Genomic DNA, 72,089 nt, shown 5'->3' on the forward strand with positions numbered 1-72,089 from the left:
GTGAAATGAGTACAATTGTGTGGTAGTTTGAGGAGCCTCCATATTGCTTTCCACAGTGGCTTTACATTCTCATCAATAGTTCACAAGGACTCCTTTTCCCTTACATCTTCACCAGCATTTGTCATCTCTTGTCTTTTTGATAACAGCCATTCTGGCAGGTATGAGGTATCATTGTGGTTTTGATTTGCATTTCCATGATGATTAGTAATGTTGAACATCTTCTCATGCACTTGTTGGCCATTTGTATGTTTTCTTTGGAAAACTGTTCAGATTCTTTGAGCATTTTTTTAATCAGGTTTTTTTTTTTTTTTTTTTTTTTTTTTTTTACTATTGAGTTATATGTAACTCCTTATACACTTCAGATATTAACCTCTTAACAGATACACAGCTTGCAAACATTTTCTCCCATTCTGTAGATTCCCTTTTCATTTTGTTGATTGTTTCTTTTGCTGTGCAGGAGCTTTTTAGTTTGATGTCATCATATTTGCTTATCTTTGCTTTTGCTGTTTATGCTTTTGGTTATCCAAGAAAATCATTGCCAAGACCAAGATCAAGGAGTTTTTTTTTCATATGTTTTCTTCTAGGAGTTTTACAGCTTTAGCTTTTACATTTAAATCTTTAATCCATTTTGAGTTAATTTTCATGAGTGATAGGGATCTGATTTTTTTTTTCTTGTATCTGAATATCTGATTTTCCCAATATCATTTATTAAAGAGACTATTCTTTTCCCATTGATTATTCTTGGGTTCCTCATCAAAGAGTAATTGGCTATGTATGCATATGTTTATTTCTGTGCTTTTTGTTGTGTTCCATTGGTTTATATATCTGGGTTCATGTCAGCATCATATTTATTTGATTATGTTAGCTGTGTTAACACCATTTGAAATCAGGAGGTGTGATGACTCCAGTTTTGTTCTACTTTATCAAGATTTATTTGGATATTTGGGTCTTTTGTGGTTTTCAATAAATTTGGTGATTTTTTTTCTGTTTCTGTGAAAAATGCCATTGTGATTTTGATAAAGATTGCATTTAATCTCCAGATGATTTGATGGCATGAGTATGGATATTTTAACAATATTAATTCTTCTGATCCATGAACATGGGATGTATTTCCACTGGTTTATGTCTTCTTGAATTGTTTTCATCAAAGTCTTACAGTTTTCAGTGTACAGATCTTTTACCTTCTTGGTTAAATTAATTCTTACATATTTTATTGTTTCTGATACTACTGTGAATGAGGTTGTTTTCATTCTTTCTTTTTCAGATAGTTCATTGTTAGCATATAGAAGTGCAACTTATTTTTATACACTGATTTTTGTATCCTGTAGTATCACTTAATTTATTATTTCTAACATTTTTGGTGGAGTCTTTAAGATTTTCTATGTGTAAGATTATGTTATCTGCAACCAGAGACAATTTTATTTTTACCTTTTTGATTTGGATGTCTCTTGTTTGCTTTTCTTCCCTAAATGCTTAGGATAGAACTTCAAGAAATAAAACATACAAAATGTTACAGTGGGTGTTTTTGCTTTAATTTACATTTTCTTTTTTTATAGCCATTTTCTAAGCTTTCTATAATAAATATAACTGCATATAATAAGTAAAATATAGTCATTATAAACACATACCTTTGCATGTGCTTAGTTTGTATAAAATATGTTTCATATTATTCACTTAACGGTCTATACATTTACATCAGATTGTTTTGGAAGTTATTTGCTCAATAGCTTATTTGAGTTTCATCTTCAGGAATGAACAATTTGTATTTGACAAAGAAAAACAAATAAAAACCATTTAGTATCTCAAACTACTATGTTTTAAATGTATTAACATAATGAAGATTTATTTTTTATTCTCTTAAAACACTAAGTCTTTTACCTACCCACTCTGTATATATACTTATTTCCCAGCTAAAGGGGTTCAGTAGGGCCCTTCTTCCCTTTTGAAATTTCCCTTCTTCCACCACAACTCATTTCTGCTTTGTATTTTTGAATATGCAATTTATCTGAATTTTCTGAAGCTTCTTTGCTACCTAGGTACCAAATGCCTTTTCTAATAGCTCTAGTTGTCACTATCGCCTTTATCTTTTTTGACCAATTAAGCCATGTGAATAATTAGTTACCACAAATCACTAGTACTCTCTAAATATCTTGCTTAACCAATAGAATTCAGTAGTATCTTTACTTTCCTGTATATTTATTATATTAGATTCCTCAAATAAACCTTGTTCCCTTTAGAAAAAATACTTTAGTCACATAAAAAGAGACCCAAAAGCTATTGTGAGAATGAAAAGTAAAAGATGAAAGAATTGTGAATACAGCATCAAATCTTCATTCATTCTTTCACAAAAATATTTTTTGAGTGCCTACTATGTACCAGTCACTGTTCTAAGAACTAGTGATATGGCAATAAATAAAAAAGATGGGATTTTTCCCATGAAGGAGCATATATCCATGCATATATATATATATCTATAATAAAACACCAGTATGCATTAAAAAGAACAGAGTAAGAGGACAAAGAGTATACTGATTATTATTCATGTATGTTTCTAGATCTATTCTACATTTTCCTGCTTGAATTTGGAGGTAAATGGAGAGATTAAGGTCAAAGGTAAAATGGGGCTTGTTGCTGTATGTGGCATCTAAAGCCAACTGGATTGGATGAGATCATTTAGGGAGTGAGTGTGAACAGAAGAGCACTGAGCCATGGGCATTGAAGCATTGTAAGGATGGGAATAGGGCCAGCTTCATGAGTATACAACTTATGTGGTCACATAGGACCTTGTGTTTAAAAGGCCCCTGCTTGGTTTAATGATATGTTCTCACTGTCCTGAAATTCCTAACAATTTTTGAATAATGACTCTGAATTTTCATTTTTTACTGTATACTTCAAATAATGTGGCAAGCCCTGATTGGGAATATAAGGATTAAGCATAGTCAAGGGGCAATGAAGTAAACTGAAAACAAAGTGAGTGTGTTAGTGTTGTCATAAAAATTAAGTAAAGTACACAGAAATCCCTTGCATTCCTATATACTAACAATGAAAACACAGAAAGAGAAATTAAGCAAACAATCCCATTCACCATTGCAGTGAAAAGAATAAAATACTTGGGAATAAGTTTACCTCAAGAAACAAGAAACCTACAAAACACTGATAAAAAAATCAAAGATGGCACAAATAGATGGAGATATATACCATGTTCATGGATTTGAAGAATCAATACAGTGAAAATGAGTATACTACCCAAAGCAATCTATAAATTCAATGCAATCCCTATCAAGCTACCAATGGTATTTTTCACAGAACTAGAACCAATAATTTAATAACTTTTATGGAAACAAACAAACAAAAAAACCTCAAATAGCCAAAGCAACCTTGAGAAAGAAGAATGGAACTGGAGAAATCAACCTTCCTGACTTCAGACTATACTACAAAGCTACAGTCATCAAGTCAGTATGGTACTGGCAAAAATACAGAATTATAGATCAATGGAACAAAATAGAAAACCCAGAGATAAATCTACACACACCTATGGACACCTTATCTTTGACAAAGGAGGCAAAAATATACAATGGAGAAAAGACAATCTCTTTAACAAGTGATGCTGGGAAAACTGGTCAACCACCTGTAAAAGAATGAAACTACAAAACTTTCTAACACTATACACAAAAATAAACTCAAAATGGATTAAAGATCGAAATGTATAGACCAGAAACTATACAGAACTCTCTCTGACATAAATCACACCAAGATCCTCTATGACCCACCCCCCTGAGTAATGGAAATAAAATCAAAAATAAAAAATGGGACCTAACCAAACTTAAAAGCTTTTACAAAACAAAGGAAACTATAAGCAAGATTAAAAGGCAGACTTCAGAATAGGAGAAAGTAATAGCCAATAAAACAACTGACAAAGAATTAATCTCCAAAATATACAAGCAGCTCATGCAGCTCAATACCAGAAAAACAAACAACCCAATCAAAAGTTGGGCCAAATAATTAAACAGACATTTCTCCAAAGAAGACACACAGATGGATAATAAATATATGAAAAAAATGCTCAACATCACTCATTATTAGAGAAATGCAAATCAAAACTGCAATGAGGTATCATCTCACGCCAGTCAGAATGGCCACCAGCAGAAATTCTACAAACAATAAATTCTGGAGAGAGTGTAGAGAAAAAGGAACCCTCTTACACTGTTGGTGGGAATGCAAATTGGTACAGCCACTATGGAGAACAGTGTAGAGATTCCTTAAAAAACTGGAAACAGAACTGCCATATGACCCAGTAATCCACTACTGGGCATGCACACTGAGGAAACCAGAATTGAAAGAGACACATGTACCCCAATGTTCATTGCAGCACTGTTTACAGTAGTTAGGACATGGAAGCAACCTAGACGTCCACTGGCAGACTAATGGATAAGGAAGCTGTGATACACATACACCACGGAATATTACTCAGCTATTAAAAAGGATGGATTTGAGTCTGTTCTAATGAGGTGGATGAAACTGGAGCCTATTATACACAGTGAAGTAAGTCAGAAAGAGAAACACCAATACAGTATGTTAACTCATATATATGGAAGTTAGAAAGATAGTAACAATGACCCTGTATGCAAAAGAGACACAGATGTAAAGAACGGACTTTTGGACTATGTAGGAGAAGGCGAGGGGTGGGATGATTTGAGAGAATAACATTGAAACATGTATATTACCATATGTTAAATAGATGACCAGTCCAAGTTCAATGCATGAAGCAGGGCACTCAAAGTCGGTGCTTTGGGACAATGCAGAGGGATGTGGTGGGGAGGGTGGTGGGAGGGGGGTTCAGGATAGGGGGACACAAGTGCACCCATGGCTGATGCACACATCGATGTATGGCAAAAACCACTACGATATTGTAAAGTAATTATCCTCCAATTAAAATAATTAAAAAATAAAAGAAAAACATAAAAACAACAGTGATGTGGCTGGCACAGCTAAGAATCATCAGCTGTTGTACTGTGTTACTGTAATTTTCAAGGTACTATACTATAAGATTAAAAATGTTTTCTTTAAAAAAAAAAAAAAAAACTAAGTAGAGAAAGTATATGAAGATGAACAGAGTGATCAACAGTTTCAAAAGATGCTGCAAGGTCAAGTTATCTTTGGCCTGAACTCTGATTACTGGATTTAGTAACTTGGTTGTGATTGTTGCCCAGGTTGAACTGGGTTGTAGAGAGAAGATAAAAGGATAAGAATGAACACTGAGCATGGGCAACTTTTGCAAGCACTTTTTCTGTCCAGGGGAAAGCTTAAAACTGAGCAGGAGCTGAGAGAGATATGGGGTCAAGACAAGGCTTTTCTAAAATGGAGATATTATGGCATATTTTTCCCTTTGGTAATGACTCATTAAGGAAGGGAGGGGAATGGTGAGACAGGGATGGAAATAATTACAGAAGCAAAGTTTTTAAGAAGAAAGAAATGGGATCCAGTGCAAAATGGAAGGTTTGAAAAGGCAAAGGGCATGGACAATGCTTGTTCCTGCTGCATTTTGTAGAAACATCTGTTCTGATTGCTTCTGTATAAGAATCAGAGTCTTCAGTTGAGGTTGGAAGCAAAGAGGGAAGGTTTAAGTTGAGGTTTAAGCAAAGAAAAGAAGTGAAGTGAAGTCACTCAGTCATGTCCGACTCTTTGAGACCGCATGGACTGTAGCCTACCAGGCTCCTCCGTCCATGGGATTTTCCAGGCAAGAGTACTGGAGTGGGTTGTCATTTCCTTCTCCAGATCTTCCTGACCCAGGGATTGATCGTCTCCCACATTGTAGGCAGACGCTTTACGGTCTGAACTACCAGGGAAGTATATTAAGGAAACAGAAGAGAATACAAAACCTCTAAGAGGATAGGTGAGTGAATGTTACCAGATTTGACAGGCAGCACCAAGAGCTGTTAAAAGGCTTAGCTACATAAAAGTATATACAGTTGGCTAAAATATCCCTGCCAGCTATCTCTGGTGATTGTTTTGCAACTTTCCTGACTCTCCAATTTTCCCTAATAGGCAGACAGTACTTTCATAATTAGCCTTTTAAAACTGTTATGGAAGGGTAAAGAGCAGGACATTAATGCATGAGGCAGGTCTTATGATTTTCAGGACTTGAAGTGGGGAATCAAAAGAACAGAGACATCATTTCGTTGCCTCTAAAACAATGCCATGGACTACATAAAAAGCAGTCCAATATTCTTCAGAAATGAGGGACAAGACAAAATATCTTTGACCCTTTTTCAGGCCGTTAGATTTACTTTGTATCTATGCTTGAGCCACTGATCGTGTTTCTCAGTTGAGCTTGAACGGCCTACGGGTGGAAATCTTTTCCAGTTCTGACACCAAGTTGGGTTCCATTATTGGTAGTTGAGTAGTGATATACACTTTCATCTTTGCCTGCATCTTCATGGATGTTCCAATGGAAAGTTGGGCGAGGCTCTGTCAGGGATGAACCAGTCACCTTTTATACCAGAAACTGAAATTTACTAATATTGTAAAGCTTTCTTCTTTGCTAAAATGATTCAAAGTAAATCTCTCTTCTCAGAAGTTGAAGTCCTTGATGTCTATTTTCAGAGTGTCCTTAGCCACTTATTATTTGTTTTATTAACAGTTTTGCCTGTTATTTTTTTAAAAAGTGCAAATCAAGATCATTGTTCCAGAAAGGAATTTCAGAGATAATACACTGTTAGAAAGGGATTGTTACTAATTCCAAAACGTTTTTACCCTGTTAGACCCTGTAATATTAGCTCATGTGTGCTTTTAATTTGATCCATGATAGATGGGGTAGTGAATGGGGAATTTCAGGGCAACATTTTAAATCAAATTCCTCTGAGTAATTTACCCTCATATTTTTGTTGAAATCTTTATTGGGATCATAAATCAGCTCTCAGGACAAGATGTGGGAATTAGATCCTGTGACTGTTAATACAACCCTTGGAGATCAGCTGTGTGGATGCAGAGGCGGTAACTCTGTATGGGGTGTGAGGTAGAGTGTGTGTTTGGAACCCTGAGTGTGGTCAGCTGAAGATTTAAGAGCCAACAGCAGCTGTGGAAGCCACATCAAGAATTTTATATTAGGAGAAAAGTAGGGGTGTGTGGATATTTTTCTTGTGGTGGAAATGATATTTAACTTAACAATATGTATGTGGATTATGTCACCATTCCTTCATAAAATGCAGAAACTCATTGATAATTGTAATCAGTAAACTCCTTCATAATGACTTTCTTACATAATAAACTTCCTTTACAAGTTTATATGTTCTTTATACTTGAACTTAAATTCTTAAAAGGACAGCACAATTATTTTTAATATCAGTTTATTTTAATATGTTTATATATATTGTTATTGAAAATAAAAATTACAATGGATGAAGACTACTGTATGAGCACTAGGTCTAATCACAAAAAAACGGCTAAATTTTGGGTGGTGTTAATATTAATCTACAAATCAACTGAAGGGGATTATTTGCAAGTAGGCATTTATTTTCATGAAAGATTGTGTGTGACATGTAAGATGGACTGAAATGGGGAGGTGATCCCTGAAATTACTGTGGGGAAAAGCTCAGGATATGGGGAAAAGTAGATTTTTAGAATCTCATGAGGAAGGGCTCAAAGAGCAGCATGATCAATATGTTACTAGGCGATGATTTGCTTTGGAGGATGATGAGTGAAAGATAAGGAAATGAATTCTTATTGCCTGGAACTCTTGGCAGTCAGTCAAGCTTAAGTAGATATTTTTGAGAAAATCAGTAAATCTCATTTATCATATTTGTGCAACAAAAATAATATCTACATTGTAGGTGGTGGGATTTAAAAAATACACCCCCACACACATATCCTGGATATATTACAAGTTTATAACACTGTAGTCTATCGTCAGGCCTCTTAGAGATGGCATCTATGGAAAAAGGGTCACGAAAGCTAGCCCTTTAGAATTAGAAAACAACTCCAACTTTGGGGACAACACGTGAGTTCGAGCACCTATATTATCTGTGGGTCTGTCCTCTCCCCCTTCTTCATGGACAAAACTGGGATTCTGTTATGACTGAAGGGCCTGTCTCCATACTTGCAATCCTAAATGTTTGGGACACTTGCATGGAGTTGCAGATTTTGTCCAACACTGAAAGAATAAAACATTGTAGTTAATTTCTCCGTTTTCATAGCCAGAGTAGAGAACTGATCCCAGACTGTTTTTTGAAGGAAGGGTAGGGAGGTGGTGATCCTCATCTGGGGATGAGTCTACATAAGTCATAGAAGACCTTGCCAGTTTGGGTGGAGGATAACAGCAAACCCTGCATGGATGGTCATGGAGTCAGTTGCTGGCCCTGCTTCAGCCATCCAGGAGTCTGGTGGTTGAGGAAGATCACTGGGTGATCTAACAGAGGACTGTGGAAGGGGAGGATCAAGTCAACCCTCTTTCAAACTCATTATAGTCCCCTAAAGTATTAATGAAGCTTCCCAGGTGGTGCTAGTGATAAAGAACCCACCTGCCAATGCAGGAGACATAAGAAAGCAGGTTCTATCCCGGGGTCAGGAAGACTACCTGGAGGAGGGCATGGCAACTCACTCCAGTATTCTTGCCTACAGAATTCCCATGGACAGAGGAGCCTGGTGGGCTACAGTTCATGGGGTCGCAGAGAGTTGGACAAGACTGAAGCAACTTAGCACACACACATGCACAAAGCATTAATGACCTTTTTGCTTAATACTGATACTGGGAAAATTTTAGTTCATTGACCTAACAAATAATTACAGTTCTTTGGCAAGATTTTGTTCATGGAAACTGGCAGTGTTTCCAAACACTTTAATGATGTTTATTGTCTTAACCAGCACCTGTCCTTTACCCTGTCTGCATACTTCCAAAAAAGTTAACTAAAAGAGAGAATGATTCATTTCATACCCTGAGGTTTCCTTATGACCACAGCTGTGGCCACTTCTGTGTCCAGCAAAGTATTTCTTTGGCAAGTGACCTTGGGAGGGGTGGAAAGTGGAGTGGAAGAGGCCTCTGGAAGTCTTTAACACAGGGGCGTATTCTCTCCTATTTGACTCCAAGAAATTCCCACTCATGGAATCTTGCCTATCATAAACAACCTTTCTTTTTTGTACTTGATTCAACTTAATAAATCATGTCAACCAACTGTGGTGAATGATGACTGTTCTTTACCCAACAGAACAATACCCTTCCTAGTTGGAAGGACAGAAATCTATCAGTTCCAATTTCCTCCTGCTGGGCAGAGTCTTCTATCTCAACTGTCTAATTCTTCTTTATAACTCCTCCACTACAATAAGTTCTTTTCTCTGATCCCTAGGACACCCCGGCATGTGTTCTTCTCACTGACTTTGCTGGTCTTAATTCTGAAATGATATCTCTTTTAGATATAGAAAGATGAGAATCGTCATCTAAGAGGCAAATTCTCAATAAGGATTTCTTTTTAAAACATTTATGTTAAAAAATCATGCCCAAACCAGCCAGATTTAGAAAATTCAGAAGCTCTTCTACTTTGTTTTTAAATGTAGACATCAAAAGATACATCTGTCCCACTAAATAAATGGTAACTGGTACATTAAATGGTATGGGAATGGAAAGTATTCCTTTTATTGGTACCAACAATAGTTAGTATGCCTATCCTCCCAATTGTATTACAAATGGTCAAATTTTCATGTAATATCTGATATTTGACATAACTGAACCTTTCCTAAATAATTATGCTGCTTCCAAAGCTCACAACTTTTTTTCTAAACCAAGCTTCTTTTGGAATCTGTCTCCACACGGAGATGTTCTTCCCTATTTTATTCTAATAACATTTTTGTGCTTATTTTTATAGCTGCTAGACACACCTACCATCATCTCCAATATCACCACAGAGTCAGACACGACCGGAGTGACTTAGCAGCAGCAGCAGCAGCAACTAAACTGTGGTAACTGCAATCTGTATATTATTGTAACCATGTAAAGCAAGGATGACCCGACTGTAACTAGGATAACTTTCTGGCTTTTCTTTTTATCCATAGTGTCGCTAATCCATCTGACATTCCTTGGTCTAAATTTCCCTCTAGGATTGATATTGCCTTATTCATCATTTAACCACTTGCTGCTGCTGCTAAGTCGCTTCAGTTGTGTCCGACTCTGTGCGACCCTATAGATGGCAGCCTACCAGGCTCCCCCGTCCCTGGGATTCTCCAGGCAAGAACACTGGAGTGGGTTGCCATTTCCTTTTCTAGTGCATGAAAGTGAAAAGTGAAAGTGAAGTCGCTCAGTCACGTCCGCCTCCAAGCGACCCCATGGACTGCAGCCTACCAACGCTTCTCCGTCCATGGGATATTCCAGGCAAGAGTACTGGAGTGGGTTGCCATTGCCTTCTCCATTTAACCACTTGACCTCAGAATCTCACCCAAAGTTTCACTAACACAGTTGTAATGTAATTATAACCATCCTCCTAGTTGCTCTGAGCACCTGTACTTACAGTTTGCAGTTTCACCTCTATTAAGCCAAGGAGAGTAATAGGTTTTTCTGAATCCTGCTGCAGGATTAGGAAATTGAAGCTCCTTGTTCTTGTTGCTGCTGCTGTTACTCTTCTGTAGGAAGTTAGTTCTATAGGAAGACTTAGGTATTTTGTTAAAACTGGACTTTCTGGATGTTGTATCTGGGTGATACCCTAGTGCGGCAGATTTGAAGAACTGTCCCTTTTATTTCCCTAAGCTGCTCCACAAGAATTGCTCTCCAAATACATGCAGGCCTGTGAGAGTAACTGTTGAACTTTGAAGTCGGGAACATGGTTAGATATCTCAAACTTGTAGTTTTGTAGGTAAGAGCAATACAAACACTTAACGCCTGATATTTTATCTGTTATCTCTCAAATCAGAGTCTGGGAATGGTGATCTTGCCTTGGTTATTTACTCAGGAGTACTCCTCTCCTTGGGACTGCTACAGTGAGATGTCAATGCCTCCTTCACAGTCTCTCTTTTAGTTTCTAGGAAATAGGACAATATCTCTGAGTTTTTCTTTTTATTTACCATAAAGCATCCTCTAAAGAATAAAAGGTGAATATAATTTCCTTTCTTCTTATTCTGAGCCCCCAAAGGAAAACCCATAGAATCAAACTGGGCAGACTCCTGTGACCATCTTGACCATCACAGTATAACAGAAGTAATGGCACAAGCCTTCTGGGGTTAAATGACAAGAACACCTTGCACTTTTGCCGTTTGCACTTCTTAGGACACTTATTTGTAGAACTCAGCTGCTACGTAGGCTGTAAGGATACTCAAACTAGCCCACATAAAGAAGCCATGAATAGGTAATTTAACCAGTGAAAGTGAAAGAAAGAAAGTGAAGTCGCTCAGTTGTGTCTGACTCTTTGTGACCCCATTGACTGTAGCCTACCAGGCTCCTCCCTCCATGGGATTCTCCAGGCAAGAGTAGTGGAGTGGGTTGCCATTTCCTTCTCCAGGGGATCTTCCCAACCCAGGGATCGAACCTGTGGATCTCCTGCATTCCAGGCAGACGCTTTAACCTCTGAGCCACCAGGGAAGACCTTTAACCAGTAGTCCAGCCAATAATCGGTGTCAACTGTCGGTATGTGAGGGAAGATGCATTCAGATGATCCCTATCTTCATCTCAGTCTATCAATCTTTCCAGCTAATACCCCATGTCTGTTAAAATACATAAGAAGTCTGCCCTGGGTCTAGACTAAATTCCTGACCCACAGAACCTGTGAATACAATTGTTATTTTTATAAAATTTTATGCAGCAAAAGTAACTGGAACAGAAATACTTGATTCTTAAAACTGAGTGGTAAGATAAGTGAATTTATCTTTTCTTGTCTATACTTTCTAACACTTATACAATGCATACGGTAACTTGTGTAGTCAGTAAGGACAAGTTGGTTGATTAGGTATGGATGGGAGAAGGAAGGGTCTGGGGTGCTGCCAAATTTCATGTCCTTGGAAATGAGTAAGGAGAGACTGTTATGCATTAATTGTTCTCCTATCTCATCCATATAAAGAACACTGGCAGCATGCTACTTATTAAAGCATTGTACTAAGCAACCTCTTTAAAGTAGCCCCCAAACTATAATAAAATGTGATATGATAATTTCCCATACTTACCAAATACTGCCTACCTGTAGAAATCTTCTTCTTTGTAGCTAAATGGCTAATTCTGGGAGATACCCATCTAAATTCAATACAGCCCACTTGATGGTCCAACTGTGGACCACCTTTCATTTTCCCCCATTTCATTTTCCTAGTTTTGTGCTTCAACTGATATACCTCAAGATTTACGATTTTTCTGACAAAAATGAAACGAGCCAGCCAGATAGTTGTGGCCCGCAGAAGGATAAAAAACAGTCTGAATAAGAAGCAAGGATCATTTTGACCACCAGTTCACCAAACAAAGCCAAGATATTAGCATCAAGGAATAAGCCAATTGCTGACATAAGTGCAAGTTCCAGGAGTCGCTTGTTTCACCTAATCGAATTCAATAAATCATCACAACTAGACAACTCTAAATACTTTATTTTCCCTAAGTAAGTGAGTCTTGCTTACTCTTCCAATTTCTGGGGGAAAAGTCATTTACCATGTCTGGAATGGATTGAGCTGGTTTAGGATGGGGGTTCCACAACATAAGCAGAAAGCAATTTCTATACACAAATCTCTTAACCACACTAGGACTTAAAGATTGCATTCTGGTGGTACTCCATAGAAAAGAGAAAGAAGTAATGTTTCATCTGAGATATAAATTAGAGGCCAATTTGTTTCTTCTAATCTTCTTCTAATCTTAAAGGAGTTAGTCTATGAAAATCTAAAAGAATTCTATCTTGTCCATTTTGGCACAGAATACTTGGAGATTAAAGAGAGGAACAACAAGGCCTTTTGGGGGATAAAAAAAATGAAAATAACACAAAAAAATACATCTTTGTTACAAGTGTGGCCAAAAGTATAAAGCTTGATATCATACAAGATTTTCTTTCTTGGCAGCAAGTGTTGCTCTTACACCATTGAATGTCATTGCAATCATATGGTATCAATAACAAAAGAATTATGGCCAGAATGTCTAAAGACTGCTCTTGCAGACTTTAGATTTGAATTCTCCTACTCACAAATTTCAAAAGCAGTTCATTTGGAACTCTGGCCAGTTTTTTGACCTTTCTGCTGACCTGAAAGGGTTATGTATCTAGGATAAGACTCAAACTAGTGTATGGAACATCCCTTGGAGTGGCCAAATTTTCTCTTTATGACTGTGAAACAATTTCCAAGTCACATTTTTTCTGTTGTAGATCTTCCTAGACTATTGAATTGTATAATCCCAGTACAATCACATCTAATTTCTGTCTCAAGATTTTGGTTAGGCTGTTTCAAGATGGTCTAAACACTCTACCAATTGATAGCATTATAATAGGCCTTTTGAATTAGATTCTGGCGGGAGCTTCCCTCGTGGCTCAGATGGTAAAAATATCTGCTTGCAATGCAGAAGACCTGGGTTCGATCCCTGGGTGGGGAAGATCCTCTGGAGAAGGAAATGGCAACTCACTCCAGTACTCTTTCCTGGAAAATTCCATGGATGGAGGAGCCTTGTGGGCTATAGTCCATGGGGTTGCAAAGAGTCGGACCCGACTGAGCGACCTCACTTCCCAGAGGCCAGACATGGGAGCTTATGTCTATTTTCTACCTTATTTTAATTGGTCTTTGTGGCCAGCATGGTCAAGACATTAAAGTTTTAATTAAGGTGGTAGGAGTGGAGTAAAGAAAATAATAAGATAACTTGACGACATTCTGAATGTTGGTTGTAGGGGGAAAGGAAACAAAGTTGACTAAATCTTCTGGGTAACTGGACTAATAATAAGATGAATGATGTAATGTGGATGATTTAGCTTTGGATGGTCTCATGCTAAGAAATAATGTATTGTTAACATGCTCCAGCCACGTCTTAGGTTTATTTTTAAACTATCTTTCGTATAGTAAAACTGTTGTCAAACAATATTGTAATATAAGCACTCTCTCTCAAAACAGACATGGTAAATTTTACAGCAAGTGTACAGTCCAGAATTATTTCCTGCTGGATCTCAAAACTAAAGAATTCTGAAATTAAGTCACTTACCAAGCGTTCTAAAACTCAGAGCCAATGAAAGTGTTCTCTCACCTTCAGGTTTTTTAAAGGTCCCTTCTCTTACTTAGCAACCTTAAGTGCAAGAAATTCTCCTGTTACTACTAAATAAAAATCATTTTTTGTTTATATTTTAAAAATAATGTGTTAAAATGAGACTGAACATTGAAAACTTGATTTTAATTAGATTTTAAAAATTGATTAAAAGCCTACTTTAAATGTCATACTTAATAGTGAACTATTATAGGAATTCTCATTGGTTAAAAAAAAAAGATTATGATTACTTTAACTATTACCCAATATTGTTCTGGTTTTATTCCCAAAGAAATATGACAAGAAAAACTAAGGTATATTGTATATTAGAATTGAACATAAATTATTTTCTAATTGATATGTTTTTCAGAAAATTAAAAAATAATAAGTTAAGGGGATAGATAAAAGATAACATAAGGCTGAGTTCTCATCATAAGGAAAAAAATTTTGTAACTGTGTGGTGATGAATGTTAACTAAACTTATTGTGGTAATAATTTTGAAATACATATATAATATTTATTGTGTTTGACTTTTTGCAACCCTTAGACTGTAGCCCGCCAGGTTTCTCAGTCCACGGGATTCTCTAGCCAAGAATACTGGAGTGGGTTGCCATTTCTTCCTCCAGGGGACCTTTCCGACCACACATGAAGGAGACTTCATTAATGTGCATTAGAGGATATCCCAGGTTAACCTGTCATACAAAACTGTTTCTTGATCCTTTAAATTCTATACCAATTCTACAACTACTTTATCATATATAAATGCATAGTATATTCACGAATTCTACACCTAAAACTAATACTGTTATATGTCAATTATATCTCATTTAAAAATTATTAAATGAAAATTTGCTCAACTTCCCTCAACAAAGACATGAAAAAGAAAATTTTGATTCCTTTTTTAATAAAAGAGGTTTGGCAAATTGACATTCAATGTACTTAAAGAGAAAATGTCACTTATAATATAAGTGGTAATGTAATTGATACACTTAGAAGAATATTTTACAGTATCTACAGTTTAAAATGTTCTTAATTTTTGACCCAAAAATTCTACCTGTAGTAACTTTTTTCTGTGAAGTAGAAATTAAAAAAATATAAAGATGTATAGAAAGATGCTCTCTGCCACACTGTGTGATAAAATTTGGACACTAACTTGTATTAGTCATAATTCATTTCATTTATGAGTGGCGGGGGAAAATTTTAGCTCAAATAAGATGGATATTAATTTCTTATTCATGTAAAATTCCAAAGAGGGAGTCTAGGGTAGGTATAAAACTTAGGGCCCAGATTCCCTATGTCTTGTGCTTCCACTCTGTGGGCCTTAACCTCAAGATACAAACATGTGCTTATAGGCAGCAGAATAAGGAAAGGAAGTAAAAAGGCAGAGGGGGTAGTCATTCTGTTTCTTGGGAAGAATCTTGGAATCTGTTATTTGATACTCTACCTACAGTCTATTGTCCAGAACTTAGTCATATGGCAATGCCTAGCTGAAAGGGAGAATGGAAAATATAAACTGCATTCTGGGCAGCCATGTATCTAGCTAAAAATGTGGAGGCACTATTATATAGAAGAAAGGGAGAATGGATCTCAGGAAACATACACCAGTCTCTGCCACATGACTTGCTGACCAACAACAGAATAGGGTATAGAACATCATACAGTTAAATACTATGCAGTCATAACAAAATAAGCCAGCCCTACTTGGAAAGTTGTTACAGAATATGATCTATATTCAGCAGTTTCAAAAAAACCACATGTGAGAAATGCCTGCATATGCTCATCAAAAGACATGTTAAAATGTTCATTTCCGAAAATTTAAAATAGCCCCAAACTGAAAATGCCACAAATGTCCACTCACTTAGAATGAATAAGTAAAAGATGGCATATTTACCTAGTGAAATTCTTTACATAATGGGAATGAACACTGTTGCCATATGCAACAATATGGCTGGTTCTTAAAACATAATGTTGAAGCCAGACCCCAAAACAATGTATACTCCACTTTATATAACTTAAAAAAACAGAAAAATTATAACCCTATAGGGTGAGAAAGCAGGAAACAGTTACCTTTAAGAGATAGTAGGAAAGGAGCATGAGAGAGGCTTTTGAGATGCTGGTAATGTTCTACTTCCTGAACTGAGTTCTGATTACTTGGGGATATTCACTTTGAGAAAATTCATCAAGCTATACAATTACATTTGGGTAATTTTTGTATACATGTGACATCAGTATGATTTTTAAAAAGCACATGTACACTTGTACATATGTAGAAAATCTGGAAGTATATATGCTACATTAATTAAGAGTCAGTAAACTCTTTCTATAAAGGGCCAGAGAGTAAATATTTTAGGTTTTGTTGGTTACACAATCTCTACCACAACTACTCAATTCCATTGTTGCAGTGCAAAAGCATCCTTCAGTCAGTCAGTCAGTTCAGTTGTTTAGTCATGTCTGACTCCTTGCAACCTCATAAACTGCAGTAAGCCAGGCTTCCCTGTCCATCACCAACTCCCAGAGCCTACTCAAACTCATGTCTAGATGATACATAAATGAATGGGTGTGGCTATCCTCCAGTAAAATTTATTTACAAAACCAGGTGACAGGTTGTAGTTTGCCAACCCCTGTACTAAAAACTGTTCATAGTAGTTACCCCTGAGGATAGCATTCAGGGGAAAGAGGATTTTTACTCTTTACATGTAAATGTAAGATGTCTATAATGTCTAATATTTTACAATTAGCATTTTATTTAAAGCATCTACTTTTATTAAAAAATCAAATGTTCACCTGAAACAAAAAACTGGATCTGAGTGCAATCAATGGACACTTCAAAGTAACAACAGAAATCTGATGCAAGTCGGGCATGAGTATGCTGCATTTTAACTGTCACCTAAAATGCCACACCTACAGGATTCTCCAGGCAAGAACCCACTCCAGTATTCTTACCTGGAGAATCCCGTGGACAGAGGAGCCTGACTGTTGTCTATGGGGTCGCAAGAGTTGGACATGACTTAGTGACTAAACCACCACCACTAAAATGCCTATAAGAATACAGAAAATTTTATTACCAATCCAAGAGAGGATTAATATCTGTTAATAATAAAAAACCTATTCATCAAGACTCTTTATCTATACTTGTAATTTCCGTTTAAAACAAATATTAGCCATGGTACTGCCATATTTCAACTTTCCATGGTATAACAAGAAAATCATTGCTTTTACTCTGTACATGGAACATATGTTTTGATCAAAGTATAAGAATGCCAGTGGCATAAATGTACATATGCAAAAAAAAAAACAAAAAAAAACTCTGATTAATGGATCTGGGAAATATTCACAAGTAAGATGAAATTTACTTTTGAACTTTGTCAAGATAAATTTCAACTGTTTTGCTTTAGTAATAGGAAAACAAATGTAAGCCAGAGTTCTAATAATCCATGGCTTCTAAGGATTTAAATCCACTTGTAGACCCAAGATATACACAGACAATAGGTAATAAGCTTTGAACTGTCTGTGCCTCTTATTTTGGCAGGTATACATCAGTGCTTTAGAAAATGAGAGAAAAATTATTGTAACCCAGTGTTGAAGAGAACAACTGTTCAAAGAAGAAGAATGGATAAGATTTGGAGAGTGGCAAAAGAAAATCAGATTCTTTTAGCTGAGGGGAACAGCAGGAGAAACAAAGAACAAGGTTCCAAATGAGAAGGACCTCCTCAAAAGACTGTGAAACCAGTTTCCTTTGGGAGAAATCCAGTTTAAAGTATATAGGCTTTCTCTTGAGTTCAATGGTAAGTCTAAGTAGGAGATTGAGCAAGGAATTAATGATTCTTAAGAAATCTAACTTTTAGACCATGTGTACAGCTCATGATTTTCTTCCTCACTCCCTTCCAAATATGCAGCCCTACAATTGCAAAAATTCAAACCAGGATCTTAATACATGACAGAGCCTGGAGGGTGAAAGTAAAAAGTGAAAGTGTTAGTTGCTCAGTCATGTCCAACTCTTTACAACTCCATGGACGGTAGCCCACCAGATTTCTTTGTCTATGTGATTCTCCAGGCAAGAATACTGATTGGAATGGGTGGCCATACTCTTCTCCAGGAGATCTTCCTGACCTGGGCATAAAACTCAGTTCTCCTGCATTGCAGGCAGATTTGTTACCATCTAAGCCACCAGGGAAGCCCCTAATCGGGGTAGTTCTGGTATAAGTAGCTATACGTGGCAGGTAGTTAACTTTCCACATCTAAATGCCAACACTTTTAGAAAAACTATTGTTGAATGGCCCATACTAATGCTTTTTTTTGTTGCTGTTGTTAGTTTTGATGTTAGTTTTTCATCACTATAATTTCTACCAGTATCTCTGAAAAAATTTCATTCAAGCTCAACTCTTAAGAATTCCTAACAGGTGACCAAAAATCTAGCAAAATCATTTTTTAAGTACCATAGTTTCTTAGTAGTTGCCCATTCTTTTATACTCATCAAACCTAAACTTTGTGTCTCTAGGCTTCTGGATCTTATGAAGAGTGTCAGAACTAAAATATTCTTGCTGAAGTATCTCTCCTCCTCAGGAAGCTTGTTTTGTGTTTTATTTCTAATGCTTTCAGGGATGGTTGTCCTGTAAGAGTAGGAGAAGGTAAACATAGCTGTTTACCTACATCATCTATCCTAAACTACCTAAAATGCCTATGTTTTGCTGAAAGTTTAATTTTTGTTTTAGGTTTGAAAGGCTAACAAAAGAAACCACTTGTCATGAACAATAAACAATTTCAATATTTAACAGAGGATTAATTGACTTAATTTCAGTATACAGTCATTAAAAGAAAAGAAAGAAATAATAGAGAAAAGTAACAGCATATATATACATCACCAAATTGGGCTGACCAACATCCAGACTTAAACAGTGCTGAGAAGTCCCTTGTTAACAGCAATCTGGAGTCCCAATTAGGAAAAGGTCCCCAGCAGTGCATCCACCTCATGGTTGACACTACAAACTGTAGTTTTGGGAGCACCCACTTATAATCTCAGGCCACAAGCTGATATCATCACTTTTGCATGCAAAAATGCAGCTCTGTTTTGTTTTTAACTATTACAATGCTGATTGTTTCATTTGGTAAGTCATAGGATTTCTTTAGACTCCAGGGGCTTGGCCAGACCCTCAGGGGCTCAAGAATTCCAAGACACACTCTCTTTCTTATCTAAAGTGCCACCTGACTTGCTGTGCTTGCAGGCAGACATGGAATCCAAGCGGTCTCCAGGCAGGTCAGAAGCAGGTTAGAAGCCTGCTCTCCTGCGTCTGAAGCCTGAACAAGACTTCCTCCACTTTAATTTGTGTCTGTAGGAGAGTTATAGATCCAAACTACCAAGGAGAAATCCAAGTAATATTACAAAATGAGGGAAAGGGTGATCTGTTTATAATAAACATGATCAAATCACCCAATGGCTGATTGTTCCATGTGTAATTGGCAAAGTACAAAAAGAGAACCTCTTACCTTATTAACAGTTAGAGGTGATGGAAGATTTGTATACACAAATGAAATACATGCAATTGGAGTCTGGGTGAATGAAGCAGCCTCATGGTCCTCCTATACTTGCTCATGTGATTGCACATGGGAAGGATAATACCATATTAGTGATGATTCCTGGACAGGAAAGATGGAAATATGTGCCATTAACATATTGTTTTTATCGTAAATTAAATTAAAAGATGCTTGTTCCTTGGAAGGAAAGCTATGACAAACCTAGACAATATACTAAAAAGCAGAGACATCACTTTGTCAACAAAGGTCCACATAGTCAAAGCTACGGTTTTTCCAGTAGTCATGTATGGATGTGAGAGTTTGACCATAAAGAAGGCTGAGTGCTGAAGAACTGATGCTTTTGAATTGCAGTGCTGGAGAAGACTCTTGAGAGTCCCCTGGACAGCAAGGAGATAAAACCAGTCAATCTTAAAGGAAATAAACCCTGAATAACCATTGGAAGGACTGATGCTGAAGCTGAAGCTCCAATAGTTAGGCCACCTGATGTGAAGGACTGACTCACTGGAAAAAACCCTGATGCTGGGAAAGATTGAGGGCAGGAGGAGAAGAGGGTGTCAGAGGATGAGGTGGTTGGATGGTATTACTGACTCAATGGACAGGAGTTTGAGCATGCTCCAGGAGATAATGAAGGACAGGGAAGCCTGGTGTGTGGCAGTCCTTGGGGTCACAAAGAGTTGGACATGACTTAGCGACTGAACAACAACATTCTCATAAATAGACTATTCTTGGAAGACTGACTGTAATGTGGATTGTCATTCATACCTCAACCTTCAAGGATATGTTATAGTAAAAGGAAAATATGAAGAAAGCTACTGGGTAATCTTCAGCTGGAGAAATATGAGTCAGACCTGAACTCAGGATAACTTCACCTGTCCAGCAAACAAGCCCTGTTCTTTCTTAACTTTGACATTGTTTGGACAGAATTTATCTGTTTGATAGATTACACAGTACTAGTAGAGCTATAGTTCAAGCCTTGACCATTAATGCAAGTGGATGCCTACAACACTTAAACCACATGAACTTAGCTTAACGTATGACAAAAACTTTCTGCAATTGTTTAATGCCTCAGTAATATTTCATCTACACCAAACTAAATCCTTAACTGACATATTTGATTGGACTGTTTACTCTATGCAGGTATTATATTATCTTGCTCAAAAGGATAAGGCCCAGGCATTTTTAATGTCTACTAATGAGAAGTCAAGTGGGCCTTAGAAAGCATCACTACAAACAAAGCTAGTGGAGGTGATGAAGTTCCAGTTGAGCTATTTCAAATCCTGAAAGATGATGCTGGAAAAGTGCTGCACTCAATATGCTAGCACATTTAGAAAACTCAGCAGTGGCCACAGGACTGGAAAAGGTCAGTTTTCATTCCAATCCCAAAGAAAGGCGATGCCAAAGAATGCTCAAACTACCGCACAATTGCACTCATCTCACATGATAGTAAAGTAATGCTCAAAATTCTCCAAGCCAGGCTTCAGCAATACGTGAACTGTGAACTTCCAGATGTTTAAGCTGGTTTTAGAAAAAGTAGAGGAAGCAGAAATCAAATTGCCAACATCTGCTGGATCATCAGAAAAGCAAGAGAGTTCCAGAAAAACATCTATTTCTGCTCTATTGACTATGCCAAAGCCTTTGACTGTGTGCATCACAATAAACTGTGGAAAATTCTTAAAGAGATGGGAATACTAGACCACTTGACCTGCTTCTTGAGAAACCTATATGCAGGTCAGGAAGCAACAGTTAGAACTGGCATGGAACAACAGACTGGTTCCAAATAGGAAAAGCAGTACGTCAAGGCTGTATATTGTCACCCTGCTTATTTAATTTCTATGCAGAGTACATCATGAGAAACGCTGGGCTGGAAGAAGCACAAGCTGGAATCAAGATTGCTGGGAGAAATATCAATAACCTCAGATATGCAGATGACACCACCCTTATGGCAGAAAGTGAAGAGGAACTAAAAAGCCTCTTGATGAAAGTGAAAGAGGAGAGAGAAAAAGTTGGCTTAAAGCTCAACATTCAGAAGACGCAGATCATGGCATCTGGTCCCATCACTTCATGGGAAATAGATGGGGAAACAGTGGAAACAAGTGTCAGACTTTACTTTTTTGGGCTCCAAAATCACTGCAGATGGTGACTGCAGCCATGAAATTAAAAGACACTTACTCCTTGGAAGGAAAGTTATGACCAACCTAGACAGCATATTGAAAAGCAGAGACATTACTTTGCCAACAAAGGTCCGTCTAGTCAAGGCTATGGTTTTTCCAATGGTCATGTTTGGATGTGAGAGTTGGACTGTGAAGAAAGCTGAGCGCCAAAGAATTGATGCTTTTGAACTGTGGTGTTGGAGAAGACTCGAGAGTCCCTTGGACTGCAAGGAGATCCAACCAGTCCATTCTGAAGGAGATCAGCCCCGGGATTTCTTTGGAAGGAATGATGCTGAAGCTGAAACTCCAGTACTTTGGCCACCTCATGCGAAGAGTTGACTCGTTGGAAAAGATTCTGATTCTGGGAGGGATTGGAGGCAGGAGGAGAAGGGGATGACAGAGAATGAGATGGCTGGATGGCATCACTGACTCGATGGACGTGAGTCTGAGTGAACTACGGGAGTTGGTGATAGACAGGGAGGCCTGATGTGTTGCGATTTATGGGGTCGCAAAGAGTCGGACACGACTGAGCAACTGAACTGAACTGAATGTGTACACATGGAAAAAATTATTTAGAGAATAGATTCCTAACAGTCATCCCTAATGGCTTACAAAGTGCCCTGACACCTTGTGCCGAGGAACGTTATCACTATAGTGTAGTTAACACAAGTATCATGTGCCAATTTCATGTGTTACCTATTGTATTTAGAGAAGAATATTGTTCCCTCATTTCATCGGTAATTATTTGGACTTTGATAACCACACCCACTAACTGATAGATTGAGTTAAGGCTACCAAGGGACTGCTATGTGGACCAACTTCTTGCATTTGGGAATCCTAGTTATTGGAGAACTCCATTAACTATTGTGAAAGGACTATCTCTCTTAAATCCTATGTTTTTTTAAAATAACCCCCCTCAATTTGTATGTATTGTAACCAATTATGTAGAAACTATTTCTATGTATGGAACCCCTTTTTTTCCGATGCCTAACACATGTTGATCTTATATTGGAAGGGGACCACCTATTACTTCCCCCCCCCACCCAGGAGAACTCAGGTATTGTGGACACAAATGTTACTCCTTACTCTTTCTGATCCCATATTAGCTTCCCCTTAGAACCCTTATGTAAGGTTTTGCAAGGAACCAAAGATTTACAAAATTTCATACATAAATGCAATGCTACCTTGATAGAACATTCTGTTGTTACTACTATTGCAGGAGTTGATGTATAAAAACATACTTCTCATTCATGGTGGGGCTTTTTCTTTACTAAATCCCCTACTGCTCAAAAATTGTTTTCTGCTTTGTTTAATCCTTTGTCTCTTTGATTATTCTGTTTCTTTTGATTATTTGGAATTCTTATATAGAATAATGAAAGCTGCTTATGTAATTTTGCCTTATTCCTGTGCTCTTCAGCCTAAACAATTCCGAGGCTGACTGTTAGGAAATTAAAATGGAGGAAGTTTGTTCAGGTTTCAGAAGCAGGAGAGTAGGCCTCTGACCTTCCTGTAAGCACAGCAAGTCACAGTAGGCACTTCAGATAAGAAAGGGAGTGGGTCTTAGAATTCTAAGGCCCTGAGAGACCAAGCCTCAGGGGTCTAAAGAAATCCTATGACTCACAAGGTGAAACAAACAGCATTATAAAATTTAAAAAACAAAACATAGGTACATTTTTGTACACAAACTGATGATGATATCAGTTTGTCGCCTGGGATTATAGGTGGGAGCCCCCAAAACTGCAATTTGAGGTCTCACCCCAATAGGGTCTCCAGATTGCTGTTAAGGAGGGACTTCTCAGCACTGTTTAGTCTGGATGTTGGTCAGCTCAATTTGGTGATGTAGGTGTACTGTTACTTTTTTCTTTTGTTTTTATTTCTTTTCTTTTAATGACTGTATATTTTCTTTTAATGACTTAATGAAATTAAGTCAATTAATCCTCTATTAAATATTGAAATTGTTATTTGTATGTGACAAGTGGTTTCTTTTCTTAACAAACCCTTTGAACCTAAGATGAAAGTAAAACTTTTGGCAAAACAGTTTATCATTCCTAATACTTGAACCAGGTAAGAATCGCATTAAGACCTTTTGAGGAGGAAAAGGAAAAGGATAGAAGAGGATACCATCCTCTCTCATTAAGTGAAAGTCGCCTTTCTCCTTGGAAGATAGAGGTGTAAATATGAGGGTAAAAAAATACTAAAGGGAATGAAGTCAAAGCACGGCAACAACAAACTTCAGGAAAGAGGTCCCCTCTGCAGAGGCAGACTGTATTAAAATGAAATGCTTTTGGCAAGCAAACTGACTCTCGGCTGGCTAGGATAAAGTGATCTGGGTGTAGCAGCATTTTTTTCCGTGGATATATGTACTAGTTTTTAAATTTTGAAAAAAGGGATGTTTAATTTTCAAGGATGATGTTTTTTGAAAATAGGTGGTGGGAAAAAGTCCATATTGGTTTACCCTTTTGGGAGACCATGGCTAAACCATCTATATCAGTCAGCTTCCAGCCTCATATGACCATATATTGGGAGTAAAAGGGGATGATTCATAATTTTATGGGATCCCAGCTTCCAGTGTTGCCCTCACCAGCCATTTAACATCTAGAGTTCCTGCCATTTCCATCTTCTTATCCCTAGGCATTTAGAAGAATATTGTTTATTAGATACAGTATTTTCTCATTAAGGATAGGGTTGTTTGCATGTTATATAATTTCCATATTTTTACTTTAACTTATCTATATAATTATATTTGAATTGAGTTTCTTATAGACAGTGTATTGTTGAGTCATATATTTTTATCCACTTTGACAGTCTCTTTTGTGTGTTCAGACCATTTACATTTAATATAATGATGGTGTTTTTGGATTTAGACCTGTCATTTTATTATTTGTTTGTTACCTCTTTTTCCTCAAATTATTGTTTCCTGTTTACTTTCTTTTGGATTATGTGAATATTCTTTTGATATTAAATTTTACTTGTGTTTTCCACTATATCTCTACATAGAACTTTTTATAGGCTAATCTAGGAATTATAGTATACATGCTTAATTTTCTACAATCTACTTAAATCAGTATTTTACCACATCAAGTGGAAAATAGAAACAGTATTGTAGTCTTCTCCCTCCTCCCTTTATGTTGTAGCTGTCTTATGTATTACGTCCACATACATTGAAAGCTCCATCAGACAATGTTATAATTTTTGTTCTCAACCATACATTAATAAATTCAAAGGGAGGGAAATTGCCTATCAGAAGCATCCAGATATTTACCATTTCTGTTGCTCATTCCCAAACTTTCAAGTTTCCTTGTAGTATTATTTTCCTTCTTTCTTAAGAGCTATATTTAGTAATTTTTTTTAGTGTAGGTCTGCTGGGAAGAAATTTTCTTAGTTTTCTCTCAGCAGAGATGTTTTACTTCATGTCTGTTTCTGAAAGATATTTTTGTTGCATATAGAATTCTGGATTTGAGGTGTTTTTTTTTTTTCCTTTCAGTACTTGAAGTTTGTTGTGCCATTTTCTTTGTGGTTCTGATGAGAAATATAGTTATTAAAATTGTTGTTTCTTTTTTTATGACAAACCATTTGTCTCTGGCTATTTTAAAGATTTTTTTTGGTCTTTAATTTTTATAAATTTGATTATGTTGATTATGATTTTGGGGTTTATCCTGTTTGTAATTTGCTTAGCTTTTTGAATTTGTACATTTATGTCTTTCACTGAATATGCAAAGTTTTCCTCAAATACATTTTCTTCAGAAACTTTTCCTTTGTACTGCATTTTTCTCTCCTCCTTCTGGTTCTTCAGTGACATAAATGTTAGACTATTCTCTATTGTCACTCATGTTTTTGAAGGTCTGCCAGTTTTTTCTTTTCAATTTTTTCTCCTTGTTCAACCTGGATAATTCCAGTTTTTCTACCTTCAAGCTCATTGTCTTGATCCTCTGTCATCTCCACTTGACTGAGTTCACCCAGTGAGTTTTAATTATTATACTTTTAATTCTAAAATTTCCCTTTGGTTTTCTTTTATATCTTCTACTTATTTTCTGAGAGTTTCTATCTTCCCATTCATTCCAACTTGTTCATTAATTCTAATTTGTTCTTACTTTCTGGAGCATTAAAAAAAAATTATATCTGCCTTAAAGTGTCTGTCAGTTAGTTCTAATATCTGTGTCATCCCAGCACTGGCATTTATTGTTTTCCCATTTGAGTTGAGATTTTCTTGTTTCTTCATATGCTGAATAATTTTGGAGTGTATCCTGAACATTTTGAAAATTATATCATAAAACTCTGAGTCTTAATTAAGTTCTATGGAGAATGTTAATATTTTATTTTACTAGGCATTTGATCAATTGGATTCATGTTGCAAGGTCCAAGTAGATTTCTGTGGATGGTGATTTTGATGTCAGTTCCATTTTTAAAGCCTTTGTAAAGCCATTTAGATCTGTCCAGAATGTATGCCACCCAGTGGCCAGTCTGGGACCTGGGCAGTGGTCTCTCTCTTCATTTAGTTCTTAACTGAACAACTGTTCACTGTTATTTAAGATGAGATCCATGTATGTGCAACTTGGGAGTGAGCCCAGGAGCTCACAAGCAGATTTACATAAGTCACTTAACCGAGTACTTCCTTCTTCCTTATCTGTTACTTTTTGGTCCCTATGGCTCTCCTTTCAGTCCTCTGGACAGAAATCCAGTGTTTTATCTACCCTATTCTGCTGCACACAGTCCACAGCTATATCTATGTTTCAACTAAGAGGAAGGAGAACAGGGAATAAAAGAGCAACCAGAGTTCACTCCACTCTTTTGAAATTACAGGTCCTCTGATGGGAGAGAAATAGTCCCATCCTGCAGAATTTAAGTCACCTGCATGCCTTTGGTGCTGCTGTCCTATAGCCACAGCCATGGAGCTGGGATGAAAGAAAACCAAAAAATAAGACAAAAAGAAAGAAAAAAGTAAGAGATTTTCTCCACTCTCTCTAAAAACTCAGAGATCCCTTTCTCATGTCAGGTCAGAACTAGAGGACTTCTCCAGTAGCTCTCTCTTTGACAGAAGTCAATATCAATTCAATATTGATACTGAAGTGTCAATATCCACTTCTGGGTTTCAGGCTGGCTTGAGTCCAGGCTGGAGGATCCTGGAGTCAAAAAATGTTAAACCCGTTACTGGATCTGTAGTATTTCAAATGATGGTCTTCTTCAATCTGTCTGCTGTTTTGTACTTTCAGAATCTTCAAATAGCTGCTCCAGGCATTATGTAAAGGTTTTATGGGTCCATTCAGCTAGAGTGATAGGTTGAAACATATTGATTTTGCCTTAGTCCAATATTTTTAAAACAAATGAATAACATGACAGCATAAAAGCAAGAATAACGAATAAAGTCAACAAGATTGCATGTCAAATTTAGTTGCAAGTAAAAGTTGATATTTTAGTACTGGGTGCTAAAACTAGTCAAATGTTTGCCTCCTGCATGGTAACTGGTGACAAGAGCCAGATATGGATTACCTAGTTCCATACACCAATAGAATACTCATCAGAAGCCAGCATTCATTACTCCGGCTAACTAAAGTAGCTTATTTGCTTAGCTTTCCTGAGAAAATATCCTTGCTTCTGTTTTCTGCTGGATACTTTTATATATCAGAAATCACTTAATAACCACAACTCCTTGGTTGGAGAGTGGGAATTATTTTCAGGTTAAGTGACTTGTCTACTAAGTGACAAATGTTAACTAGATGGATGGCGGGGGGTGTGATTGGCCTATTGAGTGGAAATACACTGGGAACTAATGGAAGTAGGAGGATAATTAAGCATTTTTTTCATTCATGGAATAAAGTTGGCATTTATTTTCTATAGTCAAGAGCTACTCACATACTGCAAGGAATATAAAATGGATGGAGAACTAACCACCTCTACAAAGACCAGTGTTGACTGACCTTGCTCATTATCCTAACTTTTGCTGAGCTTTCTCAACTTTAAACTCTACCTTTCTGCTAACTTCTCTCTACTTTAGCTCAATATGCCATTCTAGATGGTCTACTTCTCTGATGCTAAATGAGTTACTCAATACTTAGTACTTTTTCATTTATGCTAGAGTTTAATAAGAAAAAAACTATCCCTGGTCAGAATCAGGTGCTTACAAAACTTTTGCAAGCCTGAAGTAGCAAAAGTCCCTAATTTTAGATTTAGCACTACCGAGAGACATAGTTGCAGACATCCAGAGTCAGCAATCTGCAGAAATTTGCTGACGCTTTCAGAACTCCTTCCTAGCATCCAGAAAGGTGGATAGCATTAAAAGCAGAATCTGCAAAAACTCATATCTAGGAAGTCTACACTCCCACCTACTGTAATAGGAGAAAGAATATGTCTTTTGTTTCTGCTGCCTTGTAAGACTATATGTCATTGGTAGAACACTGAACAAATTCAAAACCTAGGCAAGAGCATCTAGGAAGGAAGTATAGTAAGCTTCCTCCTAGGCCTTCCAGCCCTGACAATACAAGAAGAGGACTAAAGGGGGTATGAAGTATTTTTCATTACTAAATCATAACACATTCTTCAATATTAAATGCCAACAGTTAATATTAACAAACTAATAATGTTTAATTCTGGTGTAAAAAAAAATAAAACATGTTTTTCATGTGGCAAGTCAGACCTTGGTTGGTATTGACCCTTGTGAAAGAATTTCATTAGTCATAACACATTTGGTAATCATATAGATGCAGTGTTAAGTTTTGATTTTGCACACAGTCTGAGACTACTGAAAATGATAGTATTAAAAATATAACGTAAAAGCAAACAAAATGTAATGTAATATAATGACCCTCAATGCTGAGATTTTTTAAATTACCATCCTATTGTTGGTGTTTAATGATCTATTTGAATGCAGAAAACCTCAATACTGCAAGGAGTCTATAACTGGAATGAACATTTTGGAAAACATTAGAAAACATTTGAACTCATTGTAAATTGAGTTAATGTGGATAGTTGTGATAAATAGTCTTATTAAAAATTGGTTAAAGAATAGAATGTACTCAGAATTTACAGTAAAATATACTTATTACAGAACTGTAGAAAGCATGACACATTTTTTTATGAATAAAGGCATTATTTTTTTCATTAAAAAATCTGAGCAAAGTGAAGGAAAAAATATTTTAACTTATGGGTATTTTACTCCTACAGATGTGCATATTCCAATGGTTTCTTTTGAGAAATACTCATTTCACACTTGAATTTAACAATTTAAAATCTATCATTAGATTTAAAATAATTCTAATGGTCTCAAAATGAATCTTAAGATACTTTCTTAAGCTATGACCAACCTAGACTGCATATTAAAAAGTAGAGACATTACTTTGCCAACAAAGGTCCATCTAGTCAAAGCTATGGTTTTTTCAGTGGTCATGCATGAATGTGAGAGTTGGACCATAAAGAAAGCTGAGTGACGAAGAATTGATGCTTTTGAACTCTGGTTTTGGAGAAGACTCTTGAAAGTCCCTTGGACTGCAAGGAGATCCAATCAGTCAATTCCTAAACGAAATTGGTCCTGATTATTCATTGGAAGACTGATGCTGAAGCTGAAGCTCCAATACTTTGGCCACCTGGTGCAAAGAACTGACTCATTGGAAAAGACCCTGATGCTGGGAAAGACTGAAGGCAGGAAGAGAAGGGGATGACAGAGGATAACATGGTTGGATGGCATCACTGACTCAATGGGGATGAGTTTGAGCAAGCTCCAGGAGTTGGTGATGGACAGGGAAGCCTGGTGTGCCACAGTCCATGGGGTTGCAAAGAGTTGGACACGACTGTGAATGAACTGAACTGAAGATACTTTCTCAGCCTTTCAAAATAGGACACCTCATCTTCTATTATCCATATTTCTAATATTTTTATTACCTAATATATCCAGAATGAAAGAATTATAAATTAAACCACACACGTGCACATACACAGGTGTGTGTGCACATACACACACATAAACACCCCCAAGTGAAGCATTTTGAAGTTAAATATCTTTTGGAGGATGTTAATGCTGAAAAAAAGATGGAGTAATTTCACTTCATCAGAACTATATAGAACAATATTTACAAATAATGGATATCATATTACTAAATTTATATATACACTGATTTTTTAAAGGGATTATAGTAAAACGAAGTACAATTTTTGTCTCTGTAGACCAAAGCTGTATCCCAACAGTCTGCTATCCATTTACTCAATTGTTCAGTTCCAGTATACTTGGATAGCAGCAGAATTACTGACTTATAAACCAGTAGGTAACAGCTTTATCAACTAGTACCGTGCTGTGCTAAGTCACTTTAGTCCAGTCTGACCCTATGCGACCCTGTGGACTGTAGCCTGCCAAGCTCTGCTGTCCATGGGATTCTCCAGGCAAGAGTACTGGAGTGGGTTGCCATGTCCTCCTTCAGGGGATCTTCCTGACCCAGGGATTGAACCCATGTCTCTTAAATCTCCTTCACTGGCAGGTGGGTTCTTTACCATCAACTAGAATACAGTTCTTAATGTGGGGCTCCTTTTGCCTTTACTCTTACAGTCTCCACTTATTACCATAGTTACTTAGATCATCCCCTTTCCCCTCAACCCCTGCAGAGAGGTTGTTTTATGTTATTTCAGATGTTCTTATCATAGTCTAAATTCTTTCCTGGTATCCCCAAACCTCCTAAATGATTGTTTTAAATATTGTATACATTGATGTTCACTCGTTGTGCTATAAAGTTCCACAGATTTTGACAAGTGCATGTTCATGTGTCACGATTACATACAGAAAAGTTTTGCTGCCTAAAAATCCCTTGTGCCTGATCTTATTTTAGAACCCTTGACAACTACTGCTCTTTTATTTCCTCTACAGTTTTGTCTTTTATAGAATGTTATATAATTGGATTATACACTCTGTATTTTTGCTACTTGGTAGCTCATTTTGTTTTATTGCTGAATAATATTCCTGAATAATATTCCATTGTACAAATGTACTCCAGTTTAGCCATTCACCTATTGAGAGATTTCTTCCAGTTTTTGGTGATTATGAATAGGCTGCTAATTAACATAAGTGTGCAGGTTTGTAAGTTTTCAACTCAACTGGGTGTAACCTAGGTAAATACCTAGGAGTGTGACTGCTGAACTGGATTATGAGACTACTTATAGCATTGCATGAAACTGCCAAATTGTATTTCAAAGCAACTGTAGCATTTTCCATTCCCAACAGGAAGAGATGAGAGTTCCTTTTGCTCTGCACTCTAACCAACATTGTCAGTATTTGGTATTATCTGTTTAAATTTTAACTTCTAATATGTATGTAGTGGTATTTCATTGTCATTTTAATTTGAAGTTCCCTAATCAAACATGATGTTGAATATCTTTTTATAAATACTTGCCATTTGTATGTCTTCTTTGGTGTGTTGTTTTTTCAGATCCTTTGCCCATTTCTTAAGTGGGTCTTATTGTTGAGTTTTAAGAGTTCTTTGTATATTTTGGAAACAAGTCTTTATCAGATATGTGTTTTACAAATATTTTCTCCTTTTCTGTGGTTTGTCTTTTGATTCTCTTAAAAGTGTCTTTCACAAAGCACAAGTTTTAAATTTCAATAAAGACAACATTTTATTTCATATTGCGGTTTTTATATTGTTTCTAAAAACTCATCATCAAGCCCAAAGTCTGAGATTTCCCTCTATGTTTTCTTCTAAAAGTTCTATAATATCGTGATTTATATTTAGATCTAAATACATTTTTAGTATTTAGTAAGGTTTGTGTCTAGATTTATTTATTTTTGCTTATGGATGTGGAATTGTTTCAGCATATTTTCTTGAAAAGATTATCCTTTCTCCATTGAATTGTCTTTACTCTTTTACCAAAGATCAGTTGACTGCCTCTGTGTGGGTCTAATTTATGTATCTGTTCTTTCATCTGACTTAACTATTTAAGCTTTGTAAAAAGTCTTGAAGTTGGGTAGTGTCAGTCCTCTGACTTTGTTCTTTTGTATTGTGTTAGCTATTCTCAACCTTTTGCTTATCCACATAGACTTTAGAATGGTTTCATTGATATCCACAAAATAGGGTGATGGAATTTTGATATGTTACAACAAATACATAGATTGAGTTGAGAAAAATCAATGGATCAACAATATTGAGTCTTCCAATCCATGACTATCTTTATACTTATTAAGATCTTCTTTGATTTCTTTCATTAGAATTTTATACTTTTCCACATAGAGATCCTATACAAATGTTCTTAGATTTAAGTTTTATTTTGGGGGTGCTATCATTAACTGTATTGTGTTTTCAATTTCGATATCCAATTGTTCATTGCTGGCATAGAAGAAAACAACTGACTCTGGCAAACTAACTAGCATCTTGCAAACTTGCTCTAATCAGCTATAGTTTCAGAACTTTTGAAAATTTTTCTATAGAGAAGATCATGTCACCTGTGAACAAAAGATTATTTCATTTCTTCCTTCTCAATATGTATACTTTTAATTTCTTTGTCTTATTGAACCATCTAGGACTTCTACTATAATAACGAATATAGGTGGTAAGAAAGGATATTTTTACCTTGTTCCTGACTTCCTGGCAAAGCATCTAACTTCTCACCATTAAATATGTTAGTTTTAGGTTTTTTGGTAGATACTCATTACCAAGTTGAGAAAATTCCTGTCTATTACTAGTTTGCTGATTATTTTTAAAAATATTTTAAAAATATTGAATAAAAATTATTCAATCTTGATTTTGTCAAGTGCTTTTTTTTATTCATACAATTATATAATTTTTCTGCTTATACAATCTTCATCATATGAACCTGGGGGCAGGGATCCTAGAGTAAAACCTCAGGAAACTGTGAGGGCAGCCACTAAGACTGGACTACCAAGATTTTCCAGCTCTCAAATTGGTCCACACGTAGCCTCTATCAATTCATTAAAATTAAAAATTTAATCTTCCAAGAGTACACAGCTTCAGCAGTTTCTGTTCCTAGTGAATTGGTATTGGGATTCTTTATATTCACCTGTCTCTCCAGATTTCAGAGTGGCAGTTTGTCCTCTGATGTTCTTTCTCTGATGAGTCTAATGAAAGTCAATGAATCAGTTTACTTGAGTTTTTTTCTTGTCCTGAAAAGGGAAGTGGTGACTTCCATGCTCTTTACATGTTAAAGCTAAAACTGAAGGTAGATCTGAATCTCTTCTTCATGTCTACAGTCAAGCAACAAGATTTCAAAACTTCTTGTCCAGTCCCTGCATGCATGCATGCTAAGTCACTTAAGTCATATCTGACTCTTCACAACACTGTAGCCCACCAGGCTTCTCTGTTCATGGGATTCTCCAGGCAAGAATACTGTAGTGGGTTGCCACGACCTCCTCTAGGGGATCTTCTTGGCCCAGGGACTGAACCTCCATCTCCTGCAAATCTTGCATTGCATGTGGATTCTCTACCACTGAGCCACTGGGGAAGCCCAGTCCAGTCCCTACTAGCCAGCTAAGGGTTGATATACCATCCTATTCCCACTTCCTTGCTCTAACACTCTCTGTGGGCTTGTTATTGTTGCTATTCTATCTTTATTTTTTTTAAGGAAGCATCACAGTCCTCTGAGGCATTTTATTTGTATGTATTACATCCTTAGAAAAAGAATCTAAGGATTTTCCCTCCTGTATGTTTTCATCTTGCTTTTTCATGGTACATGATACCAGCTGAGGTTGTCAGTACAATGAAACTGATGGGATGGGAACAGGTTATTCTGCTATTTTTCTAGATCTTTGAGTTGCACATCAAATCTGGGGCTGATCACTCCACGCTTATTTAGCCTGCCTGTGAGGTTCACAACAATTTTCCTAGCCCTGTGATCATTAATGATTTCAAATTCGCCAATGTAACCATGCTTCATCATCACTGTTAGAAACCTGACGATGACTTTGGAGCACGACTTAATAAGGACCTGGTGTTTGCCTCTCTTTTTGGCATTGTTGATACTCTTTTGAGATCATCAGCCAGGACATTCATGCACACCATTCTGGCGGCACAGAAAGATGGCGGACAGAGCTATTCTATCTTTAAAGATATGACCTAAAATAATGATGACCACAATGATGACTTAGGAGGACACTCCAAAGGTTTGAGTCTGAGAAAACTTATGTCCTTTGGTTTTTCAGTGTTTTCATGACTGTTCATTAACAACAATGTAATTTTCACTGCTTTATAGATAAAAAAAAAAACATCACAGTGATATCCCCAGAACATGATTATCAGCTATGGTAACTGAGACTGGGAAAGTTATGTTTTATCTTTTAATGCTTCTGCTACTCAGGCTTTTTCTGTTTATTTCTACTCCAGTTAAGACAGATTTGTATGTATAATCTTTCTCAGATCAGTGAACTAGCACCAGGACACCAAATTTCCATTAATATTGTTACCTTTTTAGAGATAGCCTTTAATTAACCAGGTTCTGACTTGAGCAGCACTGTTCTGGTGAGGTATGTGCTTGTGTCTAAGTCAGTGGGTCACTTGGTATCTCCCTACCTACTTGCTAGAAATTGTATTCCTTATCTCATAGCATATATTGGTACAATAAATGACTGCACCATTGTCATCTTCTTTGGCCATATGATCTCATTCCATCACACTTGAAATTGATGAAAACATTTCTCATGTTTGGTAAATAGGCCAGATGGACACACAGAGTCAAGCAAAATGAAGAAACATAAGAATATTTTCCAATCTAAAGAACAAAATAAAACTCCAGAAACAGATGTTAATGAAACAGGTAAGTAATTTAGCTGATAAAGAGTTCAAAATAATGGTCATAAAGATTCTCACTACTGGCAGAAGAACAATACCTCAACAAAGTAAGAATATCAGCAGAGATAAAAGTATAAGAAAGTACTAAAAAAAAAAAAAAACCCTACAAAGATGAAGAATACAATAACTGAACTGAAAAATTTAAATTGAGGAGCTCATCAGTATACTGAAAAGTGAAAGTGAAGTCATTCAGTCGTGTCCCACTCTTTGGGAACCCATGGGCTGTATAGCCTATCAGGCTCCTTCGTCCATGGGATTTTCCAGGCAAGACTGCTGGAGTGGATTGCCATTTCCTTCTCCAGGAGATCTTCCTGACCCAGAAATCAAACCCGGGTCTCCTGCATTGCAGGCAGACACTTTACCGTCTGAGCCACCAGGGAAGCTGACCAAGCAAAAGAAAGAATCAGTGAACCTGAAGATAAGGTGGTGGAATCCATCCAATCAGAAGAGGAAAAATAAAAAAGGAATGAAAAGAGTAAAGACAGATTAAGGGAATTATGGGAAAGCATCAAGCAGCCCAATATATATACTGTAGGGGTCTCAGGAGGAGGAGATAGAGAAAAAGGGGCAGAAAGCTTATTCAAAGAAATAATAAATGAAAATTTCCTTAACCCATGGAAAGAAACAGATATCTATTTGAAGTATCTTCAAATATCTTCTATTTGAAGCTCAGTTCAGTTCAGTCACTCAGTCGTGTCCGACTCTTCGCGACCCCATGAATCGCAGCACACCAGGCCTCCCTGTCCATCACCAACTCCCAGAGTTCACTCAGATTCACGTCCATCGAGTCAGTGATGCCATCCAGCCATCTCATCCTCTGTCGTCCCCTTCTTCTCCTGTCCCCAATCCCTCCCAGCATCAGAATCTCTTCCAGTGAGTCAACCCTTCGCATGAGGTGGCCACAGTACTGGAGTTTCAGCTTTAGCATCATTCCTTCCAAAGAAATCCCAGGGCTGATCTCCTTCAGAATGGACTGGTTGGATCTCCTTGCAGTCCAAGGGACTCTCAAGAGTCTTCTCCAACACCACAGTTCAAAAGCATCAATTCTTCGGTGCTCAGCTTTCTTCACAGTCAAGAAGAGATAAGAAAGCCTTCCTCAGCGATCAATGCAAAGAAATAGAGGAAAACAACACAATAGGGAAGACTAAAGACCTCTTCAAGAAAATAACATTTTAATATACTAGCTATGAACATTTGTTGCAAAAAATGCCAGATAAGCAAAGAAAAAAGTCACCTCTAGTCAGGACATCTGGAGATAAAATCTGTTAACATTTTTAGGTGTGAATATGTGTTTATGTGTGTGAAAAGTTTTTATTATCAGTAAATATATTTCCTAAATCTCATTTCAATAGCTATTTAATGTTCCATCATACATCATACAAAATAATTCATTTATTGAGTTATTTAATCCTACTTGGGGCACTTGAGTTGTATGTAATTATACAGCACTAAATAATGCCATAATGAATATTCTCATAGAAAAATACAAATGAAATCAAAATTATTTTGCCAAGTTCCAGGAAAATAAGCCAATTTGGAATTTAACTGAAACAACACGTAAACTCTAGTGTAACACTGGAAAGACCTGCTCCAGTAGGACTAATGAATTTTCCTTTCCCTTTATTTTTATCAGAGATTTTTTTACTGTACAATTCTCCCATTCTTCACATCAGCACATTTCTTTTCCTTTACTAGAATTTAGGTAATTTATTTTTTTCATTTTGTTGGCAAACATCATCAATGCAACAAATTGTAAACACTGCCCTCTCTCTTTCTTCTCATCTACCTCCCTCAAGAATTTTCCTCCCGAGCTCAGCTAGTGAGCTCAGCGACAATTACAAACTATATCATTTACATATTTTCTAAAATTAAATGGTATTGTATAGTAGATATATTCAGCAATTGTACTGAAAGTGTAGCTAACAAATGTCTTTTGTTGTTAATTTTTTATGGGAGTATAGCTGATTTACAATGTACTGTTAGTTTCAGGTATACAGCAAAGTGAATCAGTTATTTAGATACATATATCCAACTCTATTTTTAAGATTCTTTTCTCATTTAGGCCATTATTGAGCATTGAGTAGAGTTCCCTCTGCTGTACAAAATCTATACATTTGAGTCTCTTTCTTTCTGTACACATCTCTAGCTGTATCAATACTACAGTTGTCATACTGAAGAATTAAAAATGAATGTCAAGTAAAAAAAAAAAAAGAAGAAGAAAATTAGAGATACCAAGGGAACAATTCATGCAAAGATGGGCTCGATAAAGGACAGAAATGGTATGGACCTAACAGAAGCAGAAGATATTAAGAAGAGGTGGCAAGAATACACAGAAGAACTGTACAAAAAAGATCTTCATGACCCAGATAATCACGATGGTGTGATCACTGACCTAGAGCCAGACATCCTGGAATGTGAAGTCAAGTGGGCCTTAGAAAGCATCACTACAAACAAAGCTAGTGGAGGTGATGGAATTCCAGTTGAGCTATTCCAAATCCTGAAAGATGATGCTGGGAAAGTGCTGCACTCAATATGCCAGCACATTTGGAAAACTCAGCAGTGGCCACAAGACTGGAAAAGGTCAGTTTTCATTCCAATCCCAAAGAAAGGCAATGCCAAAGAATGCTCAAACTACCGCACAATTGCATTCATCTCACACGCTAGTAAAGTAATGCTCAAAATTCTCCAATGGAATATTACTCAGCTTTAAAAAAAGAACACATTTGAGTCAGTTCTAATGAGGTGGATGAAACTGAGCCATTATACAGAGGGAAGTAAGTCAGAAAGAGAAACACCAGTACAGTATATTAATGAATATATATGGAATTTGGAAAGACAGTAACAATGGCCCTATATGCAAGACAGCAAAAAAGACACAGATGTAAAGAACAGACTTTTGGACTATGTGGGAGAAGCTGAGGGTGGGATGATATGAGAGAATAGCATTGAAACATGTATATTGTCATATGTAAAACAGATGACCAATGCAAGTTCAACGCATGAAGCAGGGCACTCAAAGTCGGTGCTCTGGGACAACCCAGAGGGATTGCATGGGAAGGGAGGTGGGAGGGTGGTTCAGGATGGTGGGGCACATGTACACTCATGGCTGATTCATGTTGATGTATGGCAAAACCACTATAATATTGTAAAGTAATTGCCTCCAATTAAAACAAATAAATTTATTTAAAAAAAGAAGATGGCAAGGAAACTGAATAGACATTTTTCCAAAGAAGATATCCAAATGGCCAACAGATCCATAAAAAAGGTGCTCAACATCACTAATCATCATGGAAATGCAAATCAAAACTATAATGAGATACCATCTCACACTTGTTAGAATGGCTATTATCAAGAAGACAAGTGATAACAAATGCTCATGAAGATGTGGGGAAAAGGGAGTCCTTGTGCACTATTGATGGGAATGTAAATTAATTGTCACTTATGGATAACAGTATGGAGGCTTCTCAAAAAATTAAAAATAGAACTACCATGTGTTCTAAAAATCTCACTTCTGGATCTATATTCAAGGAAGTAAAAATAAGAGTTAAAAGATACCTGCAGCCACATTATTTATTGTAGTACTATTCACAATAGTCAAATACAGAAACACCTTTTAAGTGTCTGTTAGCAGATGAATGGATGAAGATGTTTACATACACAATGGAATTTTGAAGTCATGAGAAAGAAGGAATTTTTGCCATTTGCAACAACATGAATGGCCTATGAGATATTATGCCACATGCAATAAGTCAGACAGAAAAAGACAAAAACTACAGGGTTTCATTTATCTGTTGAATCTAAATAAAATGTCAAGCTCATAGAAATAGAGTGCAGAAGAGTGGTTGACAGGGACTGGGCAGTGGGGGAAACAGAAAGAGGCTGGTAAGAGTATACAAACCTTCAGCTCTGAGATGAAGAAATTCTGAGTACCTAATATAAAATATGATGACTGTAGTTGATAACACTGTGTTGTACAAATGAAAGTTGCTAAGAGAGTAAAACTTGAATGTTCTCTCATATGCAAAAATGATAAATATATGAGGTGATGGATGTGTTAATTAACTAGATGGGGGATACGTCTATGACCACAAGGCACATATTAAATATTTTATGGTTTTATATATGAATTACACCTCAATGAAGCAGAAATATTTTTAAAAGAAAAAGATAAAAAAGAAAATCAGAGAATCTGCAATGGTAGTGCTTTTTGGAAACATTAAGGAAGAGGTAAAATAACAAGTGTAAAGGATTCATTAGATATTCACAGCTGCAAAGTAGAACAGGGTGATGTGTTGGGCTTTTGTCTTCAATTCCAGCAGCCAACCATGAGTGAAGACAGACAGTCTTACAAGGGTAGCCATGACTTTTTCCATCTAGAGCTGTCCAGAGTTGATCATGGTGATCTGGGGATATAACTGTGATGTTTCTCAGGCTGCGGAACAGTGAAAATTACACTGTTGCTAATAAGCAGTCAGGAAAAGATCAGAGAACCAAGAAACATATGTTTTCTCAGGCTCAAACCTCTGTAGATTCCTCCTGGATAGACAATGTGGTGATCATTCTAAACACTCTCATAGGTTGAAACTTCTGCCAAAAGTGCCTAGAGGCACATGGCTTGCATATCTTGATAAAGTTTCTAGAAATCTAAAGTTGTGATGATCTTATTAATCCCTTCCAATGTTATGATCTTTTCCAGTCATACCTCTTTTATCTAAAATATTGTATTTTCAGCTCACTTCTTCTCTAACTTTGTGTTACCCAGAGTCTAATTCACTTTTATCTGAATCATGTAAGAAAAGTTAAAGAAGTTAGTGAATCTCTAATGAACACTAAGGGGGAAAGGGGGGTTGAGGTGAATTGAGAGACTGGGACTGATACATATACACTAGTATGTATAAAATAGATAACTAATGAGAACCTTCTGTATAGCACACGGAACTCTACTTAATGCTCTGTGGTGACCTAAATGGGAATGAAATCGAAAAAAGAGGGGATATGTGAATCAGTTCAGTTCAGTTCAGTCACTCAGTCATGTCCGACTCTTTGCGACCCCATGAATCGCAGCATGCAAGGTCTCCCTGTCCATCACCATCTCCCAGAGTTCACCCAGACTCATGTCCATCGAGTCAGTGATGCCATCCAGCCATCTCATCCTCTGTTGTTCCCTTCTCCTCCTGCCCCCAATCCCTCCCAGCATCAGAGTCTTTTCCAATGAGTCAACTCTTCGCATGAGGTGGCCAAAGTACTGGAGTTTCAGCTTTAGCATCAGTCCTTCCAATGAACACCCAGGACTGATCTCCTTTACGATGGACTGGTTGGATCTCCTTGCAGTCAAGGGACTCTCAAGAGTCTTCTCCAACACCACAGTTCAAAAGCATCAATTCTTCGGTGCTCAGCTTTCTTCACAGTCCAACTCTCACATCCATACATGACTACTGGAAAAACCATAGCCTTGACTAGATGGACCTTTGTTGGCAAAGTAATGTCTCTGCTTTTCAATATGCTATCTAGGTTGGTCATAGCTTTCCTTCAAAGGAGCAAGCGTCTTTTAATCTCATGGCTGCAATCACCATCTGCAGTGATTTTGGAGCCCAAAAAAAGAAAGTCTGACACTGTTTCCACTGTTTCCCCATCTATTTCCCATGAAGTGATGGGACCAGATGCCATGATCTTCGTTTTCTGAATGTTGAGCTTTAAGCCAACTTGTTCACTTTCCTCTTTCACTTTCATCAAGAGGCTTTTTAGTTCCTCTTCACTTTCTGCCATAAGGGTGGTGTCATCTGCATATCTGAGGTTATTGATATTTCTCCTGGCAATCTTGATTCCAGCTTGTGCTTCTTCCAGCACAGCATTTCTCATGATGTACTCTGCATAGAAATTAAATAAGCAGGGTGACAATATACAGCCTTGACGGACTCCTTTTCCTATTTGGAACCAGTCTGTTGTTCCATGTCCAGTTCTAACTGTTGCTTCCTGACCTGCATATAGGTTTCTCAAGAGGCAGGTCAGGTGGTCTGGTATCCCCATCTCTTGAAGAATTTTCCACAGTTTATTGTGATCCGCACAGTCAAAGGCTTTGGCTAGTTAATAAAGCACTATGTGAAATACATATAGCTGATTCACTTCACTATATAGCAGAAACTAACACAACATTGTAAAGCAACCATACCCCAATTTTTTTTTTAAAAAGCAGAAAAAAATAATGTAATCTCTACACATCAATGCTTCTCCAAAATAAAAATCCTATACAATCCTACATACATTCAGTGAAATAACCTATCTGGTGTCACATCCATTCTTCCAAAAACCTTAATTACCTCATGTATCATTAATAATGACCTGGGTTTGATCCCTGGGTTGGGAAGATCCCCTGCAGGAGGGATGGCAACCCACTCCAATATTCTGGCCTGGAGAATTCCATGGACTGTATATCCATGGGGTCACAAAGAGTTGGACATGACTGAACAACTTTCACTTCATTATTAATAATATTAATCCCTGAAGATTTGAGTAGACTATCTTCAGACTGAGGTAGAACTTTCATTTTGTTGCCTCATTTTGCAGCCTCTACATATTGGTTCAAAGAACTAACTCTGGAAATTTCAAGAGATACACTTAAAGAATCCCAAATAGTATCCTGTTACATTCTTTCATCATATTTAGCTAATGCCTACTCTGAGCTATCTATAATAAAGAAGGTAGACAATTCTTTTCAACAAAGATGACTATGTTATTTCCATTTATCTTATCTCTTTTCTTCCCAAACACCCATAAGTCATCTATTCACACACATCTCTTCTTTTGGAAAAAGAGTTATGGTACAGGGCGAGTTTGTACTGATGGTAAGACTCAGAGGACCACTGAAATTCTCTCCTTGGTGTTTAGTGTTTCATTGGCTGCCTGACTCTATATTCCTGATGCTTTGTCAATGTATCAAGCTGTGTTTGGAAAAGAACTTGTCCAAATTCTCCATTTTACCTCCACTTAATGTAACTGGTGATGGCGTGGAAATTCTCTTCAAGGTAAACATGAAGAAACTCTAAGGTGGTAATACTTGCCCTTCAGTTGAAATAATTACCTGGTCTTTACTGACTGCAGACTTTTGGGTGTTGATAGAACACATTCGGCAGGTTCTTTTTAAAAATAGGTAATGATCCTTTAGAGGATGAAACCCCACTTCATAACATGCAATTTTGTTAACCACTCTGTTTAGAAAACTGGGCTCCCTCTGGTTTCCCAGCGCTGGTAGCTCTGCTTGACGCATGAGGTTGGAGCTGCGTCCGTCATGCCACTTTAGATTACTGGATCTCACAGGATGCTACAAGGCAGACACACCCCAGGCTGACTCACTGAGTGGGAAGTTTAAAAAGATGGTTTTCCTCAGCCATCAATTAGATAAACCACATTTTCCAGGAGAAAAACAGCATCTTGAAAAGTTCTTTACAAACAAAGCTCTCTTGCTCATAATGCTTTCGGTCATGTTTTCTTGTGAAGGGAAGTATAACTTTAACCTTAATTGCACTTACAAATTAGCAAGTAAAATATAATGCCACCCTTTCCCCAGTCCTTCCTTCCTTCCTTTCTTTTTTTTTTTCTTCAAAAGGAGACCCTTTCATGATTTTAGCTCTGGTAAAATTAGAGCTTTCTTCCTCTTTGCCTCTTCCCTCAAAGTTGTGGTTTTGACCAACCACGTGGTGAATAAGTTATAGATGCCTGAGCTCTGTTTCCTCTGCCCTAGTTACTCTTCTTTATACATTTTCTTTCTACCTTTTTTGCAACCTCCTTGAAAATATAGTGAGGAAAGGACATTTTCAGATTGTGTCTTTTTGAACGGCAATTTGGATTTAAGATATTTGTCAGGAAGAATTAAGCACCGAATAATAATTTAAATCTCTTTGCCTCATGTTTCTCCAGTGCTGGCTCTGTGTTTGGAAAGTAATGGATAAGTGTCTCTCACTGTACTGTAGGATTCCAAAGAACAAAGGGCATGTTTGTGGCTTCTATCTCTTGGTATACAAAGTACCTAATGCACATTAAGTTACATGTTAAAATAGACCTTCTTTATCACATAAATGAATAAATGAGAAAAATACATAATCAAATAATTTTCACAAAATATTTTGTACAAAATCTCTTGATCTTACTCATCCAAAACTTGAGACCAAGATGACAATATTATTGCTTGGGATTCCATACTGATATTTTGGGTCTGAAGATCCTCTGTATATCCTTTTAATACTGATATCTAGATGTGAGACCAGCAGTTGATCATCTCCATCCCTTTACTGTCCTACTTTTGGGTATGTGAATATAAGGATCCAGGATCATTAAGGCATCCCCCTGCTTTTTGGTCTCTTGTGCTAAGTCACTTCAGTTTGACTATTTGTGATCCTATGGACTGTAGCCCACCAGGCCCCTCTGTCCATGGGATTCTCCAGGCAAGAATACTGGTCTCTTAGATTTGTCTTTATTGGAGTCAATTTACAGCAGCCAATGGTAATATGTGCTCAGTAAATTCAGATGAAAGCAGTGCCAACAGGTAAGAATAATGTGACCAGGTTTTCTTGTATGGATATGTGTGTGTGTCTGTATTATCCTATTTAAGTCTCATAATAATTGAGAAAGTTATTATCTTCACCTCACAAATGAGAAAATAGCAGCTGGTTCAGATAAGTAGTTTGCTACAAGTCAGAAAACTGAAGTTTTGCATTCTGGCTTCAAGATGTGTACTCATAAATACTAAATAATGCTGCTCCCACCAAATTATATTTCCTCTCTGGTATTAGATATTCTGCCACTCTTTTCCATTTGAATTACATTAGATATTTTTGAAAATTTATTTTACAACAGAATAGTAGTAAAATAGACACCATGGAGATAAAGTCTGTGCCCTTTGATAATGGATGTTATGATTCCTGTGTTATGGCTTAAGGCATCACCACTGCTTCTTTAGGGGATGGGGCAGGTTAAAACCTGCCCCCCCCCCCACCACCCTTGGGACTAGGAGAATGGGGCAGGTGAAACAGGAAATACAGTTCTTAATATGGAATGAACAAAACCATCCAAAGCTTTCCATATCACCACTGTCTCCTTGGGTGTCCTGAGCTCCATCCTATATTTTGAAAGGCTTAGGAACACTCCAGGCCTATGGGTTGGATGCCAACATATGGTAACTCAGACAAGCCAACATTCTTCAGACATAGCAGAGCACTCTCCTGTTGAACAATCAGAGGGCATACAGGCACCTGCAATGGGTGCTCACTTGGAATAAAAGGGATGGCCTCTGAGCATCACTGGCTCAGGTCCCAAAAGGCTTTGGGGTGCTGCATGGTGCTAACATAAATAAGAAAAAATAAGAGTAGACTTTGCATATTGAGCCTGCTCCTCTCCTCCAAGCACAGAAGGTCTCTCCCACTCCTCCGTCCTACCTGTCTACATTCTTCTCTATCTCCCAACCTATATATTCTACCAACTGTTTCTGATCAAACATTATATGCTTTCAGGCAGCTTTAGGATCCTATTCTGGAAGTCAGTGCTGAGCACTGTTTTATATGAATGTTCCATAGGTTCCAAACATCCTAATGTTCTCACAGGTAACAGATGGAATAGGGGAAGTTCGTGAATAAGGAAAAGCAAGGGGGAAAAATCATATTAATATGTTTCAAAATATAATATTGCACCTAAGACTCCAGAGGATCTTACAGAAGGTCTTAATGTATTTAAAGGCTTTTGAGTATCATCATATTAGCATCATATTTTCAGAAGTTGTTTTTCAAAAACTGAAGTTGCCAAATGCTGAAATCAATCCAGTTTGGATACTAAATTTATGCCATCTTTTCTATTGTAAATTGATAATTATATACTCTACTGACCCTGTCCCAATATATATGAATTTCAACAAGCCTTTTTATAAGAGAGAGTCTTTCTGATAGAAAGTTCCTATCATTAATCAAGGGTAACTACAGATGTCGGACACGACTGAGCGACTTCACTTTCACTTTTCACTTTCATGCATTGGAGAAGGAAATGGCAACCCACTCCAGTGTTCTTGCCTGAAGAATCCCAGGGACAGAGGAGCCTAGTAGGAGGCCATCTATGGGGTCGCACAGAGTCGGACACGACTGAAGCAACTTAGCAGCAGCAACTACAGATGAGTAGGTGAGAAGACCATTAGTGAGCTTGATGCAGCTTGGAGAGGAGTTTCCAGAGCTGCTTCAGTTCAGTTCAGTCACTCAATCCTGTCCGACTCTTTGTGACCCCATGAATCACAGCACACCAGGCTTCCCTGTCCATCACCAACTCCTGGAGTTCACTCAAACTCATGTCCATCAAGTCAGTGATGCCATCCAACCATCTCATCTTCTGTCATCCCCTTCTCCCACCTTCAATCTTTCCCAGCATCAGGGTCTTTTCCAGTGAGTCAGTTCTTTACATCAGGTAGCCAAAGTATTGGAGTTTCAGCTTCAGCATCATCCCTTCCAATGAATATTCAGGACTGATTTCCTTTAGGATGGACTGGTTGGATCTCCTTGCAGTCAAGGGACTCTCAAGAGTCTTCTCCAACACCACAGTTCAAAAACATCAATTCTTCAGTGCTCAGCTTTCTTTACAGTCCAATTCTCACATCCATACATGACTACTGGAAAAACCATAGCTTTGACTAGACAGACCTTTGTTGGCAAAGTAATGTCTCTATTTTTTAATATGCTGTCTAGGTTGGTCATAGCTTTTTTTTCAAGAAACAAGCATCTTTTAATTTCATGGCTGTAGTCACCATCTGCAGTGATTTTGCAGCCCCCCAAAATAAAGTCTGTCACTGTTTCCATTGTTTCCCCATTTATTTGCCATGGTGATGGGACCAGATGCCATGATCTCAGTTTTCTGAATGCTGAGTTTTAAGCAAACTTTTTCACTCTTCTCTTTCACTTTCATCAAGATGCTGTTTAGTTCTTCTTTGCTTTCTGCCATAAGGGTGGTGTCATCTGAGGTTACTGATATTTCTCCCAGTAATCTTGATTCCAGCTTGTGCTTCATCCAGCCTGGCATTTCTCAAGATGTACTCTGCATAGAAGTTAAATTAACAGGGTGACAATATACAGGCTTGACATACTCCTTTTCCTATTTGGAACCAATCTGTTCCATGTCCAGTTCTAACCAGTCTGTTGTTCCATGTCCAATTCTAACTGTTGCTTCTTGACCTGCATACAGATTTCTCAGGAGGCAGGTCAGGTGGTCTGGTATTCCCATCTCTTGACGAATTTTCCACAGTTTGTTGTGATCCACACTGTCAAAGGCTTTGGGGTAGTCAATAAAGCAGAAGTAGATGTTTTTCTGGTATTCTCCTGCTTTTTCGATGATCCAACGGATGTTGGCAATTTGATCTCTGGTTACTCTGGCTTTTCTAAATCCAGTTTCAACATCTGGAAGTTCAGAGTTCATGTACTGTTGAAGCCTGGCTTGGATAGTTTTGAGCATTAAAATGATAGATTTATCTTAGAGGTTGCTTACTCTTTGTTGTAGCCATAGCTGTCAGAGACTAAAATTCCTTTACTGTCTTTGTTTACTTTGGTGACCCCTGTTGACTTTAAGTTTCCATAGAGATTCTTTCTTAAGTAGGGTCTGAGCTTTGCAGTTCTTTTAGCTATAATTCACTGTTGTTATGTTGGAGCCCTATCCCTGTGGTGGTAAGAAGTGGAGGAAGGGAAATGCTCTAGTGCTGTGATTAAGTCTTAGTCTTCAGGGAGCCTATGCCCTAAACTGACTTTCACAAATACTTCTTAGGTCCCTGTTCCAGTCCTGTCCATTGGTGTGACAGTAAGGCTAGAGGGGGCTGGAAGAAGATATTCCTCTTCTCCCCAGTCACTTAGACTCTGGTAAATGGTTTACCTTGAGGGCAGGCCTTTGTTAAGGAGGGCCAAGAGTTCTGAATGCATCTCAAAATGATTACTTTCCCTTCCCCCTGCCAGAAGCACTGGAGGCAAGGTGGGATGGGGTTTCCTCTGATATTCACCTTAAGAACCTGATTAGGTCCTTGAGGTAAAACTTATAAAATGTGAAGTTTATCCACACTGCTCCTCCAGCAATCTATCAATGACAGTTTTAAGTATTCCTGTCTATAACCTTCTGTTCCTGGGCTTCTGCCCCCATATTCTGTGATTCTCAGTTTCTACCTCTTTCTAGATTTTGTGGCACCAGTTTGTCATGTGACCTCAATTCTCAGATGGATCTAGAAAGAGTTGTTGATTTTTCAGTTTGTTCAGCATTTTTCTTGTTTTGAGAACAAGAGTGATGACTTGTTCCAATCTCTTTATATATCAGGCCAGAAACTGGAAGTCAGAAAGACAGATTTATTAATATATCTAGTTTAGAGAGAGAACAGTAGTCCTGATACAGACTACTTCAAGAAATGAACTTCAGCTGTAGTTAACTCACTTGAAAAATCATATCCAAATAATAGTGAAAGGAAAATAAAATCATTGGCAAATAAAGATTATTTAAAAATCTGAAAACTGGTCTGACTCAGAATTAGTACCACGCTGCCATTTAGGAAATTTATCCATGATTGCTAAGCTATCCTAACCACTACTTTCGAGATCTAGATTTGTAAAACATATAGACAATATCAACAATTGATTTTTTGTTACTTAGATATACATTGTGAAGTGATTTCTAATGAGATACCAAGAATTCTACCACATAAACAGAAATATTTAGCAATCTCCAGCCACTGTTGGTAGAAATTCAGTAAGTAAATTCTTTCTCATAGATAATAATGCTATATAATTTGGTAAAGTAAAAGTACTATGATTCACCTGCCAGTGAATTAGCGCCTCAGAAAATACCATGAAATGCATATTAGATGATTCAAAGTCAATAAAAATTTTCCCACAAAGAAAACATCAGACCCAAAAAACTTTACAGAGTAGTTCTACCACATATTCAAAGAAAAAAATAATTTCAGGTTTTTACAAAACTCTTCCAAGAGGATAGAGACAGAGAATATGCCCAATCTCATTTTATAAGTCCAGCATTTTGATGTTTAAACTTGACCAGAACAGTCAAATAGATAAAAATTATGCAACAATCACACTATTGAACAAATATATAAAATATAAATGCGTGCATCCTAAGTCACTCCAGTCATGCCCGACTCTTTGTGACCCTATAGACTGTAGCCCACCAGGCTTCTCTGTCCATGGGATTCTCCAGGCAAGAATAACGGAGTGGGTGGCAATGCCCTCCTCCAAACATAAGTAATTAAATAAAATATTAGCAGTTGGCATAAAGTAATACATAAGTTAATACATCATCAGTGAGATAAGTTTATCCCAGGACTGGAAAGTTGATAACAACAGAAAATCATTTAATATAACTTTTCATATTATTAAAGGAAGAAAGGCAGATGATTATCTTAATAGATGCAGAAAAAGCATTTTTTATTTTTTATTTTTTTGTTGTTGTTGTTGTTCCTAATTTTATTTTATTTTTAAACTTTACATAATTGTATTAGTTTTGCCAAATATCAAAATGAATCCGCCACAGGTATATATGTGTTCCCCATCCTGAACCCTCCTCCCTCCTCCCTCCCCATACCATCCCTCTGGGTCGTCCCAGTGCACTAGCCCCAAGCATCCAGTATCGTGCATCGAACCTGGACTGGCAACTCGTTTCATACATGATATTTTACATGTTTCAATGCCATTCTCCCAAATCTTCCCACCCTCTCCCTCTCCCACAGAGTCCATAAGACTGTTCTATATATCAGTGTCTCTTTTGCTGTCTTGTACACCGGGTTATTGTTAGCATCTTTCTAAATTCCATATATATGCGTTAGTATACTGTATTTATGTTTTTCCTTCTGGCTTACTTCACTCTGTATAATAGGCTCCAGTTTCACCCACCTCATTAAAACTGATTCAAATGTATTCTTTTTAATGGCTGAGTAATACTCCATTGTGTATATGTACCACAGCTTTCTTATCCATTCATCTGCTGATGGACATCTAGGTTGCTTCCATTTTTAAAATTCAATATTCATATATGATTTAAAAGAAATCTTAGCAAATTAGGTAAGCATGAAACTTCACTAATTTTATAAAAGGCAAACATAAACAGTCAAACAAAAATATATATTAAACATAAACCTAATGAGGTAATGTTGAAGGCATTTCCATTAAGGTCAGGAAAGAGATCAAGATGGCTGTTACCATCACTTCTAGTCAACCACTGACTATGGGATCTAGCTGATGCAACCTAGTAGGAAGAAAAGAAACAAAGGAAATAAGAAAGCAAAAGAAGAACCAAAAGACTCATTTTTACAGATGATATAATTTTCATCTTAATGTAAAAAAAAATCTAAAAGAAATTTTAGAAAAATTAAGACATTTAATAAGAAAGTTTGGCAAGTCTTGATATAAAAATCAGTTGTATTTATACATCAGGGATAGCCATTACAAAGCAGTTTTAAATAAGGACATTTTCAATGGCAACTAAAAATATAAAAATACTTAGGAATAATTATATCAAAAGTCAGGCAAACCCTTAATGGAGCAAATTAAGAAATTTTGATAAAAATCATCAAAGATGATTAAACAAGAGAAATAACCTGTTCTTGCAAAGACTCAATTTTGCCCCTATTAAGCCATAGATTAAGTGATTTACAATAAAAATTCTCAAATGGTTGTAAAGAGCACTGCAGTGCTTCAGGACCTGGTAACATGCATCAGTAGGAGGTGGTAGAGAACACAGGGAACTAGATTCTGAAGGTCCTGGATCAACTGGGTCATATCATAAAATTGGATAAGAGAGAGTTTTTTGATTTGGAAGCACATTTCTACACTATATGATTTAATCCCTTAGCAAGGATGCCAGGAGACAATGTTATCACACTGCTAGGACAGCTCTTTATTGTTGTTTAGTCACTAAGCTGTGTGCAACTCTTTGTGACCCCATGTATTGTAACCTGCCAGGCTTCTCTGTCCATGGGATTTCTCAGGCAAGAATACTGGAGTGAGCTGCCATTTCCTTCTCCAAGGGATCTTCTCAACCCTTGCATTTCCTGCAAGAGATCAACCCTGCATTTTCTGCATTGGCAGGCAGATTCTCTACCACTGAGCCACCAGGGAAGTCCCAAGGATAGCTCTTAGATGCCTGGGAAAACCAATAGCACTCACTAAGTGAAGTATAAGTGCTAGAACTGCAACAGCCAGGAGAGGATCAACAGTTCACAGAAGTGGACATTCCAAAGTGATATAGTACATGAAGCAAAAAGCTGTCATCTGACTATATTCTACAGGAAGGCCTGAAAGAGCTTCCATTTATTAGAACAATAAATAATGTTCTGGTGAGACAGACACCAACATCACTGAGAAGCCCTTTAACTTGGGACTGTCATTACAGAACTGGGCTCACAGACAGCAATTGGGGGTCATCCCAACATACTAGAGGCTAAGATGTGTGGCTTAACCATTAGAATAGAAGTGGGCACAGTTATCACAAACAATAACAAATTAGAATGGCAGCCAGGAGCAACCATGGAGATATTTAACAGAATGCAATCTTCCAAGTGGCCCAAGAGATGGACACTTTAATGATCCAGACCCACTGGGTTTAAGCAGAAACTGGGTGATTAGGAGGTAGGATCTTAGAACATCCAACATCAGAGCACTCTAGTAATTTTCCTAGTCTTTCCTCAATGGATGTAAAAGCTATTATCAGAAGGGAAAGGGAAAATCCAAATATATTGAGAACTGTTGGCCATAGGGGCTAAAGTAGCAAATGGTATGCCTTCCTTAGGATGAGGGCATGTAGAAGTAAAGTAATAAATAAAAGGAATTTTGACCCAGGTCTAGCTCACAGAGTGTCCACTGAGTCTGTGAATCCAGTAAGTGGCCATTTCTCTCAACCCTGAATTTAAAATGTAAACAGTATACTTGGTAGATGGCATAACCTTCACATTCATCTCTTGATCTGTAAAATAACATCTATCCCAATGGGGAAAGCCAGGTTAAAGACTCTGAAACTTCTCTCCTTCATGCAGCTAAAATAATAAGTTACAAAGAATATTGCACCTTGGAGTGAGGAGGGTGGATTGCCAAAGATGAGTGCTACCATTAAGGTCTTAAAGTGTGCAGGAGTGGTAGTCTCTAGCATATACCCATTTACTTCACTTGTGTGGCTCCTTCAGAAATTAGATAGATCCTGGTGGATAACAGTCTACTGCAAATTAAACCCAAGAATACTGTTGCTATGCCAGTTGAGGTATCTTTCTAGAGCAAATTATCACAGCTTTAGGTACATGGTATTTTGAATTCACATGATAACACCCATCAGTAAGAATTCACCATACAAGAAATGTTAAACAGTCAATAGAGAATATAGTATAAACAGCTGACCTTAGCCAGCCCCTGCCATGGTCTCCTCAGTATTAACACAATGGGCTTAAATATGAAGTAGCTGTGGATGCAACCTGACAAGTGTTCCAACTCACCAAAGCTAATCTAGCTACTGCTGATACTAGATATTCAGTCTTCTGGAAACCAATTCTAGACAACCCAGTTTAACATAACTCTCAAGAAGAGCAAGCAGCCACTTGGTGGCAGGTTGATTACACAGGACCTCTTAATGACCGAATTGTGTCCCCCCCCCCCCCCCCCCCCCCCCCCCCCCCCCCCGCCGAAAGATATGCTGAAGTCCTGGTACCTTTGAATGCGAACTTGTTTGGAAATAGGTCTTTGAAGATGTATTTAAGATATAAGTTAAGATAAGGTGGCATACAGTGGGTTGGCCCTTAATCTGACGTGTATCCTTAGAAGAGGAGAAGAGACACAGAGACAGACACATAGAGAAGAATGGCATGTGAAGACACAGAACTGGAGGTATGACAATCATGTGACCACAGAGACAGAGATGGGAACTGTGTAGCTATAAACTATAGAACAGGAAGCACTGCTGACAACCACAAGAAGCCAGGAGAAAGAGCATGGTCCTGCCATCACCTTGATTCTAGATTTCTAGCCTGTGAAATTGTGAGAAAATAATTTTCTGTTTTAAGCCATTCAATTTGAGGCCATTTGTTACTGCAGCCCTAAAAACTAATACAAGACGTTTCACCCTTGGCAAGGGATTTATTTCATCTAAAACTGATACGTATTATGGGTATGGTTCGCATTTCCTGCCTGCAGGACCTTGGTCAGCACAACTGAAAGCTTACAGGGATTCACCAACACAGAACACAGCATGCTACTTAACACTGCCTTGGACCAAGGGTCCCAAAACAGAGGTCTTCAGGGACTGGGAAATAGCCATAGTTTTACATTCCTCAATGGTGAAAAATTGAAAGCATTTTCCCCTAAAGTCAGAAACAAGACAAGGGTGCCCACTTTCACCACTACTATTCAACATAGTTTTGGAAGTTTTGGCCACAGCAATCAGAGCAGAAAAAGAAATAAAAGGAATCCAAATTGGAAAAGAAGAAGTAAAACTCTCACTGTTTGCAGATGACATGATCCTCTACATAGAAAACCCTAAAGACTCCACCAGAAAATTACTACAGCTAATCAATGAATATAGTAAAGTTGCAGGATATAAAACTCCAGCTATTTTCTTAGTGAAAACACTTACTCTCTGGGAACCAGGAGCTCTATACCTATAGGTTGCAGAGATATATCCTGGAAGATGGCATCCCATCTTTTCAGGGCATCATCTTCAAGTTGATGCCTCATCAGTACCTTTGAAAGGCCATTCAATTGTTGTATTAGGCCAGCATAGTCTGGATAGTATGTTTGGTGATAGATCCATGGGTTCCATTGGACATGTGTCTACATGTTGTACCATCTTTGGCACATAGGTGATCCTCTGTGTTATTTCTTGCCACTCCCTTGCTCAATGGTGACAGTAAATAGACAAGTGCAGGAGCCATGTCCTGAGAAGGGCAGAGAGTCTCAAACATTTAGGGATAAGGGTCTGGTCATGCTTTGTGTAAGTCACCTGGACCAGTAGAGGTGCTGGTGAAGGGTGAGGAGAGTCTACAAAGGGTGTTGGAGCAGTGGAATTACAAGTTGTACCTTTGAGTAAATTGAATAATTAGTTAATTGCATAAATAGGTATGATGGGCAGTTAATTCAGTTAGCCTTCCTCTTATAATTTTACCCCCAAAAGAGAATAAAATGAATCCTGAAGGATCTCAACTGTGGTGGATGCTATAGTATACCACCTGAATCTACCATGGCACTCCTTCCTCAAGCTGCCTGGACTGTTGACTGCTGACAAGTTATAGTCAACTCTCTCTGTAGCAAAGAGAGCTGAAAGGAGTTGCCTTACTCCAACATTCTGTTCCCCTTGGAGAAGCAGTCCACATGGAACATTTGACTGATGTGGGGGTTAAATGGTCTGGCTCCTTTAACTCAATTTAGGACATCTCTGAAGAGTCCATGTAGCTTCATAGCTCCTCATGATATCTATTGAGGCCTCTAATAAAATTGCATCATAGCTAAATGTCTCCTTCTGTTCCATCTTGCTTGTCTCACTCCTTTCTCAGGTGCTGACTGCATAAACTGCATAAAGGGCATGAACTGCTGCATATGAATCCCCATCTGAGTCTGTATCTCAGGGAACTTAAGCCAAGACAAAGTTTTACTATGGCATTTGAGAACCTGATCTTAAAATTTATATGAAAGAGAAAAATTCAACAATAGTCAAGAAAATTGCTGAAGAAGAAGAACAAAGGTGGGAAATGGGTGTCGTTGGTGGTGTTCTCTGCACTATCAGATGTCAAGACTTATTATAAAGATGTAGGAAATGAGACAGTATAATTTTGCTATGCTGCTGCTGCTGCTGAGTCATTTCAGTCGTGTCCGACTCTGTGTGACCCCATAGACGGCAGCCCACCTTGGGATTCTCCAGGTAAGAACACTGGAGTGGGTTGCCATTTCCTTCCCCAATGCATGAAAGTGAAAAGTGAAAATGAAGTTGTTCAGTCATGTCCAACCCTCAGCGACCCCACGGACCGCAACCTTCCAGGCAAGAGTACTGGAGTGGGGTGCCGTTGCCTTCTCCATAATTTTGCTATAGAAGCAGATAAATAATAATGAAGAATAGAAAACTAGACATAGACTGAAACATACATGAAAACTTGAATCATGACAATGAGTCTAACAGATCATTGAAAGAAAGATGAAATGTTTAGTAACTGTGTTGCTAGAATTTGCTATTTGATAATATAGGTATAAAGAAAATCCAACTGGATTAGTGACATATATAGAAGACAAAACTGTAAAACCTTTAGTTGTCAAAATAGGAGAATATCTTTCTGACATCAAGATAGAGAAGGATTTTCTAAATAAGACACAAAAAAGCATAAACTGCAAAATAAAAGATTAATACATTTGATTGTATTAAGAACTTATTGTCCTCAAAAGTCGCCATAAACAAAATAAAAAAGTAATTCACAGACTAGAAAAATATATTTTAAATTCACACAGCTACAATAGAGTAGTATCCAGAATATGTAGAAACCCTATAGATCAGTAAGAAAAACGAAAACTTCTTTTTTTGAAACAAAATACATGAGCAAGTATCTTTTATAACATTAATAGAAATCTTAAAAAAAAATCTTATAATAAAATAAAAGTTGTCTAAAAATGTGTACCACCTAGATATACACATTTAGCCAGGAGATGTAGAGGACTCATGCCTTTTGCTCATCTATGTACATTTCTTTAATCTTTCTGGTGACTTCAATCCTCATGAAAATCTTATCTTAAATATATTCTTAACATATTCAATATTATAACTAGCAAGCAAAAATTGGTTTCATCTCAACTAGATCTTCAAGCACAGTTCTTGAAAGATATTAAAATTCATTATGCTTAAGAAGCACTATATATATAAACACACATACATATACACATATGTATATACATGTAATAGCTGTGAGCATACATTTTATATGTTTAAACATTGTAAATGGTAGAATTTATTTTTAAAATTAGCCGATGGGGAATTTCTCAACCAGTAGGAATTATGGTAGAAACTGCCTAGGAAATATCAACTAGAAATGGAGGATTTAACCATATCCCTCTCATTTTGCATTAGTCTGGAAATATTAAATATGTTACCATATCCTGCCTTTCCCCTCACACTGAATCCTTGGTGTTATCACCAACATTTAGCATCTTTTTCAGCAGAACATTAATTTTCTATTCCAATTCTCCTCCACATAGTGGTCCAGACAGCCACTATTAATTCTTCAGAGTTGGCAAAATAAATGACACTTATTTGCCATCTCTACTCTAGACCAAGAAACATAATAAAATAAACATTTTTAATTTTAGCCTTCAGGAACATTTGTTCATACAAATAATATATACAATATATTATCCCTCATTGATGAGCACCCTTCTTTGAAATCTTAAGCACCAAACCCAGAATCATAAGGACTTTGAACACTGGTACACATGCCATCTTTTAATGCTAGAAAAGTTTGTTTTCATAAAAGCCAATCTTATTTTTAGTCCTAGTCACTTTAGTCACTGTAACCAAAATTATGTAAACTTTCTAAATAGACTAAATATTCTAAAAATACAGTAGAACAACAGCCTCCACACCAACCAAGTCACAATATGGGTGTCTGGCCTAAACCCACAAAATGAGAATGATGGGAAGGTCATTTATCAAACTGCAGGGACCATAACACACTCCCACCCCTGTGTTGAAACAAGGCAATCAAATAGCTGTTACTCAAAGTGATTCCATGATCTTTGGGAAAGCATCCCTGCATACCTGAAAATGCTGATCATATTAGGCTTATGATTTAAATCCCATGATTATATCCATGTGCGTTTTGAACACTTTTCCATACTTTGAAAAATAGTAACTATTTCCAACTTTGTTACTATGTTTTCAGAACCTCCCTTGAAGAAATAAGAATGTGACATGGGCTGTGGAAAAAGAATTTGTCTCAATCTATTTGTTACCACTTATACTGCAGCCTTGGGTACTTAGATTGCTAAATGAACAGCTGCTTTGACCATTAGGAAGACTTGGAATGATAACATCGAACATTATGACTTTCTCATCTCCTCTTGCATCTTTGGCTAATGGAGGTCCCATCACTGATGCCTTTAAATCACTGAAGCACATTTGGTAAAACAGAGAAATGTGTTTTCCCTTTTGTTGTCACTTGCTATTTGGAAAAGCAACAATGCCAAGCTGCTGCCTTACACCTGCTACATAACTTCATTTACTTTAAAACATTTCAGTTAGGACAATTTCTGGTTTCCATGCTCTAGAAGCAAATTTTTAAAGTATTTTAAATTGCAAGGTCTAAATCCCCACCATTGTATTTGTTGATTAGAAATGTTTTCAGTGGTGAAATTAGCGGTGATCAAGCTATGTGAGATTAGTGGGGGTGCACCACCCTTTCAAATACAGACTGTAAGAATTTGGTGAGTCCAACTTTCTAACACTTTCGCAGCAAGTAAAGCCTTAGCACTAAAACTTCATACCCTGCTATAGCCCAACCCCTCCACAGCAATGACTTACTGGAGGGTTTTGTCATCTTTACTGACCAAAAAACAAATAATCTTGGTGTTGCCAAAAATTTTTTTCTTGCATTTCCTTTGCAATAAACCTTTAAAGAAAAGTGCTCTTACAGTGTAGTGAGGGCAGGGAGTAAAATTATTGCAACATAGTTTAAAGTGACAAAAAATAAAGTGTAAGCAAGATTAATGCTGATCAAATGGAAAATGGTCCATTTGTGGAATATTATGCAATATTAGAAACTATTAGTAAAGAATAATTAAGCTATGTAAAAGTGACTTGGGACATGAGGGTATTCTAAAAAGTGTTATATGAGGAAAATGGTCTATGAGGAAGAGCATTTAATATTCCATTTTTATAAAGCAGTGTGTAGTGTATGTGTGTATGTGTGTGTGTCTGTGTGTGTACATGAAATTACAAAACAATACATAACATGGGGCACTAAATGATAGAGATGAGTGGAATGGGAAAGTGAGGTAAGCAGAAAATAAAAGCTGGGAAAAGACTGTAATATGAAATTTCATTTTGTATGAAATTATGGATAAGGTGATGGCACCCCACTCCAGTACTCTTGCCTGGAATATCCCATGGACGGAGAAGCCTGGTAGGCTGCAGTCCATGGGGTCGCCAAGAGTCGGACACGACTGAGCAACTTCACTTTCACTTTTCACTTTCATGCACTGGAGAGGGAAATGGCAACCCACTCCAGTGTTCTTGCCTGGAGAATCCCAGGGATGGGGGAGCCTGGTGGGCTGCCGTCTATGGGGTCGCACAGAGTCGGACACGACTGAAGCGACTTAGCAGCAGCAGCAGCAGCAGCAGCAGCATATGTGCATATGTATGTTTACAGAAAGTGGAAGAATAAGGTGATTTTCTACCAATGACTTATTGTTCATGGTACACTAAGTAGAAAAAGTGTCTTGTAATGAGTATCTTATGATTCTATTTCAGGATAAAGGGAATAAACCACACTTCTATGTGGATATATCTATGGTCATGTATGCTCGTATGAGCAAAAAATGATACACAATAATAACTTTAGGGTCTGATCTTGGGTTGGGGTGGATTAATAGGATGTGAGGTGCTGGAGTGTGTGATTATTAGATCTGCCAATTTTTGAATTGCATTGTGTTGACTTACATATTACAACACAAATGCACTACTTCTGAAATTTGAAAAGGGGCAAATCTGAGACTGTGGATATCTGAACGGTTTTCTAAACAAGCTTATTTATTTAAAGAATTTATTTTAAACCAATAACCTCACTAAATTCACCAATGTACTGAGTCCTAAGTGGAAATCCTTAACTTAGTTCCCTATTTTGGCCAAAGTGCTTAAAATTAATTCATTTGTAGTACTAAAATTCTTAAGCAACTATCTGACTAAAGCCATTAAAGTTAAATCATGTTCATTTCCATTTGATCATGTTTATTGTCATTTTGGGTTTCCCTGGTGGCTCAGCAGTGAAGAATCCACCTGCAATGCAGGAGACAGGGGTTCACTTCTTGGGTCAGGAAAATCCTCTGGATAAGGAAATGACAACCCACTCCAGTCTTTTTGCCTGAGAAATCCCATGGATAGAGGAGCCTGGCAGGCTATAAACCATGGGGTTGCAAGAGTTGGACACTCACTAAACAACAACAATCGAAGAAGGCAATGGCACCCCACTCCAGTACTCTTGCCTGGAAAATCCCATGGATGGAGGAGCCTGGTAGGCTGCAGTCCATGGGGTTGCTGAGGGTCGGACACGACTGAGCGACTTCACTTTCACTTTTCACTTTCATGCATTGGAGAAGGAAATGGCAACCCACTCCAGTGTTCTTGCCTGGAGAATCCCAGGGACGGGGGAGCCTGGTGGGCTGCCATCTATGGGGTCACACAGAGTCGGACACGACTGAAGTGACTTAGCAGCAGCAAACAACAACAAATTGTCGTTTTTGCATAGGAGTAATGCTTCTGATTTTTGAGTGCTGACTAATGAGAATTACTAAAAATTAGCATTTATGGAACTGCTTCTATATGCCATACATTACACTTTTTTTTGAGCTATAATTTATATTCAGTAAAATTTCCCCTTTCAAGTGTACTGTAACCATAAAAGTCCTCCAAGGAACAGATGCCGAGATGGGAATAAACATGTATTATACTGGCAAGTGTTGGCTTGTTTGTTTGATTGACTTTAGCTATTGTAATAGGAATTTAGTTGTTTGCCACTGATATCTTTTACACAATCCTATACCGCAGGTATAATTTGTAGAACAAATTTACTTTAAATAGCTTGCCCATGGCAACTCAGAGCTGGTCTGATCTTTAAAACGGTGCTTGTAGCCACATGTGACCTATTGTTGCCAAGATCCTGAGTCTTCCTTAAGTGACAGTGGGTTGTGCATGTGGTTACTCAGAAGCAGTGGAGCATGGAGTATATTTCCTGGCTAGTTCCTCAGTTCAAGGATGTGATCAATATCACAAAAACTTTCAAAACCTTTTACTGACTTATCTTTGCATAGTAGGACTATGCAAAGAAAATATGGAAGAGTAGAAAATAGAGAAAAAAGTCACCCACACTCTATTTAGTAAGCACATAAATTTAAGTTGCAGTTATGGCAGTTGAGGGGAAAATTATTGAAAGATAACATCAATAATAAGCTGGGTGAGGCTACTGTAAAATGAGTTGTTTATTTATGTAAATTTTCTCTGTGTTTCATGTGTAGTGATGACATTACTAAAAATCAATTTTTGGTTTTTAGGACCACAGCATAAAATTCAGAAGAAATAAGAACATGTAGACAAATATTCAATCTTCTACCTTTATGATTCAGATTTTTGTAAAATTAGTGGAATGATTCGACTGAAAACTAGCATTATTAATCATAATATGACTTCTAAGGAATTCACCTGATGGAAGGTGGTAGGGAAGAGAAGTTAAACAAAATCTTTGTGATGTTGTCTTTAATGTTGTTTTGGTCTTTTATTTTCAGCAGGGATTAGAGTGGCATTAAGGAAGTAAGAAATGTAGAGAAATTAAATTGTGTGATTTATGGGTAAATAACTTAGTAATACGACCCCAGTGAGACCAAGGGGTTGGGATTTGAGGGTGGGTTTGAGAGAATATGATTTGAAAGCTATCATTTTTTTCCCTGTATTTTTTGCTTTTTAAATCTAGGGTTACATTTATTCCTGCAGAAGGTTATCAGTAAAATACAAAAACACAGAAACAAGAACACAGAAACTAGTCTTTATTCCAGACCCCTTGTGTATATGTATGTGTAAACTAGCAAGCTATAAGCTCTAGAGAGCTTAGAAAAGGCATCCTAGCCTCTATCTAACCAGAACATCAATGTTTATCTACCTATCCCATAATTAAAATCACATGTCTGACCATAAGCTCTGAGTGAGGGTTTGCTTACCTTAATGCTTGTAAACTACTTGGCCGCTTAAGTGTCATTGGCTCTGTGAATTGAATCAGAAGGGAGAAAAGTGTCAATGTCAGAATCTACTTTAGGCCTTTAAGCTGATTCTACAACTTATAAAGCCATTCATATAAACAAATTCCAACCTCAAATATTTTTTTCCTCACCTCAGTCCATCAAATTGCAAGTTAAGTACTAATTCTGGTTGGTTGAATAACTCAACAGACCAAAAATATGTACTCATTACCTTAAAGTGCAAGTGATTTGCAAAATTTCACCTAGATGTTTTTATTCATGTCATGAAAAATTATGTATATTACCATTATTCAATATTTAGTCATCAGCCACTTTCTAAACAGTTTGAAATGTCAAGTCAAACCTAAACTTTATAAATTTTAAAGTGTTTAATTACACTAAGAAAAGAAAAATAGGATGAAATTATTCAGAGCTTAATTCTTAGACTGTTGAAAGGAAAATGTAAATTTTAACAATTTCCAATAGGTTCAAAATCAGAAGTTAATTTTATTTTTCAAGTGAACCAAATTCTTTTGTTTAAATGCCAATCTATTCATAGAATTACAAACTTACTGTATTCTAGAAAAGACTTAGATAATTGATACAAATATTTAAAAACAAATCATTGATATTAATAACATACAAAATGTATGCATTCTAGATAAGTGATTCCATTCAATTTTACACTTAATTGAAACATGTTAGATTTCCAAACATAAGTTTAATTTTTTCTTCCTGAGTTTGGTCAACTTTGCCTTAACAAGTAGTGCATGCCTGCCTGGTTCTACCTTTTTACTCTACTGGAATATATAAATATCATATTAATGACATTTTAGTATTTGTTTTAATTCTATAACATACTTTATCTTACAATATCTTTTGTCTTTACTTTTCAAGTAAGGGAACTATTTGTAGACCTTAATTCTTGACTAAGTAGATGGAAGCATTTCTTCAGAGGCATCTGAGGTATGGTAATATGACTATGACCAACTTGATAAACGTACACCAAAAGACCGCAAGACATTTACCCATGTAAATTTAAGAAAACAGAATGCAAAGATAGGAGGAAGAGAAATGTAGAGAGTAAAGTGAAACTAGCTTACACAGAAATAATAAGTGACTTTACTGAAGTGGTTTGTGTCTTGACCTACTTTAAAGAGGAAGCTATTTAGAATGATCATATATTATGCCAACTTTCTTATAAAAGTTAGTGAACCCAGTGGAGGAATTTTTAGGAAAAGATTTAGCTTTTTTCCTTCCCCTGTATTACATGATCTAGACTTGTAAATGGAATGACTTGATTTCAGTGATTAGCATCTGCACTGTAAATTCATCAGTTCATTATTAATTATATTTTGTCAAGATTTTTTTTTAAAAAGCGTAAAAAAAAAAAAAGCATAGAATGATCCCCTAAGTAAACCATTCATTTTGATAGTCACTGAGATTTTAAAATTAAATTGGAATGGAAGCTTCAGTTTTATAAATAAAATAAAATAATTAATTCAAGAACAATAGTTTTAATATAACATATACTCTTTTAGAATAAGCATCTGATGAAGTGTTCTGACTTTCCAAGAAAAACTGAATATTCAAACTAAATTTTGTATACAATTTCTCTGCAAGCTTGTACTTTGACATGAAAGTTTAAAATTTTTAAAGTAAAAGTTGGGATCAAGTTAAAGAAATTATGCATGCAATAAGGATCTCTGAGTGATTATGTTTATCATTGCAAGACTGAGCACAATTTGGCCCAGATTCTTAGGAGCCAGGAGAAAATAGAAACCCTAGCTATGATGATTCTTATATTAAAAAAAAAATGAAACATAGCTCTTAGGGAAAATTAAGTTATGCCTAGGAATAAAGCATAAACAGTTCCCTCTGGGACTATTTTGTAAACTTTACTTTGGAAACTGCATAATCTTAAATTCAATAGTAAATTTCATATAATTTCTTATTTTGGCCATTTAATAAAATAAGAGAGCATAATATTAGTAGGAACCTGGAAGCCTATTGATTGTCTGAATCATAGAGAACAGGCATTCAACTCACCCAGTTGTTAATCACTTTTATTCTTGGACTATGTGCCCTAAAATTATACTTCTTCCTCAAAGTTGGGCTTTTATAGGTATAATTCAGATATCAGCCCTCTGAAAATCTCTGCTACATCTAGTGTTATGGAAGGTAGGTAAAGAAGAAATAAAATATGTATTTAAAAAAAAATCCCCAAAGAAGAAAACCAAAACAATAAAATTAGATATAAAAATTGACAAACTTTCCTAAAATTTAGGATATACATATATAAATATGCTCTGAATGTACACATTGAAAGGGCACATTATGTGCCTGGGAAAATAGACTGAGAACACTGAGAAAATCTAACAAAATTATAGGTCATTCAAGAAAGTGAGTACATTCTTTTGACATCTGGATTAAAAGTCTAAATCATGTAAAAATGAAAGAAAAGCAAATTGTTAAGAATCCAATAGCAAAATTTTATGCCTTCTGGGGTAAACCAAAAATGAAAATCTCAGCCAAGTATTTTATATTCAGATAAATTGTTTTCCAAGTGTAAAGTCAAACTCTTTTCAATATCCCATGAGTTAGTCCTGAGGTATCTACTAGAAAATTAACCTTCAGACAACTAAAAGGACTGGTAATATATAAGGACTGGTGGTGAGCATTAGCATATAGTTAATTGTAGCACTATGAATAAACAATGATTAAAAAGAAAGTACATAATGCTTGCTCTTGAACAGGTCTCAATAATTAATGATCTTAAAGGTAGTGGTGGTTTAGTTGCTAAGTTGTGTCCGACTCTTGTGATCCCATGAACTGTAGCCTTCCAGGCTCCTCTGTCCATGGGATTCTCCGGGCAAGAATACTGGAGTGGGTTGCCATTTCCTTCTCCAGGGGACCTTTCTGACCCATGAATTGAATCCAGGTCTCCTGCATTTCAGGAAGATTCTCTACCAACTGAGCTACAAGGGAAGTTCTACTACATAATGTACCAATTCTAAAAGTGACATCTTCCCCAGGGGTATAGAGTAAATGGCAAGAAGGAACAGGGATAGAACACAGACTGCTTTAAACATATTTTGTTTTATAGAACTGACTTTGAAACCATGCAAGCATTTTATGGGCTTCCCTGGTGGCTCAGATGGTAAAGAATCCACCTGCAATGAGGGAGACGTGGGTTCGATCCCTGGGTTGGGAAGATCCCCTGGAGGAGGGCATGGTAATCCACTCCAGTATTTTTGCTTGGAGAACCCTCATGGACAGAGGAGTGTGGCGGGCTACAGTCCATGGGGTCAAAAAGAGTCAGACAAAAAAAGTTGTATCTCTAAACATTGAAGTTAAAATGAGATAAATGAATCTAAATGGGTAACTAGTTGCTGGCATAATAACACAGAAACTAATCAAAATAACTTAAAAAAAGTTTTGGGCTGTACATCCCTAACAGTATATGCCCTAAATGACAAAAATTGCTGGAAAAATTTAAACAGTTTTTTTAGGTGAGTCAGAGGTAAAGAATTTGCCTGCCAATGTGGGAGATGTAGGAGACACAGGAGATGCTGGTTCAATCCCTGGGAGGGGAAGATCCTCTGGAGGAGGAAATGGCAACCCACTCCAGCATTCTTGCCTGGAAAATTCCATGGACAGAGGAGTTGGCAGGCTGCAGTCCTTTGGGTCGCAAAGAGTTGGACACAACTGAGCTTGCACGTAAATATGTTTTTTCAGTCATTTTATAGGTAGTAGTGATTGTATTGCAATTCAAAAATGGTATGTATATAAAGTATAATTCTATGATCTTATAATTCTGTAATTCAGTGTCCTTCACAAGCAAGATTCTTGGCAAGGGAGAAAGGAAAAACAGATGTCAGAAAGAAGAGATTAAGTAAAGACCTTTTAGTCCTGAATTTGAAGTATCAATATAAATCAATGATATTTTTTACTTGAAAAAAACTATTTTCTAAATTTTTCAACTGAAAATTCCCATAAATACTGATGCACCCATTAACAACGAGTACCTCCAGAACCTAGAATTTAGTGCTGAAATCTACTTTCTTTCTTTCTGAAAGGAGCCAGAGCTCCTTGGAGAAATAGCTAATTCCAGGACTGGGACAGGAAATGTACAGATCATGTTGTATGCTCTTGTCACATCAAATAATAAGGAAGCTATCAAATATTACTAGGTTTATGTCAAAGATTTGGGAACCAACTTGCAGAGATTGTCAAAGATGAGACAATACAAAGACCAATGAGAGGAAAAAATACTTCAAAAGATTGAAATATATCAAATAAGTTTAAATCCAGGAGTTCATAATGATAATTAAAAATTTATCAGCAATTGAAAGACACTAGTGAACCAACTCATTATCTTGAAAACTTATAAACAAAGAACTACTGGATAATGAAATAGAATAGTAAGATTTTCTTTATTTTGGTATTTTAGCAAATAAATAAAAAATAACTGATAGAATATCACTGTCTTGTAACCCAAAATGAAAGCAGGGGTCCTCAGGCTTTTTGGCACCAGGGACCAATTTCGCGTAGACAATTTTCCACATACCAGGGATGGGGTGGGAAGGTTTGGGGATGATTCACGTGCATTACATATATTGTGCACTTTATTTCTAATCTAATGCTGCTGCTGATCTGACAGGAGGTACCTGTGGATGGCTGGGAGGTTGGGGGTCTCCTGAATTAATGGATCTAGGCATACAGTTACTGCTAACATCAGAAAGAGCAAGATAACCAGATAGGTGTCTCCTGATGGAGGAAAAAAGTGCCTCCTAAAAAAAAAGTATTTTCAGAAAATCAAGTCTGAATCTGGTCAGTCCTCCAGGTTCAAAGACTAATTTATAAAAAATTCAGAAGGAAGAGGAACACATTAAACTATACTTTGGGGATGTAATCAGCAAAATCCTATAGGACATACAATCAAGTTTCTTCAGCAAACACATTACAAAGAGAAAAAAAAAGACAGAGTCAGAAACCAATAGATGAAAAGCAACTTCAAATGAATATATTAACCAATCACATGTGAGCCTTGTTTGGATCCTGATTCAAACTAGAAAAATTTGTAACATTAAAGCAATAATTGGAAATTTGAACACTGAATATTTGATAATATTCAGGAATTATTAATTTAAAAAATATCATGATATTGTGTTATATAAAAAAAGTCCTTTTCTTTTAGAGTTACATACTGAAATATTTGTTCATAAAATAAAATGTTGTCTGGAATTTGTCACAAAATAATTTGGCAAGATGAATATAGGGTAAGGGTATTTTGTTAAAGCTGGATAATGGCACATGGGGAGTTTACTACATTGTTCCCTATATTTTTGGGGGTAAATGTTCAAAAATAAAACATTTAAAACAAAAACCTGCATGGCATTGTCACGCCCTGAAGACACTTGAAATATTTGCAATTTTCTCCGTTAAGGAGTTATTTCTTTTCCGCTGTGTCTGAAGAAAGCAGCCAGTGCTGCATGCAAGATCAGCGAGGGTTAAAGAGAATAAGCAGCTGATACATCTGGGGAGCATTAGCTATGTTAAGGACAAGCCAGCATGAAAAGGTAACCGGAAGAAGCAGCTGAATATTCTCTGGTCAAGCCTTGAGGTCATCTGAATAGAGGGACTGTGGTTTACAGACTAGCATAGGACATTTATCATTTCAGCACTTTGTTTCAAACCCCAGCACAAGAGTTCCTTTGGTTTGGAATTGGATCAAAACCGAGTAAAAGACTTTTTTATTCTCCATAAGCAATTTTAAATGTTTTGTATACCTTTCAGGAAAGAAAAGACAGGATTTATAATATAGTAACAAAAATTGAATGTCTCTTAGAGTTTTTTCTATATTACAAAATTTTTCATTAGCCATAAATGTGAATATGATAAACACTTCTTTTGACTGTCCTATCAGTTTACGATCTACAGTATGTATTATATGTGGCACTGTGAAAAGCATGGTAGTTACAGGGTTATTGCAATTTCATGGAATGTAAGACTGAAATAAAACAAAATTATCTAAAATATTGACTCTGCCATTTCTCATCTTGTTGGGTTGGAAAGTTTATTTTGGTTCCCTCATCTGTAAAACAGGATGTTTTGTAGTAAGGTTTAGAGATAATGCATAAAGCACCTCACCCATAGCTTCAATATGTGGAAGAATTGTCATTTTCAGATTTGCTTTCTTATAATCAATGAATTCTGCCACTTGCCCTTGAGTAAAGGCATCTTTCAGTATGACATCTTTCTCTTTTTATAAACACCACTATTAGGTGCTGTCTGATGCTATCAGATCAATCTCTTCTGAAGAAAAACTTGAAATGAGTCAATGCTCACAGATTCATTTTTCTCTTGTGGTAAAACAATGTTTCTTAAAAGTTAAAGACTTTTGGATAACAATGTGCAATAAAGACTCAAGTGCAATACTAGTTTTAATCTTCTAATACTCTGATAACTAATACTAAGAAAGATGCAAAAGTGTGTAGTGGATTACACAACTGGAGAAAACACAGCTCTGCCTGAGTCAAAATGGAAACTGAAGACTAAATATGCTATACTTCAGCCATTCGTAGTTTGAGCTGTGACATGGCCTATCTTCCTGGTCTCTTGTCTTTTCTTATTAAAAACAGCAGTCAATAATTAAGATGTATAAACTATTTTGATGCAATTTTAATGCACATAACTTCACGATATGCTTATAATCAGCCACATCTATATTGTAAATTTCATTCAAACTACATGATAAAATAAGTCCCTTTTACTTACAGCAAAAGCTAAGGCTAGCAAGTGTTTTCTATCAACTTATGTGTCATTTAATGTAGGACAGAAGTTTACAAAGCAAGAGAGCTGGCAGTTTAAGTAACAGTTAGAAAGGCCATGAAGCCACTCTATAATGCTATGGGCCTACTTTCATTCCTACTAGTTACATCATTAACTAGAGACTGAGACTCTGGGAAATACTATATTTTTTATTGTACTGAGCATATTTATTATATAATCAATCCAAATCCATCGCAGAAAGATTAGACATAGTAAAGTTAAAAAAAAACTAATATCTCCCATTCAGAAGTAATTACCATTATTATAGACTTATGCATCTCTATCCAGATTTTGTATGAACACAAGAAAAATTTAATTTTACAAATATTTGGCCAACTAGGTATGTTTCATAATTTATTTTTCCACAAAACTTTTGATATTCTTTTGCAAATATTTTCAATGATATTTAATACAGATCAACATTAAGAACTGTAATAACACAGGATTTTGTAATATGGAGGACATATACTTAACCAATTTTCTGTTGCTTTTTTTTTCTCTTTTTCTGTTATATATATATGTCTTGGATATAGATCTTTATACTAAGGAAATATAATGTATAAAAATTCCCAGAAGTGGAATTTTAGTATGTTTTGAGTTCTTCTTCCTAATCTCCCAGTTTGTGCTTCTTAAAGAAAGTAGCTTATTCACTTTCCACGGCATACTTTTCTGTTAGCAACACAGCATGTTAATGGAAAAAGGCCACAGAAGGTGGATAGTAATAGGTTTATTTACTTATTTATTTATTTATTTTTGTTTGCAATCCCTCTGCAACAGGCTTGCTGTCAAATGAGAAAAAATTTTCTCAGATATCTGATCTGACCATTGTTGATCAAGCCAAGTAATGTACAAAGGTATTACAAGGAGACGTATGTGATCTGGAACTGTGGCCCCATAGGTTCAGTTGGAACCATCCCTGAGTTTTAGAATAAATCCATTTAAACAGGTATTTTAGAAAGTTTTTGAACAGTTAAAAGTTGAACTTAGATATAGCTTAGTTCCTTACAAAGTCAACACTACAATATTCTTTGGCCACTTTTAATTTTATAGATAAAATCTGACTTATCAAAGTGCTTTGTGCATTATGATTCTTATTCATAAGCTTCTAAATTTCAATTTTCTACTCTTTTAAAGTCAGCCATTTCCCATGAACAAAACCAGAATAAAATGTCCTGTTTCAAATGCAGAATTGGGTTACATTTCTGGTTTCAATGATTATGCATAAGAAATACATTTTGGTGACTGAAACTCTGTAATTTTTAGTGACTAACTATAAAGAAAATATTTACAAAGAAAAGTTTTAGTCAGTGTCTATGTGCTTATACGCATTGATATACCCTCAGGGTCCATTCTGTGAATGTTCTCATTTTATAATACACTGTTAGCACTACCTACCTCAAGCACCTAATTTAGGAGCATTCTGCACACAAGAGGAGTCAGCTTGTGGCCAAAATTAGAATGAAGCCAACCTTCCCAACAGATCACTCATTTATGCATCTCTGCTCACGTCTTGGGTTTGTCTGCATTTGATAGAAGATGAATACTGCTAATCCTGGCAAGTGAAAAGGTTGCTTAAGACTTGAATCCAGAGAACAGAAAAATGTTTGGACATAGGAAAGTAAGGACAGAACCAGAAATGAAGAAACATTCATGAATAAGGTTGATGTACATGGAAGTGCAATCAAGATCGGGGATCAGTACAACTGCTTAGATAAATGGTACCCTTTATTAAAAGAAAAAAAAAGTGCTTTCCCTAGGTTTGCCCTGTCTTGTTATATTAATACCACACCTACGCTCGGGGAAAGTTTGATCAACCACTTGTTGACCATGTGCAAATTGTGTTCAAATTGGTTTGAGTATGTCCCATTTGTTAGTTGTGTTAAAATTAGTTGCATATGTCACTCTGACAATTACTGCCGGGTCGTAGTAAGAAACAGGAAAGCATAAGTAGAACAATAAACAAAACAGAACAAAAAATCAGGCTCCTTTTCTACCCTGATTTGGCAGTATACTGGTGAGCAGCTGGGGACATGGTTTGCTTGGCAGTGGAAGCCTCTGGGTCTACAGGGATAGTTAGGAGGAGTTTCACCAGGAGAAGGAGTTTCAACACAATGAGGATTTTCATCAAGTAAGGTCAGTTACCTAAGCAGCCTTTGCAACAGAGAGTCACTGGTCACACTGCCAATGACCCACAGCCTCACTTCTAGCTTAGTAGGTAAGCAGCAACTCATACCAAAGAAAAAGTAGGAAGAGATTTGATGTATAACATGGTAGGTGTAGTACTAGGAGTGGGGAAGCTATCTCGATGCATACAGTGTCACAAGGCCTCAAGGTGAGGGCCCCAGTATCAAGCATATAGTGAATCCATTAGTCAGGGAAATCCCAGCTAGCTATGGGACTGGAGGCTGCAGCCCCCATAATTTGTTGGGTTAATGTCATCACAGAATTCTCTACTAGACTACAGACTGCCAGTTTTGTAACTGGTACACAACACCATGTTGGTCCAAGAAAGGACGTAGTTAAGGGGCAGAAGTGACAACTAGATAAAAGCATGGATGAGGAATTTGAAACTGACAGATAATCCAGGCAGTGCTCCTAAAATATGTAGTGAACTGGAGTTCCAAACCCAATCAGGACCTTCAATCAGCCTTGATGCCAATTTTGCATCTGGAAAATCCCCTGGGACCTCTAGTTCAGTTCAGTCACTCAGTCGTGTCCAACTCTTTGCGACCCCATGGACTGCAGCACGCCAGGCTTCCTCTAGGAAGTCTATCACCAACTCCCAGAGCTTACGCAAACTCATGTCCATCAAGTCGGTGATGCCATCCAACCATCTCATCCTCTGTCATCCCCTTTTCCTCCCACCTTCAATCTTTTCCAGCATCAGGATCTTTTCTAATGAGTCAGTTCTTTGCATCAGGTGGCCAAAGTATTGGAGTTTCAGCCTCAGCATCATCCCTTCCAATGAATATTCAGGACTGATTTCCTTTAGGATGGACTGGTTGGATCTCCTTGAAGTACAAGGGACTGGGAGGGAGCCTTATGCTGAGATGACCACTCACTGGAAATGAGTGGTCAGTACTAGAAGTGAGTCCAGAACAGCCCAAGTAAAGAAGTATATACACAGGACTTTAGAAAGACCAAAACTGCTGCCACACAGGTTGGGGACAGATCTTGCACTAGCATCAGTGTAGTGGTGGTGAGTGAACACTATTACATATTAATAATAGGAATAGACTCAATTCAGCCTAGAGGAAGCCTCTGTTAGGGCAAGTCCCAGGAAGCCACAACCTCTCTGAGCAGGAAAGGGAAAGTGGAATCTGAGTCTGGTAGTCAATTCTGAATGATGATGGAGGTGGAAAGAAAGAAGCACTTGTGACAACAAAAAAGTGAAGGTCATCTGTTATATGACTTCTCCCCTATTACAGTGGTCATATCTCAAAGGGAATGGTAGAGCCACCTAGCCAGGCATTTTGGAAATTTTAGGAGACTTCTCCACTTTTTGTCACACTAATTGGGAAACCTTATGGGTATTCAGTAAGAAGGTTCAGGGATACATAGTGTCCTGCAATTAAATATTCGTCTTACACCTGCACAACTCCCAAATTGTCTCACTGGATATTTATATAGAAGAAAAAATAATCTATCTAGAGCCTAATTCCTTTTATAGAGAACACAAAAAAATTCTGTGCTGTTCTAATATACATCGAATATTGTAATAAAGAATGTAAATTGAGGAGGTATTTGACTTGATTAGAATGATTCCATGAGGCATTCACCATCTCAGAAAACCACATCCCTGAGAGTAATGCTGCTAATTATATTTGGGCCACCTACATAACATACCTGGACTGTTAAGAGTCTGTAGCTATCACATTCACATAGATTCTACACCTAGTTGCCAGCACTGGGATACTTGATTGTCTGATGATACAGTCATATCTGAGTTATTAAGAATTAAAACTAATTAAACTAAAACAAACTTATAACTGTTATTATTGTTCAGTTGCTATAAAGAAAATAAATAAAGCCAAAAGTTAGCTATGAAAAAAGATTAATAAAATAAATAAACTCCTAGCAAGATTAATGAAAAAGAGAAAAGGCTCAAACTACCAATATCAGAAATGAAAAAAGGAGACATCACTAGAAATTATGCAGGCATTGAGAAGGTAATAATAAGATACTATTTAGAACTGTCCTTGGTAACCAAGGACCAGACAGTTTTCCATGGATTAAGAAATGGGGGTGATGGCTTCATGATGACTCAAACTCATTACATTTATTGTGCCTGTGTGCTCAGTCGCTCAGTCCTGTCTGACTCTTTACAACCCCGAGGACTGTAGCCCACCAGGCTCCTCTGTCCATGGGACTTCCCAGGCAAGAATACTGGAGTGAGTTTCCTACTCCAGGGGATCTTCTCAACCAAGGGGTCAAACCCACATCTCCTGTTTCTCCTGTACTGGCAGGCAGATTCTTTACCACTGCAGCACCTGGGAAGCCCTAATCTAATGCCACCACTGATCTGACAGGATGTACTGGTCCACAGCCTGAAGGTTGGGGACCCCTGATTTAGAACATTACAATAATTACCTTGAAAACTTATTTGTAAAAAACGTCACATTTCTAGAAAATCTCAAATTACCAAAGTGCCACTTAAAGAAAAAGAAGATATGAATAGTTCTACATCTATTAAAGAAATTGAACTTGAAATTCCAACCTCCCCGGAACTTTAAATAACATACATATTACTCAAGGTCTTCCAAAGATTAGAGAAGAGGAAATCCCTGTTGACTTCTATAATGAGCTGAGCACTTCCTTGACCTCCAGAACCCAAAAGCAAGGGCATTTCCTTTTCCAAAAAGTAAAGCTAAAAACTAAACTCTCTCTTCAAACTAGGTAAAAATTCTAAAGAAAATAATTGCAAACATAATTCAAGCTCTACACAGAAAGGATCATATATCACAACCAAGAAGGATTTATTCTGAGAATATGATGTTGAATTAACATTTGGTAATCAGGCAATGTAATTTAGTAATTAACAGAGAAAAGGAAAAACAAATATGGCTTACAATAGAGGCAGGAAAAGCATTTGGTAAAATTCAATACTTGTTCATGATAATAACTTAAAATACTCTAGAAAGATATTTATCTAATGATAAGCATCTCAAAAGAATACAAATAGTACAAATACAAAAAAATCATTTCAAATTTAGAGGTAAAATTTCAAGCTTTTATCATAGGATTGGGAATGAGACATGGATGCTTACTATCACCACTTACGGTATAGAGCAGGCATCACAAATCCAAATGCCCATAAGGGTTATGATGACAGAGAAAGGAGGGATCTATGGAATTTGAAAGACAAGCTTCTGCCAAAAGTCATTCAAATTCAATTACAAAACAAGACCAAACAAAACCAAGACAAAACAAAAATCACTGGCCCAGCCAAACAAAATATCTGCAGGCCAGATTTAGTCTGGAGTCTGCAAATTGGTGAACTTGGCTGAGGTTATTTTGGGCCCAGCCTTTAAAGATTCTTTCATATAACCAGCTGATAGGATAGGATACAAAACTTCACATCTAAGTGAAAACACTAAGTATACTACTACCTGAAGAAGATCTTGTGTATTAGTAGATGTCAAAGCCTAAGCTAAACTGTCTTATTTGGAAA

At 36.9% G+C, this 72,089-nt stretch overlaps 1 non-coding gene and 1 pseudogene across 1 annotated transcript; both read right to left on the reverse strand.

Moving 5' to 3' along the window:
* Window positions 1-11,483: 11,483 nt before the first annotated feature.
* TRNAS-GGA (transfer RNA serine (anticodon GGA)) lies at window positions 11,484-11,557 on the reverse strand. The gene has a single exon. It is a non-coding gene; the product is annotated as a tRNA-Ser (tRNA).
* Window positions 11,558-21,577: 10,020 nt separating this feature from the next.
* LOC139182705 (small ribosomal subunit protein uS8 pseudogene) lies at window positions 21,578-48,186 on the reverse strand (annotated as a pseudogene).
* Window positions 48,187-72,089: the final 23,903 nt, after the last annotated feature.

This window comes from Bos indicus, chromosome 4 (genome assembly GCF_029378745.1).
Source record: "Bos indicus isolate NIAB-ARS_2022 breed Sahiwal x Tharparkar chromosome 4, NIAB-ARS_B.indTharparkar_mat_pri_1.0, whole genome shotgun sequence".
Taxonomy (NCBI): domain Eukaryota; kingdom Metazoa; phylum Chordata; class Mammalia; order Artiodactyla; family Bovidae; genus Bos; species Bos indicus.